At 33.5% G+C, this 52,778-nt stretch overlaps 5 protein-coding genes across 11 annotated transcripts; 3 read left to right on the top strand and 2 right to left on the bottom strand.

Moving 5' to 3' along the window:
• Window positions 1-4,561: 4,561 nt before the first annotated feature.
• On the bottom strand, window positions 4,562-8,173 carry LOC139785928 (uncharacterized). Of its 3 annotated transcripts, XM_071725094.1 has the most exons (3): window positions 4,900-8,173; window positions 4,749-4,828; window positions 4,562-4,661 (listed from the first exon to the last, which is right to left on the bottom strand). In XM_071725094.1, exon 1 carries the CDS (start codon window positions 6,055-6,057, stop codon window positions 5,026-5,028), a length of 1,032 nt encoding a protein of 343 aa, XP_071581195.1. In that variant the 5' UTR covers window positions 6,058-8,173; the 3' UTR covers window positions 4,562-4,661; window positions 4,749-4,828; window positions 4,900-5,025. The 3 variants fall into 3 exon arrangements, with proteins under 3 accessions (XP_071581195.1, XP_071581194.1, XP_071581193.1); XM_071725093.1 differs by having other exon boundaries at window positions 4,749-8,173; XM_071725092.1 differs by having other exon boundaries at window positions 4,562-4,828.
• A 2,851-nt stretch (window positions 8,174-11,024) lies between these two features.
• Window positions 11,025-16,465, top strand: LOC139785926 (uncharacterized). Its single transcript, XM_071725090.1, has 2 exons — window positions 11,025-12,515; window positions 12,608-16,465. The coding sequence occupies exon 2, from the start codon at window positions 13,452-13,454 to the stop codon at window positions 15,810-15,812; it is 2,361 nt and encodes a 786-aa protein (XP_071581191.1). The 5' UTR covers window positions 11,025-12,515; window positions 12,608-13,451; the 3' UTR covers window positions 15,813-16,465.
• Window positions 16,466-17,391: 926 nt separating this feature from the next.
• Las (lipoyl synthase, mitochondrial) lies at window positions 17,392-20,454 on the top strand. The gene is made up of 6 exons (XM_071725091.1): window positions 17,392-17,787; window positions 18,209-18,514; window positions 19,135-19,291; window positions 19,402-19,459; window positions 19,573-19,728; window positions 19,822-20,454. The coding sequence occupies exons 1-6, from the start codon at window positions 17,704-17,706 to the stop codon at window positions 20,189-20,191; spliced, it is 1,131 nt and encodes a 376-aa protein (XP_071581192.1). The 5' UTR covers window positions 17,392-17,703; the 3' UTR covers window positions 20,192-20,454.
• Prosalpha6 (Proteasome alpha6 subunit) lies at window positions 20,346-25,345 on the bottom strand. The gene is made up of 5 exons (XM_071725095.1): window positions 25,203-25,345; window positions 22,445-22,695; window positions 21,891-22,050; window positions 21,602-21,811; window positions 20,346-20,669 (listed from the first exon to the last, which is right to left on the bottom strand). Exons 1-5 carry the CDS (start codon window positions 25,203-25,205, stop codon window positions 20,457-20,459), a joined length of 837 nt encoding a protein of 278 aa, XP_071581196.1. The 5' UTR covers window positions 25,206-25,345; the 3' UTR covers window positions 20,346-20,456.
• A 1,832-nt stretch (window positions 25,346-27,177) lies between these two features.
• LOC139785931 (WD repeat-containing protein 26-like) lies at window positions 27,178-42,565 on the top strand. 5 transcript variants are annotated; one of them, XM_071725096.1, is made up of 12 exons: window positions 27,178-27,470; window positions 27,579-28,065; window positions 28,440-28,688; window positions 30,809-30,968; window positions 31,607-31,777; window positions 31,975-32,148; window positions 39,696-39,884; window positions 40,347-40,613; window positions 40,961-41,106; window positions 41,196-41,404; window positions 41,562-41,753; window positions 41,891-42,565. In XM_071725096.1, the coding sequence occupies exons 2-12, from the start codon at window positions 28,052-28,054 to the stop codon at window positions 41,944-41,946; spliced, it is 1,827 nt and encodes a 608-aa protein (XP_071581197.1). In that variant the 5' UTR covers window positions 27,178-27,470; window positions 27,579-28,051; the 3' UTR covers window positions 41,947-42,565. The 5 variants fall into 5 exon arrangements, with proteins under 5 accessions (XP_071581197.1, XP_071581200.1, XP_071581202.1 ...); XM_071725099.1 differs by lacking the exon at window positions 27,178-27,470 and having other exon boundaries at window positions 27,481-28,065; window positions 28,452-28,688; XM_071725101.1 differs by lacking the exon at window positions 27,178-27,470 and having other exon boundaries at window positions 27,481-28,065; window positions 28,414-28,688.
• Window positions 42,566-52,778: the final 10,213 nt, after the last annotated feature.

Genomic DNA, 52,778 nt, shown 5'->3' with positions numbered 1-52,778 from the left:
GTTTCGAACGCAGCCCTGATAAGTCGAAAGCGTTTGCTTTCATCATTGAAAATTGCGTGCAGCCTCTATTGAGCTTAACGGGCGTTTACTCTTGTCGTTAGAAGAAACGGCGTAAAGAGCGTTAAATGTTAAAATCTGCTTTTCGCCTCGCAGGGGGTCTGCTTATATACGCGGCTGGATGTATTTTAAATGCGAGAAAGATACGCCGCCTAGCGGCATTGTTAGAAGAACGTTTGCTGAACGGAGGGAAAACGCTTGTGTTACGGAGTCGGGAAAAGCATTTCTTGGGCGTCTCCAAGCCGTTTGCGTTAACGCCTTACAAATCGTTCACTGCGCCTCTACAATTCGCCATCGGAAGAGCGTTTGCTGAACGGATTGAAAACGCTTGTCTTACGGCGTTGGGAAAAGCGTTTGCTAAACGTTTGAAAAATCTGACAGCAAACTCTCTGCACGCAGCGTTTACTGAGCGTTCTCTGAAAAGCGTTGCCTCAGCATTTCAGAACTTTCATGAAACGTTATATACAGCGTTTTATAAGCGTTCTGAAAGCGTTCAAAATCAAACGGCGTTGTGTAAGCATTCTTATAAAGTTTGAAAGCGTATAAACTCTCAAAAAACCCTCATTGAACGGTTGTCAACGCTTTATAAAGCTTCTTAATTTTCGCCAGGGCATATAAAAGACATATCAATATAGTATTAAGAAAAACATACATTGTAATGAGACAACTTTATCCATTGTTAGTAAAAGGCTCTGCAGTTAACAAGCATAACAAGGCTTTAATATATAAGATGATATTAAGACCGATAGTCACATATGCGGCGGCAGCATGGTGCGGAACAGCTATAACGAATCTGTTACCTATACAAAGATTCCAAAATAAGTGCCTAAGATTGATTCTAAACAAAGGTATATAGATATTGTAAAATAGTAGATCTACATAAACAAGCGGAAATGCCATATATAAGAGATTTTATTTATAGTATTGCGGAAAGATTCTACAACACACAATTAGAACATAATTATCTAACAAAAGATATAACTCAGCTTAGAGCTGATAACATGCCAAAACACTTTAAGTATGAAGTGCCTTACCAAAAATTAGACATATATAAAAAAGCAATATAGATTTAAGTAAGTAACTTAAGTACTTGAATCAAAAGTGTTGCAAATTTTTATTGCACTTAATGTTCATCTGAAAACCTACTGACAAGTAGGTTTTTTCATGTTTTTCTTACAAAGTATATTCTAAAGGATAGGTATATAATGTAATGAAAATAAAGTAAAAAGTACCGGATATGGCCATAAGATAAACTTGTACTTAATTGACAAAGTACCCTAGTAAAAATTACCGTTAGAAACGGATAGAACGTGCATTCTATCCGTTTCTGACTGTTTTACTATGCGTTTCTTTCCCTGCAATTACGGATAGAAGCAGATGAAAAGTGTTGCAGATTCTATAAGACTGTGTACGCAAATACGGTGAGGAAGGCTAACTGCATCTAACTGATTCCTAACGGAACGGAACTTCTATCTGAACCTATGCGCAGACGAATTATGAATCCTATCCGTTTTTATACGTAGCCAATTTTGAATGTCTATCCGCATCTGATTGCAAAACCAGGCAGGATATCTATCTGCATTTGCATGCAATTATGATTTGCCCGCTCTATCCGTTTCTAACTGCAAATGCATTTTATTCATTTCTTATTACTGCAAATACATGTACATTGTGGGAGGTTTGTAGTTATCAGGTAGATTCTACCTTTAAACGCCAGGAGAAGGGATTCCTTTAGTTACGACACTGTAATTTTTCTGGTTGTCGCCTGACAGAACGCCTGCTTATATATTATGGCTGGTTGTATTTTAAATGTGAGAAACGCTTTCCATCATGCGCCGCCTAGCGGCGTCGTCGCGAAGATGCAGATGGATGCGGTATCCGCAATTACGGATAGATACCGTCAGCATTTGATGCGTACAGAATGCGGACAGAAACATACAGGATTCGTATCTGTAGTTGCAGACAAATTCCTATAGGTCGACATTGCGTACAGATGCAGATGGATGCGGTATCCGCAATTACGGATAGATACCGTCAGCATCTGATGCGTACAGAATGCGGACAGAAACAGACAGGATTCGTATTCGTAGCTGCAGACAAATTCTTGTAGGTCGACATTGCGTACAGATGCAGATGGATGCGGTATCCGCAATTACGGATAGATACCATCAGCATCTGATGCGTACAGAATGCGGACAGAAACAGACAGGATTCGTATTCGTAGCTGCAGACAAATTCTTGTAGGTCGACATTGCGTACAGATGCAGATGGATGCGGTATCCGCAATTACGGATAGATACCGTCAGCATCTGATGCGTACAGAATGCGGACAGAAACAGACAAGTTTTTTCTATTGCAAAAGCTTATAGATGCTGTATGCCGATAGATTTCCATTAGATACAGTTATACGTCGTTACATTTTCTGTCTGTATTTGCAGATACAATAGTGCTGCTTACAGAAACGGATAGAGCTAGACAAGCTTGCAGTTACAGCGGATAAAATTCCGTTACATACCATCAGAAATTCTATCTGTTTCTAACTGTTTCTAACGGTAATTTTTACCAGGGTAGGTTAAGCTAAAATAGGCAGGAACTACAATGTATATAGTAATATAATGTATTTATGAGTTAATAAATTATCCTCGTTAAAAAAAAAATTATTCTTTTTCATATAATTTGGGAATCATTTAGGGAAGTTTAGGAAAATTGTTTAAACATTTGGGTAATAATATTTTTCTGTTATTAACAAAATTTTATCGAGCGTCAAGTTAGCAGATAGCGATTATGTTTAATGTTTACTATGAATGGAATCGATTGGAAATCATTTGGGGATGACATCTTCATTGTAATTTTTATTTAGGGAAAGTCGCTTTTTTGTAATTTAAATAAATCTTTGTATTAAAAATAAAAATAAAAATAAATTTAGGTCTCCGTTCTTTTTCGCTGCACTTCTGCACTAGTGCAACAAGTTAACTTATTGCTGCGGCGAAAAAGAACAGACCAGTATCGGCAGTACGTAGTGTGAAAATTACATTTTTCGGATGAGCAGCGAGTAAAACTATGTTGATAAAAGGAACGCATTCGAATTAATTTATCCTTTATATAAGAATTAATTTTTATCTTTACTTCACTCAGTGTTTTCAAGTGATACAAGTTTGATCGCATTGAGAGCGCTTTATGGGAAACACATGTTCAACCAAAAATCGATTTTGAATGATATAAATATTATAAAATTTATCCTGTTCAACGTTATTTTAGCTTTAAAGCACAAGATTCGTTGCCCTAATTTAATCAATCAAGTGCTTAATTCATTTGAAGTCTATACCCACACAGCACAGGTAGATCCTGAGAATGTTCTCAGTATATCACAAACGTAGATTGTGTATATCCTGTTGATATTCGAAATATGTCTATGATATTTTGAGAACGTACTGAGGATGTTCTAATGTCTGCCCTAAAAGCTTACTCAGTATATACTGAGAATATTTCTTGGTATATTGTGAGTATATTAAAAAATATTTTGATCACATTACCAGTATCTACTAGAAAATATTTTTCTTGTTAACAAACCAAACAAATAATTTTGTTGCGTTAATCCAAACAAATTTTTGAATTTTGCTCTGTCGACTCTTACCGAAGAAAGTTTAAAGGTGCGATTTCACGATGACGCTCGACGCTGGATTCGAGCGTCAAATCTGGTCACGTGATAGATTCAGAGGGACGCGAAATATAAACCTAACCACTGGATTGGCTGAAATAAGCGTCGAGTGTCAAAGCTAAATACAGTTTAGCTTTTTGACGCTCGAATCCAGCGTCGAGCGTCATCGTGAAATCGCACCTTAATGCCCTGCAAAGCAGGTATAAACGAAGGCTCCGGATGAGGAGCACACTTCGTAAACAAAAAGGGTTATGTCAGAGGCCCTGCTGGTGAGCACGTCCTGACTGGCGAACTTGAGAACGCTGGAGAAACCCTGCCGAGCTGCCCTAGATATAGGAGTCGATGTTGAATCTTAATTACGCGAAAGAATACTGGCGATGCGCCGCGTAGCGGGCGCGAGCCGAACTCTCCTGCCGCGCGAGCTCGCGCTGCCGCCCGCATGATAAATTTCGAATATTGTTAAAATATTAGTAAAATAATATACTATTCTGATAAATTTAGCATATCCTGAAAATATTCGATAAATAGACCGAATATTACTGATAAAAATTTCGAATATTCTTAAAATATCAGTAAAATAATATACTGCAAAATATATTATAGAGATATTATCAGTATATCTTGTACATCTATAGTATATTGAGTATTAATTCAGTATATACGAATGATATCATGTGCTGTGTGGGTAGTAATCCAGCACAGAGTTTATGATGTCATTAATTGCTATTTAGTGCAATCAAATTTGTATCACTCGAGAAAAAGAAAACGCTATTGCAAATTTGTATGATCTTAAATAGAAAAAATAATAATTTAACTATAGAAGAGATAAATTATTACTTTATTAAATTAATATTAGCAATTCAATTTATTTCTCGATTAACTGGCGTGATATATACAAGAATGCACAACGTTTCGGCTCTATATTCGAGCCCTTTTCAAGTGCGAACTGAAACAGGAACAGCGAAAAAGAAAAACAATATAAATAAATCGAGACAATATTAAGTTAACGACGTTATTAAATATTGAGCAATACCTATCATCTATTGACTCGTCACATAATTAGTACAGATTCCTGAGTTCATGAGCATGTTCCCGCATGGCCCTAAAGGTCAGCTGTGGACCAATCTTAATTTGTAGCAACAATGATATATGAGGAGAGAAAGCGACGATCAAGAAAAACTTACGAATCTCATAATAGGATTTCGCGTATGACTAGTTCTTCGTTGCGACATGTTACATGTATGCGAGTACTTGGGAGACTGAGCGGACAACGAAAGAAACAAGGTGTCCCGAGGTAGAAATATAAACAGTTAAACTGACATGATGACACTGTCGTATATCGTATTTAAATTCTCGGTATCTTTTTTTAAATTGATCGTGTTCTTATTTTTCTTTATAAAGAACATTTCAGCGATCTCTCTCATTTTCAAGTGAGGTTCTTTGTGTAATATTTTCGGATCTGACCACTTAAAATTGTGGTCATTCTGTATCCGGTGCTTGCTTACGACAGAGAAATTGCTGTCATGTTTTTTAATATCGCTGAAATGTTCTTTCACTCTTGTCTCGAGATGTCTCTTCGTCTGCCCAATGTAAGACGCGTCGCAATTCTCACAATCAATTTTGTAAACCACATTAGTTTCCCTGTTAGTCGCTAATCTGTCCTTGCCCCTCCTGATGACAGCACTGAGTTTTTTCGGTATCTTATATACCACGTCACAGCGGACTCTCTCAAGAGTACCCCGTATGCCCGCGCTTAAGCCCTTCACATAAGGGATCACCACACATCTGCGTACATCAAACGTGCTGTCGCGTTCGGAATTGGTACTCAAGTCCCTTCTATTTTCTAATTGTCGCAATCTATTGTTAATATGCTTATTAACCAACTTAATCGGGAAGCTATTATCCACAAGGATATTTTTAATAATATTAATGTTGGCGTGATGGAAACGCTCGTCCGACAACAAGATAGCACGATCCACTAAGTTATTTATACTGTTGATTTTATATTTGAGTGGATGGTTAGAAAAGTAATTAATGTATCTCCCCGAAAAAGTTGGTTTCCTATACCAATTGGTGATTAACTCATCACCGTCCCTAATTACAATAGTATCCAGAAACGGCAACGAATCACCAGTTTCAATTTCATAGGTGAAACGCAACCGTGGGTGGTAACCGTTGAACGCTTCCAATAAAGCATTTATAGCTCGCTTCGGCACTATGGTAAAAACGTCATCTACATAGCGGAGGTAAACACGAACATCGAAGTCCAATAAACTTAAACAGTGAGTCTCAAGATCCTCCATGACCATATCAGCTAATATTGGAGAGAGGGGAGATCCCATGGGACTACCATGGGACGAAGCGAGCTATAAATGCTTTATTGGAAGCGTTCAACGGTTACCACCCACGGTTGCGTTTCACCTATGAAATTGAAACTGGTGATTCGTTGCCGTTTCTGGATACTATTGTAATTAGGGACGGTGATGAGTTAATCACCAATTGGTATAGGAAACCAACTTTTTCGGGGAGATACATTAATTACTTTTCTAACCATCCACTCAAATATAAAATCAACAGTATAAATAACTTAGTGGATCGTGCTATCTTGTTGTCGGACGAGCGTTTCCATCACGCCAACATTAATATTATTAAAAATATCCTTGTGGATAATAGCTTCCCGATTAAGTTGGTTAATAAGCATATTAACAATAGATTGCGACAATTAGAAAATAGAAGGGACTTGAGTACCAATACCGAACGCGACAGCACGTTTGATGTACGCAGATGTGTGGTGATCCCTTATGTGAAGGGCTTAAGCGCGGGCATACGGGGTACTCTTGAGAGAGTCCGCTGTGACGTGGTATATAAGATACCGAAAAAACTCAGTGCTGTCATCAGGAGGGGCAAGGACAGATTAGCGACTAACAGGGAAACTAATGTGGTTTACAAAATTGATTGTGAGAATTGCGACGCGTCTTACATTGGGCAGACGAAGAGACATCTCGAGACAAGAGTGAAAGAACATTTCAGCGATATTAAAAAACATGACAGCAATTTCTCTGTCGTAAGCAAGCACCGGATACAGAATGACCACAATTTTAAGTGGTCAGATCCGAAAATATTACACAAAGAACCTCACTTGAAAATGAGAGAGATCGCTGAAATGTTCTTTATAAAGAAAAATAAGAACACGATCAATTTAAAAAAAGATACCGAGAATTTAAATACGATATACGACAGTGTCATCATGTCAGTTTAACTGTTTATATTTCTACCTCGGGACACCTTGTTTCTTTCGTTGTCCGCTCAGTCTCCCAAGTACTCGCATACATGTAACATGTCGCAACGAAGAACTAGTCATACGCGAAATCCTATTATGAGATTCGTAAGTTTTTCTTGATCGTCGCTTTCTCTCCTCATATATCATTGTTGCTACAAATTAAGATTGGTCCACAGCTGACCTTTAGGGCCATGCGGGAACATGCTCATGAACTCAGGAATCTGTACTAATTATGTGACGAGTCAATAGATGATAGGTATTGCTCAATATTTAATAACGTCGTTAACTTAATATTGTCTCGATTTATTTATATTGTTTTTCTTTTTCGCTGTTCCTGTTTCAGTTCGCACTTGAAAAGGGCTCGAATATAGAGCCGAAACGTTGTGCATTCTTGTATATATCGCGCCAGTTAATCGAGAAATAAATTGAATTGCTGATTTTATTCACTGGCGGACGAAATTATTATTGATATTATTATTATTATCATTATCAGAATAATAAATATTTTTATTATTAAACACAATAATGATTTCCACACCTCCGTCTTTTAGTAAATATTTAAAACTATATTCTTTTATTGTAATAATAATAATTATTATTATTATTATTATCAGAATAATGAATTTTATTATATTTTTATGCAAAAAAAACTGTTTCATGTTTAATCTGTATACATAGATATACACACTGTTGATAATATAACCTAGGTAGCACATACACGTTTCAGAAATGTTTTATGAGCGTTTTTCCGAAACGTTTTATAACCGATTTCTAGAAACGTTTCTCATGAGTAAATATGTCCATTCGAAAAACGTTCGATGGAACGTTTCTTTTCCGATAAAATAACGTTTAAAAAACTATTATAGAAACGTTTTATTTTAATGATAAAGACATTTTAGATAAAGACATTTAAAATTCCTACTTTTCACGTCTTTTGAACGTGTTTATGACGTCTTTGAGATATGCGTGAGAATGTTCTAGAAGCTTTATGCATGATACCATCTATGACGTCTATTCTTTTTTGAAGAAATTCCTGAACAGCACTGGGATTCTCTAACTCCTTAAAGCCGTGATCAGACTACGGATTGGGATTGAGATTGGATTGAAATTTAATCAATCAGAATAAAGGAAACTAACTTCAAGTTTAGTGAACTTTGCTCTAATTGGTCAAATTTCAATCCAATCTCAATCTCAATCCGTAGTCTGATCACGGCTTTAAGGGTCGACAGGAGTCATTTATTACTAGAATCGTAAAATCCGTATTACGGCCAAAATAATGAGAAAATCGCACTTTAACTATGATATTCGTAATCAGCAGCATCGCCTTCAAGCTGCTACAGAACGATTTTTTGGAAAAATGGTCAAAATAAAATTTTTGATACCGAAATTGTCGTTAAGAAGTTAGAGAATCCCTGTGCTGGTGCACATTCGTGCAATAAGTTAAAGTGAAACAAAATATATTTGTCTCACTCTAACTTAATTGCATTACTGATGTGCACCAGTTCAGGAAGTTCTTCAAAACAGAACACACGTATAAATAATGTTCTTTCCAATTGCCACGTTCAGCAAAACGTTTATTTTGCAACTGTTGGAAGTTTTCTAAGCTCAGATTTGTCCGATGAGAAATAGATTAAGATCGCTAGGACAAAATTAATTTAAGTAAATAAGTGGATATATGTGCATAGATAATGATTTATTTTGTGCAATAAGTAGTGCAATATAAATTTAAATGTTTTAAAACAGGCTATTAAAGCTATTATGTATATAGATAAAGCAAATTATAATTTTAAAAGAAAAAATTAAACAAATATATAGGTATTTTTGTTAACTGTAGAAACGTAAAAAATGCGTTTCTTAAATCATGGTTTTAAAAACATTTTTGTTCAAACGTTTCTTAATGGTTCTTTACGGTTATGAAACTATGTATACGTTCAAAAAACGTATATGAAACTAATATGTGCTACCTGGGAAATAATATGAAGGTGCATGAGACCTAAGGCATTTTTTATTTTTGTTTTTAATACAAAGAATTATTTAAGGATGTTCTATAGGGACAGGTCCAGCGGGTCCAGCCAAAAGTCATGGAAATCTTAAAAACACCGATATTAATTCTCTAGAAATCCAAAGACAAAAAAATGTAGACAAATTACGACAAGTCTAATAGAATGTAAAAAACGTAGATTTAGTGACTGTAAATAACTGTTACTACTATTCTTTTTCTTAAACAAAATCTCGGCAAAATAATTTTTGACAGTGAATTTGCCCTGAATTCAACTTAAAAAAATTAAATCTGTGAAAAATTATAAAATAAAGTAATTGCTCTAAACTCGTAATTTCAGTCATATTCAATAATATAAATTAAGTATATTGTATAAACATGAAAATTATATTTTTATTATAATGATATTTGCTGTAAATATATTAATAAGTTACGCAGCTAAATGTGACAACACTGTACAATCCAAGAGGTTGGAAGGCCTGTTTTCACACACACGTACTTACACAAATCTAGTTAATGCTATATTGGAGGTTAGTGGAAAAGCTTGTCATTTTTCGAGTATACATACATATGCTTTACGGACGGAGCAGCTGATTGCGGTGTTGCCACACTTCCATACTGCGCGCGCCGATAGTCCGATCACGAGTCCGATCCGTCAATAATTTCATTAATCTTTTTGCAATTTCTTTAAAACTATGTTGTAAATCGTTTCAAATTTTGTTGCTATATTTTTGTTTGTTGATGATCTACTTGTGTGTAAAGTATCACTATATTCGTTACATTTTTTAATGTTTTTTTTAAACACTTTTCTCTGTAACGCCATAAGGTTACATGTTAAAACTCGAATATTAAAAAATTGATAACTTTTCATCTAAATTGTGAATTGATCTGAAATTTGGCCCCGAACTTTGAAAGAGTACACAGAATATGATATTAAATTTTCATCAACTTCGTTACATTTTGCCTAACTATATAAAACATCCTTAAATTACAAAAAAGCGACTTTTCCCAAATAAAAATTACAATAAAGATGTCATCCCCAAATGATTTCCAATCGATTCCATTCATAGTAAACATATAAAACATAGTCGCTGTCTGCTAACTTGACGCTCGATAAAATTTTGTTAATAACAGAAAAATATTATTACCAAAATGTTTAAATTCTGGCCATCTTTAGAGCTGTACAGCTCGAAGGCCATAACACAAGAAGAAGAAGAATCGAAGCATTGTGAGGATAGGTAACTGGCATGTCCATGGTTATATAGTCAAAGATTAGCCTAGTTTACACCAATCTTTTGATACGCGTATCAAATAGCATATTTGAGCTGATCAGCCAATAATCAACTAATTTACTAGTTATTTACTATTTAATACGCGTATCAAGTGATTGGTGTAAACTAGTAGCGTTTTTTCTTGGCTGCACTACCGCCCACTAGCGCAACACTAGTGCAACACTAGTGCAACAAACGCGATTTTATATCAAAAACCCCAAAAAATTAAAAATATTACTTATTTGGGCACATACAGCTGTCACCTGACGACAATATTTGCTTAAAACAAAAATTCTGCAGTTTATACATACATAATGGTCGCGTTCAGCAGATCAAGCCGCTCAGTAGCAGTCGAACGTGATTGGCTCTTACTTTTAGAACCAACCAATCAACGCAGATTGTTGATAAGAAGAGACTCAACAGTTGTGCTGCTGAACGCGCCCAATGTTTATCATCTGCCCTTGGGAAAACATGTAGGAATAATATCGTGCAAGTAGAAGTAAGATTCAATGCGTACAAAAAAAGATCCATCGAAAAATTATGATCCCCTTTTAAAATTAAGGTTAAAATTAAGGGGATCCCCTTAAAGCCCGTATCAGACTACGGATTGGGATTGAGATTGAATTGAAATTTAATCAATCAGAACAGAGAAAACTGATCTCAAGTTTAGTAAACTTTGCTCTGATTGGTCAAATTTCAATCCAATCTCAATCCCAATCCGTAGTCTGATACGGGCATAAGGGGATCCTGCAGTGACAGGCGAACTTCCTCGATCTCGATAATGTCAACCTTTCTAATTTTGTTTTCCCTATATCTGTCTTTGTCTAACGAAATGACATCTGTCCTTGTTTGATTGCTCGCCATCTCTTGCAAGATTCGGCAACTACTGTTGCTGCTCTTCTTGTCATTCTGCATCCGTATTTGCATTACTAAAATAATTTTTCGATGGATCTTTTTTTGTACGCATTGAATCTTACTTCTACTTGCACGATATTATTCCTACATGTTTTCCCAAGGGCAGATGATAAACATTATGTATGTATAAACTGCAGAATTTTTGTTTTAAACAAATATTGTCGTTAGGTGACAGCTGTATGTGCCCAAATAAGTAATATTTTTAATTTTTTGGTGTTTTTGATATAAAATCGCGTTTGTTACCCTAGATTTTTGTGCGGACTTTAATTCTGTAAAAGATTTTTGCAATTCTATAAAGCCAATTAAAAGATCCATCGAAAAACGATAATGTCGGTAAATCATACGGCTGCAGGATCCCCTTAAGGATGTATTACCTATACCTTCCCAGCCAAAAGTACAGTAATCTGAGAAATCCAATATATATCGGTTGTATGCATACTTTAACGGCTTACTACTATTTAATATCATAACAAGGACATTAATGTTACTGATTTAAGTGATTTTAACCAGTTTTTATGATTATTAACAGCGTATTTGTAAATATTCTTAATAGAGGCTCAAAACTTTTGGCTGGGAATCTTACCTGAATCTAACTGCTAGAAATAAAAATCATACATGTATAATGTGGATAAAGACAGAAAGTAACGGTTAAATATGATCAAAAATATCACGCAATAGTATAAAATATTATTATAAAATGAAAATAATACGCTAAATACGAGAATAAAAAATATAAATATCGAGCAAATAACACAAGAAGACGTGGCAACACCGCTCGATTTTAACTGTTGGCTGCACTGAACGCCCGACTGCTATCACATGAATGTTATAGTATCTGTTGTATATTGACAGCTGATTATTAGAAAAGTGAGGTTGAATAAAAAATGTTGAAGTGCAATAATATCCCGCTTTTAAGATATAAGGGCAAGTGGATTTCAGATGCTGTATATAAACATCGGCTGAAAATGTCAGAAACTGGCAAAAAAAGGCGAAAAATATCCATATTAGCTACCGATGAAACAATTACACGAGATACAGATGAAACGTTTACACGAGATACAGATAAAAACGTTGACAACAACCGAGAGCTCGATTATATGGAAGGACGTCGAATTGTCGAATTCTCTATTCTTGCCAAACAGATGTGGTGTGTTTGTTGTAAAGAAGTTTTATCTCTGGAAAACATAGAGCAGGAAACACGTCGAGGACTCGCTTCAATTTTAATAATACGCTGTCATAAGTGCCTGCTTTTAAATATCGTAAACACGGGTAAAAAGCATTCTTCGCTGGATGGTAGTATGAACCGATTTGATGTAAATTTTAAAATAGTGCTTGGTAAGTCATCATGACAGTTAATTGCAATATAATGTATAGAACTCAAATGATGCATAATAATTGATATTGTTCTGAATACTTGCTTGTCTTAGGTATCATGCACGCCGGAATAGGATGGACACATCTAAATAAAATACTTTCATGCCTCAATATACCAACAATCAGTTTCAATACGTTTAAAAGATACGAACAGGAAGTCGGACCACTAGTGGAAAAAGTCGCTAAAGAAAGTTGTGAAAAAGCTGCGACATTGGAACGAAAACTCACAATACAAGATTGTGCAGCAATTGAAAAACTTTTGTAAGAATTGGTTGATTAATTACCATTTTTCTACTACAATCAAGAAATGTAGCAGTTTTTTAATGCCAAATAATTAATTAACAATATTACAATGGGGAAATGGTTCAGATTGAACACTTGTTAATGAAATTTGGGCAACCGTATATCCAGTAGTAATTTATTGGCGTAAAGCAGACGATGTTAGAATTGTACAGTACGATGTAAGATAGTAGAGTGATTTAGCGTAATTCGATACACAGAGGTGTTGCTCCAAAAGGCAATTTCTCCATTTTACTATAGAATTTTGAAATATTTGTCTCAAAACGCTGCTGCAACTCTTGATTAAAAATTGAGGTACATCGAAAAAAGTAATAAACATAAAAGATGAAGGCTCGAATGTGGTCATCACCCGAACATATGGATAGAACTATAAGAAAAACTTATAAATCGTGTTATATGATCGTATAATAAGTATATAGATATGTATTATATATTCGAGAAAATAAAAAAATATATATGTATATAATAAAATAAAATAAAAACAAAAAGAATATATATAACCAAAAATATATATAGGTATACATGTGGGTGTGGGTGTGTGTGTAAAAAAATTATGCTATGTAAACAAAATTATAACCCAAACAATACAAATGATATATGTACATACATGCCTATATAGCTGAAAATAATATAAATAAATTCACAGAAGTCTGTTTTTTTTTATTGAATTACCGGATATTAATATTAATATTTTTTACTTTCAATGTTTGGTACAGGCCGAAGAATTTGCAGACAGGTTTTATTATCAATGGTAAATCGTCGGTAAACTTATCTGTAATCCAAGATTCATCGCAAGCCTCTCCCTCTCCCTCTCCTTCTTCGACTACAGCGACTTCTCAAATTTCGTCATACCAGACTGCTACTCCGACAAGATTTACAGATCATCAGGAAGAGCCTGCGCGAATACATGAGACTGATTGTGAGCTCGAGACCGAACTGAACAATATCGTAACATTCGATGACGTCGTTCGAATCATGGTATCCTACGATATGGGTTGGAGTAAAAGGGGTGCCGGCCGAAGCTATGACAGCTTAAATGGTTTCGGAGCAATTATCGGGGTCAAGACAGGTCTAGTACTTGACTATGCTAGCTGCAATCGGAAATGCAAACGATGTGACATGGGACACGATCCGAGAAACCATGATTGTCGGAAGAATTTTTGGGGTTCTGCAAAAGCCATGGAACCTCACGTTGCTCAAAATCTTGTGAACAACAGCACAATTCTGAAATCCCAGAATGTTGAGGTCGGTGTTCTGATCGGCGACGACGACAGCTCAACGATTGCAGCTTGCCGAGCTACGAGTTCCCATCCTATAGTGAAATTCTCGGATACAAATCACGCTGCGGGTGGAGTCACAAAAGAATTGTATAAAATAGCAAATAAACGTAAACACAAAGAACTTACAAAAGATGGAATCGTGTATTTGCATCGTTGCTTTACGTACGCCATGACGACCAATAAAGGGAACAATGCAGCTATGGCTCGGGATATTCAGTGTATACCGTATCACGCTTTTAACAATCATAGCAAATGCGGCATGTGGTGTGGATTTGTCAAAGATCCAGAGAACTATGACCATACGATTATTCCAGGAGGTTTTCACGATAAGGAATTATTCGAAGCTTTGAAAGATATTTTCGATCGTTTGGCGGCGAATGCTCATAAGTTTTCTGCCGGAGCTTCTAGCAACATGAATGAGAGCCTGAACGCAAGTATGGCTAGCAAAGCTCCGAAGTCAAGATGTTATAGCCTCACCGCTTCTTCAGACTATCGTTTTGCCAGCACGATTGCACAGAAAAACGAAGGCGAGCATTTCATTGAAAACGTTTATAAATCTGCGGCCATGTCACCCGGAAAACACCGTTACAGATATGCGCAAAGAGTTCAGAGGACTGTAATTGAAAGGCGACGTCGAATACTGAGTCCAGAGTACAAAAAGAAACGATTAGCTTTAAAGAAGGCCAGAACGGCTCTGCGCTGCAGAAGGGAAGATCGAGAGGGTGTAACTTACCAAACAAATTGTACTCTATTAGATGCACCTAATACGGAAATGAATAATAATGTCATAGATCATACGAATTTCGATCTAGAGTTTGACGACGAGCAATATCAATCTATAGTTTTCCTCGATCTGGAAACGTCAGGTCTCAGCAAAGACTGTAATATTCTGCAAATCGCAGCAAAATGTGGTAAATTTACATTTGCCACGTATATAAATCCAAAGAAGCCGATATCAGTAGCTGCCACCGAAGCAAATGGTCTCACTAATTGCCAAGAAGTTTTAATGTATTACGGATTAACCGTCGACTCAGTGCCTCTCAGGCTTGCGATAAGCAATTTGCAGCAATGGTTGGCATCGCTCGGCAAACCGTGTTATATCGCTACCCATAATCTCAGCTTCGATGGACCGAGACTTTTCAATGCCATCGTTACTTGTTCCTTGCACGATGAGTTTCGAGATGTTGTCTGTGGATTTATAGACACTCTTACCGTGATTAGAAGGCTCACTGATAGAAAACGCAAAGGCGAATGTACTATCGCTGGCTTAGCAGAATGGCAAAAAGTTTCGACCGCTGGTGCTCACAACGCAGAGAACGATGTAAATATACTTCTAAAAATTCTCCTATCAGCGAAAATAACTCGTGAAAATCTTGTCGAAAGTGCAAAGTCGTGGGAAGAACAAACAAACATATGGAGTAAGGGGGAATGCACCAGACGTTTTCTAAACGACTTGATCCCATTAAAAAATGTAGTTGGCGAAACTATCCGTAAAAAAATGGCCTGTGCCTCAATAAACGTTAACACTTTACAGAGTGTATTTCGCGAAACAGGGGCGGCTGGTATTATCCAGCTTCTTAGTCATAAGTTGAATGGAAAGCCAATAGTAACTAGTCATAAGTCCTCGCTCGAAAAAATTAACAAATGGATACAAGATAGTTTAATCGAAGAAAAGTAAACTAGTCAGCATCCTCTTCGTCAATACATATTTTTCACTATGTTTGCAAAAATGTGCAATTATTGATATTTAAAGAATAGATAGATATTTATTTCTAATAAACGTTGCGTTACTTGGTTTGTAAAAGTAGAATATTTATTGCAATTATTGATATTATTTCTACATGAACGTTACGTTACTTGGTTTGTAAAAATAAAATATTTGTGTTGCAATTATTGATATTATTTCTGCATGAACGTTACGTTACTTGGTTTGTAAAACTACTAAATATTTGTTGCAATTACAGATTTATGCATTTATCTTGTTTTTCTTTTCTCTTCACCTTGTTTCAAAAATACTGGGATGTTTTGATATTTCAAAAATCAAATCAGTACAGCTACTTATTCTAGAAGAATATATATCGTAGACATTTCTAGCCAAAAGTGAAATTAGGTGAGAATTTCGTGTATTTTTGCAATGGGATAAAAATCTGAATTTGTTTAATAAATTATCAGAAAACTGTTTTTTGTCAGATTTTTTCATATTAAGATGTATTCCAATTTATAAATTAAATTTAACTCTACTTTTGGTTGTAATCGTTTATAAGTAAAAATTTCTTAAAATATCTATTTTGGTATCAATATGTATTAATATATATAGAATATTCAATTATACATATATCATTTCTTTCTACAGTTTTGTCCCCCGTCCCCCACGCATTTTATAGCGTTTTTCACTGGCAGAGCTGGTGCGCATTCAGTGCACATTAAAGCCGTCGTACACAACCAACGTAAAGTGTATGTTTAATATAAACGGGTTAAATCATGAAATCGTCAATATTCTTTATTGCACTATTTGGCAAAATATGTACTGGGTATTTTATCAGTCGAAATATTTGCATTTTACTTTAAATATTAGAGATTAAATCAGTGTACAACGGCTTTAATGTGCACTGAGTGCGCACCAGTTCTGCCAGTGAAAAACGCTATTAGTACGATTGCTACGATTTTCAGCCCGCGGCAATCTTCAAGTTACGTCGCATATACTATAGCATAGAGCGCGCAGTGCGATGTTGCCACGTCTTTAGGCGTCTTCCGCGTCAAACGCCAAAATCTGCGAGAATGCTGCAGTTTTTACTTTTTTTCTCAGAAACTAGTCAGTGAATCATCGTGAAATTTATAGAGAACCTGTGCCAATGTATCCTCTATACACCGTAATTTTTCCGAGATTTGTTCTCTATTTTTTCTTTACATTCTGAATGCATATGTTTGATAAACTGTCAATCTCCATAAGAACGCATACAAAATTAAAAAATTAATATCTTTTAAAAGATTCAGAGAATCAATCTGAAATTTAACACAGGTTTTTAGGACATATAAGTGCACAATCTCTGTAAATTTCAGCTTGATCCCTTTATTTTGACTGAACGGACATACATCCTTAATTTGCTCTCGGAGCTCGGAGCGAGCAAACCTGGCCCAGTCGATTACGCTATTAAATGATTTTCGTACGTTTGAGGTGAAATATTGGAAAATTAGTGTGACGCGCAGAGACGCTTGTATATTGGGGAAAATTTTGGATAATTTTGATAAAATTTTCCAAGCTGAATAAAAGCAGAGGTTATAACCCTGAAAATCAGGGCCTGTTTAACCGTTGATACGGCGATGGTCCAACCAAAATAATGGCGGAAAATCAGAAACTAAAAGATCAAAGGTGCCGAGGGTGGCCGAGGGTGCCGAGTGCCGACAGAGAGTGAACATACTGGTTATACTGTGCTCATAACGACAGTTGCGCAGCTTTTTATCATATAATATACCTGCGTGTGCAATGCGGGTCTATCAAGATGAAAACATGAATCGCTTCTAATCATCTCCGCATATCTCTGCTCTCTTTACAACTGACTGATTGATATATGAATTTTCACCGCATAAACATGTTACGTATATTTAGCGCCACAAACCCTAAATGCGCCCTCAGCTGCCCCTTTCATCTGGCAGTAAGTTTCAACGATTTGCTTCAATTCCGAAAGATGTTTAACCCTTAAAGTGTATACGTTTTTTTGGTACCTTCTAAGTGTGTACATTGGTCTGTCACATTCAACGTTATTTTTCCCTACCTTGAAGTATTTTAAAAAATCTAAAAAAAAAATTCATAAAACATCTGTCTACATTGTAGTTGACGATTTTATAGTCATTTTGAGATAAACATCGTTTATTTAATATCTTCTAACAGGCTTGCAAGTTTTACAGTTACGAGCATATATCACTTTAGCTCAGATGTTGCAAACCCACGTATATATGTTAAGGGTTAAGCACAAACATTTCTATCTAGTACTCAAACCCTATTTATTCGTCTCAATATTGAATTGCGCAAATAATTGCGTCTGAAACAATTCTGACGAAAATATCATGTTACAGTGTGCGCGCACTGAGAGTAATAAGAGATTTTCTGAGAAGCTAGTAGATGGTCCGCAATTTGAAGACTTCCTCAAGAATGACGTTAAAGAGTACAATGGCAAATTAAAATTGGACATGGGTGAGTCAGGGCGGCTGAGATTGCCACCATGGCTAAAAACGGAGATACCTACGGGTAAGAGTTACAGTAGGATAAAGGCGCAACTGAGGCAATTACGACTAAGTACAGTCTGCGAGGAAGCCAGATGTCCTAATATTGGGGAGTGCTGGGGCGGAGGTAGTCACGGCACAGCAACAGCTACCATTATGGTTTGTATGATAAACCAAGAACTGAATACTAAAATAAGTTCGCTAGCAATCATATATTAATAATCATGCAAATATCTCTATTTTTGTAAAACCACGATGTTAATTAGTGTATTCATTATATTCATATCGATCTATCTAGAACCATGTAAAGTCAAAAAATCTTGGTATATACCTTAGACCATATACTACTGGACTGCGCGTTGCACTCTTGATAGAGTAGCGCCAAGTTACGGGAAAGAGACAAACAGTTTGACATGCATGTGACAAGGTTTGGTCCCATATGAGACCTTGTCACACGCATGTCAAACTATGCTGCCCTTGTCCCTCAACTCAGCGCCAGTCCCCACCACTAACGCGCAGTCCAGTAGTATATGGTCTAAGGTATATACCAATACCTTTCATATTATTTTTAATTCTAATAAACGTTTTATTTTTGCATCTGGCATTTTATGTGAAAATGTCTCACAAAAATCTAAAGTTACCATTTAGCTATACGAATGGTATGCAGATTCGCTTATCTATCCATTGTGGTGTCAAAATAGTCAAATAGAAAGTTAAAGTTGTAGGAAATAAATAAACCATTGAAGATGTGTCGAGATAACAATGAGTCGAATCTTCAGTTAATGGGAGATACGTGCACTCGCGGCTGTCGTTTCTGCTCTGTCAAAACTGCACGTAAACCACCGCCGTTAGATGCAGAGGAGCCAATCAATACCGCTAGCGCGATAGTGGACTGGGGTTTGGATTATGTCGTTCTAACATCCGTGGATCGTGACGGTTAGTCATATAAATCAATAACACACACACTCACACTCACATTATATATATATATATATTAAATTGCACTATTATAGATCCAAAATTCAACGCATTATTTATTATTTCAGATTTAAAGGATGGTGGAGCTAGCCATATCGCATCTACTGTCAAGGAAATAAAAAAGAGGTATCTTATCTGTGCAACTATTTTTTTTTACTCTTATTTAATAGAACAAATAAGAAATAAAGTAACTAGTGCTCAAATCATATCGCGTTAGAAATACTTATGTTTTATGATAGGAGCAGTATCCTAGTGGAATGTCTAGTGCCAGATTTCAGAGGCGATGAAGATTGTGTCGCTACGATTGTGAATTGTAATCTGGACGTGTTCGCGCATAACATCGAAACCGTAGAACGTTTAACCCCCTTTGTTCGCGATATGCGCGCTCGATATAGGTACGCTTAATGTATCTTTATAGTCCGATATATATTTATTAATAAATATTTACGATTGTTAATTCGAATTAATTAGTCATTTACTATATATAGGCAATCGCTGGCCGTATTGAAAGCAGCTAAGAAGTTCAATCCCAATTTAATCACGAAATCGTCGATAATGCTGGGACTGGGCGAAACCAACCAGGAAGTCGAACAGACTCTGCAGGATCTAAGAGACGCTGGTGTGGATGCTGTAACAATGGGGCAGTACATGCAACCTACCAAAAGACACTTAAAAGTCGTCGAATATGTAACACCCCAGAAATTTAAAGCATGGGAAAATTTGGGAAATCAACTAGGCTTCCTGTATACCGCCAGCGGTCCATTAGTCCGGTCATCATATAAGGCCGGGGAATATTTCTTGGCAAATATACTAAAACAACGGAAGAAACAACAGATTGATAGTCACACTACATCGTGAATGGAAGCAATGTAGATGAATGTTTAGCCAAGATATAATAGGAAATCAATATAAACAATAAATTTACAGACATTGCGAAAAGAAAATCATCGCAATTTAGTGATAGAATGATCTGAACAATAACATATTACTATTAATGGATTGATAATAAATATTTCGTCATCTATAGGTTTACTGTTGTTACAAAATTGAGATATTTAATCATAAAATGCAGCTTTACGTTATATATAAATTGAATGCAAATAAAATTTATATTACTACTATTTTAATCCGTGTCCATGGCAATAGCAACTTGAGGATCTTGAGGACCTTCGTCGGCTGGCGGATCTTGCGGAGGTCTGGCGTCGTCTTGCACAGCTGGCTCAGTAGGCCTTCCACGTTTATCGTCCCCTTCAATTTGGGACAAATAAGCAGCCGTCGTAGTTTCGTCGAGAATAGTGAAATCGTAACCCTTTCCTACTATCCCAATTGATACATTCTGAAATATATAAGCGAGATTTAGTACCTTTTTCAAATCAAGATTAATTCTTAAAATTATGTATCAAGATTCTTATTATAAGTATTGTATCATTTGCTGCACATTTAGTAACATCATAAAGATTATATATACATGTATGTACATACATATATATGTACATACATGTATATATGTATGTATACAGAGCGTGTGTCCTAGAAGGAAAAGTTAATATTTTGGAAGGTGATGATATCGGTCATTTTAAACAAAAATGTTCATATGAACAAGGTTCCTATTCCTATTCCGAACAGTTTCCGAGATAGAGCTATTTGAATATACAGTTGCAAAATTACTGATAAGAAAGAGATACTACGTACTGTTTCCAATTTATTGTTCAAGTGACACATTTTTACAGAAGAATGGATACACGAGACGAACTGGTTGGTCAAATAATGGATACTATTGCATAAAGGAACGTCACAATGCACTCAGACAAGCAACACGCCATGTTCTCACAAACGTTGATAAATGCATCGATGTTAACGATAGAATTTTAGAAAATTTATTGTAAGGTGTAAAAAAATGTGTCACTTGAATAATAAATTAGAAACAGTATATAGCATCTCTTATCAGTATTTTTACAACTATACATTCAAATAGCTCTATCTCGAAAGTTATTTAGAATAGGACATTCATTCTCATGATGGATCGATACCATCATCGAAATGATCGATACCATCACCTCTCAAAATATTAAACCTTTCCTCCTGGGACACCCCATATATGTGTATATGTATATTAGCTAGATTATATGAAATGATACGTGACTCCGTGTGATCACGATTGACTCGCAGTCGACGAATCCAGGATTTGATCCTGACTTTCATCCTATGCCTTCATTTTATAAGTGCAAGGAACACGAAATGAGAGTACAGCTGGTCAAATCTACTTACCTTCACTGATAAATCGACTTCATTAGGTAGAGTATCACGTAACGCTCTAAGGCCATGCTTGACTAACTCATCAAGATCGCATGATAAAAATTCACTTAAGTGTTTCTCTAAGTATGTCCTTGCGCTTTGGGAACGTGATCCTATGGCCATCGCTTTACAGTCGAAATAATTCGCTGACGGACAAGTCTGATATATATGGGGCCCTTGATCCTATCAGAGATGATCATTGTTAGAGAGACATATTTGACATATAATGAATTATACGCTGTGATCTTCAAAAAATTCTCACATCATATCCAGCCACGAGTAAGCCAACGCCATATGGACGTCGATCATATCTTTGTGTACACGTTTGCATCTTATTTCCCAGAGATGTAATTAAACGACCCACAGGTAATGTATCATCGTGAGCATACTTGTAATTCAGACATTCGGTCCGCATATAACGGCTGCAAATATAAACATAATAATTTGTTATTCTAAGTTAACCTTTTTGCTAGTAATTACTACAATATACAGCAGATAAATATAAATAAAATTTAAAACATAATTATAAATGTGTTTAAAAAAACTTGCACTTAAATATTTTTATGTTTTTATGTTTATTTCAATTTTTAATACCATCAATATTTCTTATCAGTTTCAAATAACTTGAATAGAAGAAATCAATAAATTGGGTAAAACGTAACAGACTTAAATTCCATCTACATCTAATATAATGACAATGTAGTGGTGGCCAAGTAAAAGAGGTAAGAGATAATCAAGAATAGATTTTCTGCTATATTCTTTTATAAATAATAGAAACAGAGATTATGGAATGATAAAAACGAACAAACAGTATACCTCAATATTCTTGCATCTGCTGTTAAACCTGAAATGCTAATTCCCATGTGTTTGTCTATCGGTATAATTTTCTTCTGATGAGCTGATAGCTCTGATGATGCTCTCTTCAGCGCAATGAGAATGGCGTATATTTGGCTCTTAAGACCTACGGTAGCTGATCCCAGTTTCACAGCTTCCATAGCATATTCCACTTGATGTAGTCGTCCTTGCGGACTCCATACTGTCACATCGCTATCATACTGATTGCGGAACTAAAAAATACATGCAATCGTCAAATGAATAGGAATCATATACATATTTCTATTCAATTAACATAAGTATTTGTAATCTTAAAAGGCTCTAATAATTAAAAATCAAACGTATGAAAAAGGGGTATAAAGCCGTAACAATGTGTTCGTGTCAGTTTCTGTATATATATATTTATACATATATTTTTCCAACTTTATTTAACTGCGCGCCGATTATTTGTCGGACTTGAAACACAGTTATTGTTGGAATTAAAACCCTTCCCTCCCCGGAATTAAATCGAGTCGATTTAATTATCTAAAAACTGTAAAGAATTTATTGCGAAAAATATTACCTCAGTTTTAATTCCAACAATAACTGTGTTTCAAGTCCGACAAATAATCGCGCGCAGTTAAATAAAGTTGGAAAAATATATGTGTATTATATATATATACACACACACACACACACACACACACACACACACAGAAACTGACGCACACGAACACCTTGTTACGGCTTTATGCCCCTTTTTCATACGTTTGATTTTTAATCATTAGAGTCTTTTAAGATTATTATTACGCGGGCGAAATAATGCGGTTTTTCAATCACGTCGTCTGAAGAAAGACGTTTCAAATTATTATTAACCGGTTATTGCGATAAATATTACCACATGCCTCGGTAGTCGAATTGGTACGACGCCCTTCACGGAATGAGGGAGTTTCCAGGTTCGAATTCTGGCTGAGGTAATATTTTTCGCAATAAATTCTTTACAGTTTTTAGATAATTAAATCGAGTCGATTTAATTCCGGGGAGGGAAGGATTTTAATTCCAACAATAACTGTGTTTCAAGTCCGACAAATAATCGGCGCGCAGTTAAATAAAGTTGGAAAGATATACCTATGTATATATATATATATATATATATATATATATATATATATATATACACAGAAACTGACACGAACACCTTGTTACAGCTTTATGCCCCTTTTTCATACGTTTGATAAGTATTTGTGTCCTGTCTTTAACCAAGAATATCTTATTTTCATTTTATTTATAATTATATAAGTCAGTGACCAGTAAGATGTAACTTCCGGTCTGATTTTTGTGTTAATGCCTATTACCCTCTCCTTGTTTGCATCTTGACTTAAGATACAATTTCATGGTACTGTCGTTCCCAAAACGGAGGCCAGTAGTCATGTGGTCTAATTTTATATTCAAGATCAACTTAAGTACAACCTCAAGACACAGTATAGCTATTTTATTGGCTGGATGGAATCTTAAGACTGTCAATAATCAGATTTAAAGCAATCTTAAGTACAAAATCCAACTATAAACATTGTACAAAGTGTCAAGTCTTACAAGTAACACTACCCAAGTGTCACACACCGATTTTTCTGAAACTGTACACACATGTAGAACTTTGCAAAATATTCATCATGTTTTATTGTCATTTTTTTATTTTTGATCATAAAGCATTTTAAGAGTAGAAACTATCCTTGAAATATTGACCTTCTCAACCCTATGTACGTTATCTCGAATAGTTTTTGCACCAGAATATTATCTCTAGGAGTTTTCAGGGTTTTCTGGACATTTTTTTCACAAAAAATCGACCAGCAACGTGCATGGCCTAAAAAGTTGTTATACATAGAATTGAGAAGGTCAATATTTCGAGGGCAGTTTCTACCTTAAAACTCGACTCTTAAAACGCTTTATGGGCAAAAATAAAAAAACACGACATAAATATTTTTCGAAGTTCTACAAGTGTGTACAGTTTCAAAAAAATCGGCGTGACACCTGGGTAGTGTTACTTGTTAGTTACATGCATCCAGTAATTCATTTTCAAGATATAAGTTGAGAAGAAATGGACATTGACATAAAAGTCAGGTCAAAAACGGTGTCTATGCCAATGATATAATAGTTGTATATTTAACACATTCCATGTAACTTCCCAGGTAGCAAGTTGAAGTTTGTCGTCATTTTAACGTTAAAATGTTAAAAACGTTATTTTAATGTCTAAATGATGGCAATGTCAGTTTGCTACCAATGTTGTACCATCAATTGTCCATGCTGAATTATTTCCATTCAGGCTATTTCGATATTTTGGGTATAAGCAGATATGTTATCATAAAATATTTCATATCATTGATTGATACATTATATATACAATTAACATGTACAAAATAGTTATCATACCATATAGCCGTATACTATCGGTAGTATCCTAAATGGGCACTTGCGCACAAACAGCGCGATACATGTTAATGTTTAATTATTCAATTTAAGCAATAAACTAAACACTTATACACAAATTTTTCATCTTTTAAGGCAATATATTTATTTTTTCTCATATACCTTTAATCATTACTATTTCGCCACGTAATTATGTATACTATCATATTGCTATATACAAATATACATAACCATAAAAATGGCGACTTTGACATGATTTATAAATTCTTTTTGTAATAATCATTAAATAAACAGAAAGCTCGAAGTATAATATATCAATAATTAATTAAATACTCACCATTTTTATTAGCAATTCTTTCAACTGGAAGAGTAAAGATAACAAACAATATTACTTGCAAAAACACGCGACTTTCGCCGACTAACCAAAATCACTTGTCATGCAGTGATCAGCAGTGATCTGCAGCGATCCAGTGATGTGCAATGTTACTAGTGTAGTGACGTCGCTTTCTTCGCGCATGCACGGCGTTTCGGTGGTGAGCTCTAGGGGTCTATGGGCGGTATTCATAGGCCTAACCGATCGCTTGATACGCGTATCAAATAGTATATTTGAACTAATCAGCCAATAATCAAACTAATTTACTAGTTATTTACTATTTAATACTCGTATCAAGTGATCGATGTAAACTAGGCCATAGTCAGATCTTCAGCCTTGTGTACACGATACTAGAAATCGGTCCGAGTTTCGGTTTAAAGCCTTGTGTACACGATACTAGAAATCGGTCCGAGTTTCGGTTTAAGCCAATCAACTTGCAGCTCTTACAGAAAAGCAGCAGTTTCATTGGCTTAAACCGAAACTCGGACCGATTTTTAGTATCGTGTACACAAGGCTTAAGCCAATGAAACTGCTGCTTTTCTGTAAAGCCTTGTGTACACGATACTAGAAATCGGTCCGAGTTTCGGTTTAAACCAATCAACTTGCAGCTCTTACAGAAAAGCAGCAGTTTCATTAACTTAAACCGAAACTCGGACCGATTTCTAGTATCGTGTACACAAGGCTTAAGAGCTGCAAGTTGATTGGCTTAAACCAAAACTCGGACGCAGTTCCCTTAAGCCTTGTGTACACGATACTAGAAATCGGTCCGAGTTTCGGTTTAAGCCAATGAAACTGCTGCTTTTCTGTAAGAGCTGCAAGTTGATTGGCTTAAACCGAAACTCGGACCGATTTCTAGTATCGTGTACACAAGGCTTTAAGCTCGGTGTCCACGATGCAAGAACTGTGTCCAAGTTTCGGTTTAAGCCAATGAAACTGCTACTTTTCTGTAAGAGCTGCAAGTTGATTGGCTTAAACCGAAACTTGGACACAGTTCTTGCATCGTGGACACCGGGCTTTAAACCGAAACTCGGACGCAGTTCTAGCATCGTGGACACAAGGCTGAAGATTATTAGGTGAAAATGCGAAAAGTGAGAGAATTTACTAGAGTATCTACGATTTCATTGGTCGAAATCTAGTAAATCTGTTCACTTTTCGCATTTTTACCTCGTGAAAAGATACGTAATAGGCCCCCTAGAGACCCTATAATCACAGTATAACCAGTAATAATAGGGCCTTGGCACATAGAAAAAATTAAGCAGTAAGAAATCAACGGTAAAGGCCTTCACACATAAAATCGCGTAAAGACGTAAAACGTAAGCGTAAGAAAATCGACCAATCCTAATCAAGTATTGTGCTGTCTGTAACCCATGGCACCCTTACGACTACGACTTACAACACTCATTGTAGACCGGCCCTTAACGACAGTGTCGGTATCGTTATGTTGTCGTTGCGCAGTAGTGCGATTCTGTAACTCGTTATGAGGTATCGACTATCGTTGCGTAGATATTTTATATGGTAAAAAAGCTGCGCAATTGTCGTTATAGCTCATAACGACGGCATAACGAGTTACAGAATTGCACTACAGGTATACTATATGGAAAAAAAGCTGCGCAACGACGATATAACGATATCGATACTGTCGTTAGAGTAAAGGCTGATTTATAGAGGCCGTAACCGTTAATTTAAGCCGTAATCTTTAAGAAATTGACCAATCACAGTCGATTGTTCTTCTCACATTCAACTGTGATTGGTCAATTTCTTAAAGATTACGGCTTAAATCAACGGTTACGGCCTCTATAAATCAGCCTTTACAGAATAGGGCTACTGTAGCGCGATTCTGTAACTCGTTATGAGGTATCGACTATCGTTGCGCAGATATTTTATATGGTAAAAAAGCTGCGCAATTGTCGTTATAGCTCATAACGGCTGCGGTCCACTTGACGGCTTGACGCTACAAATTCTTTGGAGCGTTCTTCTTCTCCTCGTTCTTCATTGAAAGAAAAGAGAAGAGGAATGCTTCGAAGCATTTGTAGCGTCAAGTGGACCGCAGCCAACGACGGCATAACGAGTTACAGAATTGCACTACTGGTGTGCACCCGAGTGAAGTTTTCGAACGCAGAGGGACTCTACTTTTTAGCTAAACGCGCAGTCTATTCTTGCTTATGTCTATGGGCTTTGCCGTGGACAAAGAAATCTGTAAAAGACGAAGTCAGTGGAACGACTGATAGCCAAGTACGTAACGAGCGGATGTAGTAGGCGCAACGATCGCTAATCTATCCGCAAAGAAGAGCACGACGTGACGTAAACGACGGATCCAAACAAGTATCAGCTGTGTTGCAGTCATTGTTCCCTGGATTCATATCGGTTTTGGCAGACAGATCCCAGTTTCCCTCAACATTACCATCGAGTCCTTCGGAGACTGGTAGAAACGGCGGAGATAGCGACGGTGGCTGGCCCGCGCCAAAGGACATAGCGAGGAAGCGCGAACGTTTTTAAGATCCGACGCGACAAGTGGTGAGAGGAGAGAAAAAAACGGAGGAAAGCTAGGCCAGGCTCTTTTTTTCGTTCCTAACAGCAATCGTGGCTGCGCGCGTGCTACCCCGGCCCCAGCCCCAGGTCCGTGCCACTATTCGCCAACGGTTATCCCCGGGGGACAATAATAGTGTGAAAAACGGGGCGGTACGCGCATAAGCCTGGCCTCGAGCAGCGAGTCGGACGACGGTGGACTCGCTCCGCCACCGCGCAAACGGTCCCGTAGTTCTGTACCGGCTACCCTACGACCAGCGGACGAGCACCACTCCTCCAGTCCGGACATGGATAATTATCGGTAATGTACAATATTTTCGAACACTTTTCAACGTGAGCGCGTCGGCGGAGTTCTATCCCATATATGTTCGTGATTTCAGAATCTCGAGACATTTTCACACGTTCGTCTTTCTTTTCTCATATGTCTCTCTCTGTGTCCATTTTTTTATGTGCTCATATTCTTTACAGGGATTCAGTCTCTTTATACAAATTATTACAAGTTATTATTAATAAGTTATATTATCTCTTTTATTTTAAACTGACGTGAAATTTACGATGGATTTCAAACTCTTCAAGATTATTAGAATATAGTTTCTATTGAAATAGTACCAGTTAGTATGTCCTTGAGTTAATGTGGCGATATCATTAGTATTGCCATTATGGATAACATTCCAGTATGCACGACAGCATAATGCAGCAGCAGGCCTCAAACGGTGGTGTATCTTCTGGACTACAGCAGAATGGAGCTAAGGCAGATTCTGGTGGGCCTCATGCCAATGGCAATCTGTTACCAGAATCAGATAGTGACATTAATGGTGTGAATGGAGATATGAATCAGAGTTTGGGACCACCAAAAATAATGGACAAAACTAATCAAGACATTGTGAGACTTATCGGGCAACATTTAAAGACAGTTGGATTAGAGTATGTAACATTGGTGGTTTAATTAATTCTTAGTATGTTAATTCGTTAGTTGAAAGATTTTAGTTTAGAAAAGTAAGAAAGTAGTTGGATGTCATATTTAATACAAATATATTTACCTTTTTATGATATATCAAGATTAGAATGTATGTACATGTATATACATATATAAATATATATACAGAATATCTCACGTTTTTCCTTACAAACTTTAGTGTGTTCTATGAGCAGAGATAAGAAAAAAAGTTATATAAACATAGGTCATCAAAATACTTTATTAGAAAGTTGTCGTAAAAGTTAGAATTTTGTATTGAAGAAATAATGATGATCTTATCCACTTCTTTTAGTTGTGCTTACTGTTTGAAATGATTGAAGGCGATTATAAAAACTTGTATGAATACTAGTAATGAGCAGTACTTTGTAGAACATTAGAGCCCCTCTAATCAGAGTCTGGCCATATAGCAGCAACTTTTGATTGGTTTGCCATTTCTTGATAAAAGCAAGAGAACAGTAAGAGAAATCGATATAAGAGAGAAAGAGAAAGGGATATGAATGTATATTCTCTGGTATATCGCTTTCTCTTTCTCTCTTATATCCTTCTCTCTCGCAGAATTTGCAAGTTGGCCAGATTTTGATTAGAGGGACTATAGTAGAACATTATCTCAAAATGCCGTGAAAATGTCGTTTTCACAAACGAAAAATACATGGATAATCATTTTGTATACGGTTTATGTGCAAGGAATATAAGGACTTCTGTTAGAGAATATTAACGAAGATTCTCTAACAGAAGAGTGCCGTATCACACAGTCTTAACCAATATTTATTTGCAATTACGCTTGGGTTTAAATTCCTAGGGTAATACATTTTTAGTATTATATTGATGTATAGGTTGTATGACATTGGCAAACTTTGAAGTGCAAACTTAAGTGAAATTGTTTCTTACACATTTATATCGTACTTTTGCTATAACTTTCTAATAAAGCATTTTGGGACTTATGCTTATATAACATTATTTCTTATTTCTGCTCATAGAACATATAACTAACAATAAAGTTTGTACGGAAAAACTTGGGACACCTTATATGTATATGTATACGCACACACTTAAGGCCCCCGCACAATGAAAAATATAAGGAATAAGGAACAGATATTAGCGATTAGAAATAAGAAATCAGAGGAATAAAGCTGGTGTAGCATTAATATACGGCTTCCGATAAAATCTATTGTCTGTGTTATTCCCTGTTTCCGTTGCCTGTTTCATCGTGCATCCAACTTTATTCTTGATTCTTTAATCCTAATCGCTAATATCTGTTCCTTGTTCCTTATATTTTTTATTGTGCGGAGGCCTTTAATTATACAATAGTAATTTTGTTATTGCCAGAACAAGATATCAAACAATTAATTTTTTTATTTTTATTAATTTATTGTCAAGAGAATTACATTAGCCTTACACAAACTGTATTCGTATAGTAGGAAAGAGCTGATTATAGAATTTTGAAATACAGGAAATATATACTATGATATCTATCAATTACATTTAATTTATAATGACAGGTACTTTGAAAAAGTATTGAAATATTTTAACCATTAATAAATAAATAATTTAAGTTTAAATAAAACTATAATTATATTTCAAAATTATTTTAACCTTCTGGTGGACGCGTCCTTTTCCATAACGGGAGGAGGCGTGCAGTATACAAAGTACTGCGTGGAGTAAGATTGGAAAGAAAGGATAAGGGATATTATCGTAAAATAAATATTATGCGGTGAAAGTTTACGATATTTTAAAGCTTATTAGACACTGAAGGAATAACTCGGGGAGCCGAGACTCAAATTGAAAGTTTTCACGAATTTCGTCCAAAATCGCAAAATCGCCGCGTACAAAGTACACACACGCGCCCGCCAGAAGGTTAATGATATGAAATAATAAACATTAATATATTGTATATCATTATTTAGTAACTTTAACGCAGATAAAATATTTTATACTCTTGCCTATACATTTGTTAATATAAAATCTTAAAAGATCTTCTTAAATTCTTACAATTAGTAAGATTAAATATTAAGATTAGATATTATAATTTATAATTAACAACAAGTAACAAAGGAAATATTATTTTTAGTCGGACAGCAGATTTGCTTATGCAAGAATCAGGCTGTCGTCTAGATCATCCTGCTGCGGCGAAATTTAGGCAACATGTTATGGATGGTGATTGGAATAAAGCAGACCATGACCTCAATGAACTTAAGTCTTTTTTAAATAGTGCAAACCAGAGTTTAGTGGTAAATTTTTTTTCATATAATTGATGGTCGTACTAATAGAATGTTTTTAAAATGTTTGGTCAAATTGATATATTCTACTAATTATACTAATGACAGAAAAAATATGTAAATATTTTTTATGTAAATGCGTTTTATTGTTTTTATTATATATGATACAAATTTAAATTAACAGTTAAATTTGTAAACATTATTTAACATTGCTTCAATATGATAGCAAAATGTAAACAATTTGACACTAATGAAAAGTATTGTAACTATAATATCTCAGAAGATTTAATTGTATAATGTTCTTTCCAAAAATATTTTAAATCATGAAAATAAAAAAAATTTTACAATCAATACATAAATATAAAACTTTTCATTCTTTTTAAATAATAACTTTTTAATACAATTTGGTCAACTTTGTACAATATATTGTTGTAGAATATTCTTGTTCCAAAGTTACAATATTTTTTACACGTATACACGTATACAAATGATGTTGAATTATATTTAAATACAAAATAATGACAAGAAGAAAGACAATAAAAGACAATTTTAATGAGTTAGAAAGGTATAGGGATAAACTTTTATTAATAAATTAATAAAAGTAAAATACTTAATTGACAATTCAATCAATTTCCTGTTTTTATCCGTAGGAGATGAAGTTCTTATTGCTAGAACAAAAATATTTAGAATATTTAGAAGAAGGCATGGTGTTTGATGCGTTACATGTACTGCGCAACGAACTTACACCCTTGGGCCATAATACCGGTCGTGTTCATCAGTTATCTTTATTCATGATGTGCAGTGGACGTGATGAATTACAGGTATTCCATATATTTGCTTCAAATAACGAACAAAAGTTACAAAGGAGTTACAAAAAAATTATGGTATTTTATTGAGCTATAGGTATCTTGTACTAATGAGTTCCTACAAAAACTGAAGCTTTCTCATTCTTAAGACATAGTTGAAACTAACTTACAACTGAAAATTTGATCACTAGCAAATGGACACTTGTTGACAGACACGTGCAGGCTGGGATGGCAAAGGGCCAGCCTCCAGGGCTGCGCTTATGGACAGACTGCAAAGATTCCTGCCACCCTCCATTATGTTACCGCCACGCAGACTTCATTCTTTACTTTGTCAAGCTGTGGAAATGCAAAATCAACTGTGCACGTATCACATAACACATTCGCAGGTACATTGTTGAATCACATTACAATTTGAACTAAGCTATCTCTTATAGTATTACTTCCAAAATCTTTTTCCTATTTTTTTAACAGTGTTATAATGTTATTTTAATACTAAATACCTTTAATAAGTTTACTACAATATTACAACACATATATTTATTAAAGAATTTAATGTTATTTATAATACCATAAATAATTGATAATAATAAGATTGATACTAATCCTAAATAAGATGAAACTAATGAATTAGTCGTTTTTAAAATCATATTTTTGCTAAAAGAATAGTATTTATATTTGCTATATTTCTAAATCTCATTATTTTATTTTAGAATGATAACGTGTTTCACACTACTTTCATTGATAACAATGAACAAATTTTTCGTATACTTGAAATATAATAATATCTTAAGAACTTCTTAAGTTTAAAAACTTAAGTTTAATTACATTCTTATGTTAAAATGCTATAGCATCTTGATACTAACAATAAGTACACAAAGATAAGATAATGATGACTGTTTATATTTTTGTCTATTGGGTACCCGTTTTTTTTCTTCGAAATTCTTACGTAAATTATATTTTTGATTAAAATATTTCAGGACTAATGTAATAAAAAATATAATCATACTTTTGGCATATACCATTACAAATATTTAATTGCAATTAATTCGAATATATTTAACTTCAAAGTTAAATATATTAATTTCATTCTGAATATACGTACATCCACATGCACATACGTGCATATACGCACGCACGCATGCGTACCTACATTTGCATCTGCATTGATATTCGCACTTGTATCCACACCCCTATATGTATAAAAGAATTTTAGATATGAAGCAAGGTGCGCTCATGGTTACACTATTGTTTTTTACATTTCTTGACAAATAATGATTACAGTCATTATTATTATATTAAGCAATATTTTTAAAATATAATTAATATAAAATAGATAACATAGCAATTAATATAATCATTAACCGTTATTATCATTATTTATTTTGTTGAATTATGAGAAATCTTATATATTTATTTTTTTCCTTTAATTGTTTACTTAATACGTAAGCAGTTATATATTAAAAACATAATTAAACATAATTGATCGTATCTCTGTTAAAACTGTCACCAGAGTGGACCTATTCTGTAACTCTTAACGACAGTTCCGTTATCGTTATATTGGCGTTGCGCAGCTTTTTTACCATATATAATATCTGCGCAACGCAAATATAACGATAACGAAACTGTCGTTAAGGCTCCTGGGTACTCGTCGCGGCCATGTTGGAATGTGAAAAAGAAGCGAGAAATGACACGTTGAAAATTCTTGCGTCGTATTTCCAAATAAAAAGATATTTGCTTAAAATAACACTACAGATCACTTCAGCACACTTCGAAAATACTTCGAGTTGAAGTTAAATCTACCCCTTTCCCTTGACAGTTAATAAACAGCCGTAAAACGAATGTGATACGATGCAGGCTTGTGCGCAGGCGCATGACTAGATTTCGTATCACATTCATTTTACGGCTGTTTATTAACTGTCAAGGGAAAGGGGTAGATTTAACTTCAACTCGAAGTATTTTCGAAGTGTGCTGAAGTGATCTGTAGTGTTATTTTAAGCAAATATCTTTTTATTTGGAAATACTATGCAAGAATTCTCAACATGTTAATTCTCAACATTTCTCGCTTATTCTCCATTGGAGAGAGTTCTCATTTCTACCGCGACGTTACGTCGCCACCGAGAACGCGGAGTTCTCGGCTCAGGGACCAGGAGCCTTAAGGGCCGATATCACAGTCTCCGATTAACGTGATCCTCCGATTAAACTCACTCTGCATCTCTTTCTAACTGTCCCCCTAGAAAGAGACGAAAAGACAGTTAGAAAGAGATGCAGAGTGAGTTTAATCGGAGGATCACGTTAATCGGAGACTGTGATATCGGCCCTTAGAGTTACAGAATAGACCCACAGAGATATTTATTTGTGAAAGAAAAGCTCAAAGTATTCTAATAAAACGAATAACTTAAACGATTTAAAAATAAAGCGCACATTAAAATAATAAATTCATAAAATAAAAAAATACAGTGCTTTTAAATAGTAATTTCAAATAATTGGATTATTATGACTTAACGTAAGCAATTAAAAAATTATTATTTATTAATTACTTATATTATACTTATATTATACGAAATATTGATCAAGAAAATCATTAATTTTGTGTAAGTTTTTAAAAATTACAAATATTAAATAAGAATAAAATCAAATATTTATTTTTGAAAGTTACAAAAATACTGAAATTTCTTGAGGTTTTTATTAACCTTTAGAGGCCGGGGGTGGTCGAAATATCGACCACCCAAAAAACACAAGCTATTTGATGTTTTCAGGCAAAATTTGTGTGTTGAATAAGGGAAAAATAGTAAAAAAAAAGAAAACTCTTCAAGTCCTTTTCCCGGCCTCTAAAGGTTAAAGAAGATAAACAAAATGTCATATACGTAAAAAAGTATTTGCAATAAAAGTAAAAACTAAAAATATAAAGGATTATTAAAACATTTTAAATATGGATATGAAATGAATTAGCTAGTTACTTAGATTAGATACCAGTAATTTATAAGCTAAGCAATTTAAGATTTTTTTTATTTCCAAAGTACATTTTATACAATATTTATAGTTAAATGAAATTTTTTATTATTTTACACAGTTTAGAAGATTAAGACTAAATAAAGTATAAAAATTTGGCTTTCTTGCTTAGATCACAGACTCAAATACCTATGTTGTGTTGTAGTTGTAGATTTTCTATTTCATATGTAAATTATTTGAATCAAATAAATAGAGTAAAAATATTATTGTATATAATATTTACACGTTTAATGAGATCTATATCAAAAAGAAATATCTCAAGAAAGACAGCTTATTTATCTATTAAAACGGTAATTTATAATGCTTATTTTTATATTGTTTAATCATTTATATTATTTATATTATTTGAAATATTTTGATATAAAATATTTAAACTGAAAATTTGCGAACTATTACAAGAAAAAAATCGAAATAACCTACAAATTCGCAAATATACGTATAGCTTGAGTACATTAATTAGCGTTAGTTAAACATTACTTATTAAACGCTTTGAGATAAATTACCTTAGGTAAAATTTTACATGACTTAAAGTTTACACAATATTGTCAAACAGTAAGGGCTCATGCACAATGAGAGAAATAAGGAACAAGGAATTAAACATAAAGAGAATTCATAGTCGCATCTTTTTTTAAGACACAGTCTTCTCTCTTTTTTCAAGACACAGAATTTTCTCTATGTTTAATTCCTTGTTCCTTATTTCTTTCATTGTGCATGAACCCTAAGTTTGCTTTCAAATTTTAGATATTGTATGAGAATGATATTTTATGTACTGTATAAGTTTTCAGATATATTGATTGACTATTGAATAAAAAAATTTTGTAATACTGAAAACTTTTCTAAAAAATATCGTTTAGAGTTGGTAACAAATTATATGGCTAGTTATGATATTATATCTATTTTTGAACAATTAGTATTTTAAAAACGTTTTTTAAAGGCCGGTTGTTCCAATCTGTTGGTAAGCTAACTAATAGTTAAATCATATGTCTATCTTTATCTAATGTAAAGGATAAATAAAAGGTAAATGTCAAGATTAAGGGACGACCTCACCGATTTCAATGACCTTGATATATGTTGTCAAGGTCATGACCCCGAGTGACCTTCAGAAGGTTTTAGCCGTCGCTCGTTATTCGTTAAAAAGTTATTAACAAAAAAAGTTTGGAAAATATAGCAGCTATTTTGAGTATTTGGAAGGCATAAATAACTAATATATATGTCGAAATAGTTTACGCATACACTTTCCACGCTAAACGAGATGCGAAACGAAATTGAAGTCTTTTTGTTAAAGCAGAGAATACTTTATTTCGCGAGAAAGTCGCTGCTTTACCAAAACACAACATTTAAAGCAGTAAATTGTTGATAAATTGTAATCTTTTTGTTAAAGCAGAGAATACTTTATTTTGCGAAAAAGTCGCTGTTTTACCAAAACACAACATTTAAAGCAGTAAATTGTTGATAAATTGTATATTGAATATATGTGAGTATTGGAAGGCATAAATGACTAATATATATGTCGAAATAGTTCACGCATATACTTTCTACGCGAGACGAGTTGTCACATGGGTTCGTGGCGCGCTTTATAAGCTCGTTTATTGTATATCGCCACAAATATTCACACAGATGATCGACTAACTTTAACTTCTTTAATACCACCTCTACTTAAACGAGCTTGTAAAGCGCGTCACGAACTCATGTGGCACCTCGTTTCACGTGGAAAGTGTATGCGTGAACTATAACGACATATATATTAGTCATTTATGCCTTCCAATACTCAAAATAGCTGCTATATTTTCCAAACTTTTTTTTGTTAATAACTTTTTAACGAATAATGAGCGACGGCTAAAACCTTCTGAAGGTCACTCGGGTTCATGACCTTGACAACATATATCAAGGTCATTGAAATCGGTGAGGTCGCCCTTAATCTTGACATTTACCAAATAAAGTTAAAAAAAAAACATATATATGATTTAACTATCAGTTAGTTTACCAACCAGGTTGGAACAACTGGCCCTAATTTTTTTAAACTTACTCGTTGCCCGCATGTAAGCATATACTTTCTAATGTACATAATGTATAATTTATATTTTTTTACGAAATGTCTTTTTAGATGTGTTATGAACATCTTATTTTATCTAAATTTCTGAAACATAGACAGAAGACAAAAAATAAAATTGGATAAGAAAAACATCCAATTTTATTTATAATCAAAATGTGCAATTATTTATATTTAAGTACATTATCAATTTGGGATTTAAGATATTTTAAATAGTTTTTAATCACAGCAGCATAATTCTCAGTTTAAGAAAATTGAGAATGTAAAAAATGCCTCTCTTAAAGATAAATCAGTTAACATCGTATAACAAACATCGTACGAATTGATATGCAAGATATATGTATAGTTATTTTGTAAGATAGAAATATAATGAACATATAACTCACAAAGAAAACACATTCACGCTCACAAAATATGTTCCTGTGTTATTTATTATTGACTGCTTTTCTTGTAACAAGTGAAAAGACATGAAGAAAATCGAAAAAGAAAATTTTATTATTTTGTTATAAGAAACGTGTAATGATTTATATCAATTATCAAAGAATTCATAATATTTTAACAAAATCTAAAGATTTTCTTTATTTTTTTCTCTGACTACTCATATATCTCAAAAACGTGTTACTCTTATCGTGTGTTATCTTATTATATTGTGTTACTTTTATCGAAATAATGCCTCGAAATGATCTTTCATATGTTTCTATTTTTTGTATTTGTTCATTATAAGCATGAAATTGCAATATTTCCTTGGAAATGCTTAAATTGAGGATTTATCAACGAAATATTAAACAAAAAGATATATTTATGTGCTCGTTTCAAGATTAAATAAAAAATTATGAAAAATATATAGGGGAGACCGGGGCTCTATTTGTCTACGGGGGCTATGTGTCCACAGTACTGCTATCTCAAGTTTTAAGAGACAGATGTCTTTACCATTGTAACAAGTAGTTGTAACAACATGAAAAATGCCCTATGTAAGATATTTAAATGTTGTTTGTTTTTTTGCGATGCCTCTCGCAGACGCTATATACGTTAAAAGAAAAGCGAAAACAATTATTCACATTTTTTGACGGTCGAAAAATTTGCTGTGCGACAGTAGTTTAACTTAAATTAAAGTAAGCAATTCATAATATTATCAATTAATATATAGTTATCAGGTGTGAGAAGCGTCAAATCTTAATTCCGCATTATCTAAAATTGGCAACATGTTAAAGACTGAAAAACGTGGTCAGGGCTATCTGTCTTATTTTTGAAGGGGCAATGTGTCCACACTTCAATGACGAATTGTTCTTTTATAAATAGATAATGGTGCGTAACTACAAAAGAAAGACTTTCCTTAAGACAAGGTAGACATATCCAATAAAATTATATTTAGAGCGATTAAAAGAATAAAAATTGAGCGAAAATTTTTTCGTAAAAACAGCGTTAGACTTTGAAATAAATGTTTGGGCTCTCACTTGCTACTGTAAAAAAGTGACCTACGAGCAACTACTTGATCCTGCGATTCAAGAATCGTCACCAAATTTTTATTTTAAAAATACACGTCAAGTTAAATATACGAGTTTGTCTTAAATTATTGAATATTTTCTATTTCAAACGCTGCCGAGGATAAAGTAAAGGCCCCAAATAAAAAAAAAGATTAAAGAATTGAGGGGACAAAAGAAACTCATCACATTGATTTTGCAACGGACTCAAAATCAGTTTGATGCCACCGTATATAAAGAAAAGTTACCTCTATGTAGGAAACTTGTCAAAAAATCTATACAAAGTGCCTACTACTTCTCTGACTCCAACAACTAGGCAGTTTTTTCAATATTATATATTAATAATAAATAATATAAATAAGTATAGAAATTAATATAAATAATGTGTTTTTTATTATGTGGACAGATAGCCCCTCGAATGTGAACAGATAGCCCCGCATATGGGGCTATCTGTCTACACTTGACTTGTCCACTTAAAAAAATCGCCTCTTTAAAATGTTAAAAGATCAACGATTCTAATTATGTTTTTTTTTTATAGAAAGGTTGAAAGGTTATACCATTAAAATTTTAGCCAAATATCTTTATTAGTTTTTTAGTAAACTTGAAAAAAGCGTAAAGTGTGGACACATAGCCCCGGTCTTCCCTAGTCTTATTCTATGTTATGAAGGCAATTGTCAAGATAAGTTCAATGCGATATTAAAATGAAGTTAAAGAAAATCAGAAATATGAGACGATTAATTTAGATATTTTACATTTTTACGATACTATATTTATTATTATTTATAATAAATTACGTTTTTAAAAGAAAGTATGCAATGTGCAATATGCAATTACATACTTTTTTTAAAAAGCAATTATATATTTTCTTTACACCAATTGATTTATTTTATTATTTTGTGTGTAAATGTATTAAAATAATGTCATCAAAAAGTCAATATTTTTTAAAGTATTTCAGATTTTATGTCAAGATTGTAAAATATTCTGTCTTACTTGTAAACTATTGATTTATTGATAATTAATCTTAATATTTTTATATGCAGAATGGCTAGAGGAATGACATTATATTAAAAAATTATACATGTCTATAAAAAAAAATTATATATATATTGATGACATTGATATTTTAAAAATTAATGCATATTTTCCTTCTAAAACCGTAAAATTTTTGCCATGTGACATTATGTACCTATAATCTTTTTATAAAATCCACTTTTTCGAAATTAGATGTTTAGATTTTTAAAATAGGATACCCTACATATCTCGAAATTTCTATAAAAATAGATTTATATTATTACATATATATTGAATATAAATCTGTGTGCTTGAGATTATCCTTCTATATAATATCTTATTGTGTACGATGGCTGATAACGAAATAATTTTTCTTCTAAAGCAGACAAGCTTAGAGAATGTTTCTCTGCTTGTGGATCATAACTGTGGCAAGGAACAGTTCCCGTGCCATACCATACAGGTACTCAACGATCATTGCGACGAAGTTTGGTATTGCAAATTCTCACCCGATGGTCTCAAGCTCGCCACAGGTTCTAAAGATATGACTGTAATTATATGGGATGTTGACCCAGTGAGTATACATACGTAATACTATAGTGTAGTGATATAATGTTAACAATGTGTATCATATCCTTCACTAAAGCCATTTTTTTTTATTGTAAATTCTTTGATCAACCTTGACACGATTTTTTTTGCAAAAATGTTAAAATATAGCTCTCAAATAAATAAAGGATGAAAATAAAAGGTTTTTCTCAGAGTAAGTTTTTAGAAAAATAGATAATAAAGTTATGTTTTTCAAATAATTTTGAAACTTTGCTTTGATAAAAATTTGAGATTTAATTGATATTGAAAGATATATGTAATATTGAAAATTGGAAAATCGTAATAAATTATGACCCTTTTCGAAATTTTTACTTAAAGAAATTACAGATTAATTTGAAAATAGTTCAGAAAGAGTGCGTTCAGTGGTAGATACCTCGTATAGTTTCGTTTTCGAGATATATAATTAATAAACGCTTTAAATTTAATGCAGGAAACGCTAAAAGTGACGCATAGGAAAACGCTCGAAGGGCATACGTATGGCGTAGCGCTAATTACTTGGAGTCCCGACAGCAGCCATCTAATCGCTTGTGGTCCTGAAGATTGCCCAGAATTGTGGCTTTGGAGCGTTGATACACCTGATTGTGAATTACGCGTAAAGTTGACACAAAACACGGACGACTCGCTGACGGCTTGCGCCTGGCATCGCGATTCAAATAAATTTGTAGCCGGAGGTCTCCGTGGTCAATTTTATCAATGCGTATGTTAATCTTAAGAAACAAATAATAAATAACAATTTATAATGTTAACTTTTTTAGTACATAAAACTACTTTTTGAAAATTCTCAATAAGTAAAATAGGGATTTTTTACAATTATATAAAATATTGTCCAAAATTTTCAATCAATACAAAAGATTCGATAACGAGATGTGCTTCAATTAATTAAAATTTGAACCTTTTAAGTCTTGCATAGATATGTACGGCATTCACAGCCAAATAGTTAACAGGGGAGGTTTATCTTTTTATTAGATAAGATTCATTGAACATCTTAAACACATATATTAAATGTTCTTTCTCAATGTATTAAATTCTGATAAAAATATTTAGGATATGGACGGCAATGTTTCTGATTCATGGGAAGGAGTAAGAGTAAAATGTCTGTGGTGTCGCAGCGATGGAAGAACTGTTCTAGCAGCTGATACACACCATAGAATTCGCAGCTATACTTTCGACGATTTGGGCGATACTACTATGTACGATTTAAAATAACCAATTTAACGTATACTATCTCGATTGTCTTATTAAACAAAACTTTTGATGGAATATTTCCACACTGTTACAGATTACAAGAGGATCATCCTGTTATGTCATTTAGCGTAAACAAAGCAGATCGACTCGCATTACTTAATGTGGCAAATCAAGGTGTGCATCTTTGGGATTTAGAAGACAAATGCCTTGTAAGACGTTTTCAAGGTGTTACTCAAGGACATTTTACTATCCATAGCTGTTTTGGAGGAGTTAATCAAGATTTTATTGCCTCTGGCAGTGAAGGTTTGTCATACATAAAAATAAAATGTATCTTTATACATTGCATCACTGTATTTCACTAGTTTCATTTAAAAAAGCAATATGATTTTATGATGCGCATAGATTAATACGCATATGATTAATAATGACTAATAATTGTTTTCTTCCTATTTCATTACAGACAATAAAGTGTATGTATGGCATATCAAAAGAGAACTGCCTATAGCGACTCTTACAGGACATAGTAGAACAGTCAATTGTGTTTCGTGGAATCCTGTTTACCATCAAATGATGGCTTCTGTGTCGGATGATTTTACAGTGAGGATATGGGGCCCAAGATCATTTTCTTCAGATGGAGAAAATGATAAGACAGGTAAGTTTTTGCACAGCAAAATCTTCCAGGGTGTATTTTTTTCTGTAGTTTTAAAGAATTGCTTTAATTTATCGTGTTAATGTCACAATCTCTCGCATTCCTTTCTTCTCTTTTCATGTATTTCTTACTTCTTTCAGTTTCGCTCGAGACCAACTCTTCAAATAGCAGCGGCTGGCACGAGATGGTATCGTAGCGAACTACAGCGCACTCAGTTCACACTGTTCCCATGACCTCATGGTGTTCAAAAGACTGTCATACTGACATTTGACTGTCGTACTGTCCTGTTGATTGTCGTACTGACATTTTACTGCCTTCTGTAGCAGTTGCTCCTCTATACCTCTTGTCGATCTTGATTACTATCTACTGTGTACAGAGGTAACGGGAGGGATGTATATGTTTAGCAACAACTGCTAAATTGCCTGCAATTATTAAAACCGAAAATCAACCATCGAGCGTAATTATCACATTTGTGTATACTTTTTTTTCATAGTACCTTTAAGTATTTTATATGCATCCATATATAATATCCGTTGTGTTGGTATCTAAATTAAAACTTCGAATGCTTTAATGTCGGAGCTAATAATCGAAAATAATGTGACGCAGCATAATACGATATAAAGTAGGTCATATGGCAGAGTAGAAAATAAAGAAAATTCCGTCTTAGGATTGGTGTGTAAAGGTAAAATTATGTAAACAAGAATATGGAATGCATCCACGTATTGGGACAGTATCGTAGAAACACTATGTTTTGACATAAATTTTGTCAAATTTGACTATAATTGTATCAATAAATATTGTACATAACAGTTTCAGATGTAGAGTTTTATTCTAAGTCGTTTATCGATTAATTACTCAAACATTTATCTTTGCTATGTTATGTCGCAATTTTTGTCTTTCATTGAAAGACTAAAAATTTTCAAATACTGTGATCTCGTAATGGGATTAACGGACTTTGCGGATTGGACAGGAATTCAAGAACATTCGATGGAGAAGCAATCTTGTTGCGTTCACAGCAGCACACCAAACTATAGAATTTAGAAAGCGCTATCTGTAAGTGACTGAAATGGCTTTATTATTTAGGCATTTATAAAGGAATAATTATATATCAATTTTTAGTTATTATTGTAATGATTTGTGCAAGAAAAGTTATCCAGTCCATGTATATCATTAGACTGTAACTTTATAGTGAAGAGTATATCTAACATGAATTATAAAAATGTTTTTTCAGTGAAGACTAATTTATTTATGTGTAATTAAACAATCTGAAATGACGAATATACATAGATAATATTGGAAAATTATAATATTGAACTCGTCTTATTAACTGCCATGTGTATCGAAAGATGCTATCTTTTTCATTACTTATTATATTCAATAATTATATAATACAGAAACATAATATATATATATATATATATATATATATATATATATATTATATATATAATTATAACGTGCATAACGTAATAATGTCTTGATAATGTGATGTTATAATATTTAATAAAGTTAATATATTTGTTTTTTTATTATCGTCTATTTGTTTACATAAATAATTTATAAAAATTATATGGTATAAGAAGAAATTGCAAAAAGTATATTAATAAAACAATCCATTTTTTTTTAATCCGATGATTGGTTGACTTTTCTTAAGTTGTAATGAGCTCAAAATGTAATGGCAATTAACGGGATGAGTACATTTGAAAAAAATTTAATTTATTTTACTCTCTGAAATAAACACGAGAACGAGAAGTCTGAGACTATCAAGAGATGTAGGGTATACCTATATATGTAAACATGTATAAATATCTTTGCAACATATGTATTACTATTAAACATATTTACACACAAAAGAAACTCTGTAGTTAATGATCTTAATGTTAATAGGAAGTAACATAGTGTTAATCACTATTATTATTTGCATTTACCTATGGTGCCTTAGCACTTTATAATCTAATCGAAAATCTACAATTTCTTGCGCAATTCGAAACTCTATATTTAATTCTCAACTCAATAGATTCTGTAGACTTGTATACGATGATATGGTAACAAGCTATATAATTCCAAACAATCCACAAAAATACCCTGCAAATCTCATTCGCGTGTATACATATCTATCTAAATTTTAATTTATTTTATTCATTCTCTTATATTAGCCTAATGTATAATTTTAGGTATGTGAGCTACTAATGTGTAATATTGAATTGCCGTTTGTCATGAGTTTTTGTATTTATTATTGTAATATTATGAAAAGGAGCAATAATAATAATAACTTCCAAAATTTTTAATTTTTACAGATTAATATACGTATAAATTGTATAAATAAGGATGAAAAATAAGGATGTGCATTATGATCAAATAATGATTTATTCCTTTTCACTGGACAAATGATAATATAAAAACGTTAAATTTTGTTTTTAATTGTGTAATAAGAAATATACATTTTTATATCAAATTATAATTATACAACGTACATTACACAGATTATTTAAAAATAACCACAATTTCTTTCAGTTACAGATTCTTTGAAGAATATAAATTTTCTATTTGTAGAAATTTAATAAAACTTATCTTTTTGCATCTTTTAATTTTTAATATTTCACATCAAGCTTATTTTATATAATCTATAATTTTTTGGGGGACAGAATTTATTTATAATTTTATGCCATATAATATAGAAAATAATTAAAGAATTAGAAAATGATTATATATTCATTTATGTACATGTATATATCAGAATGTAAATGTACATAAAATTATAAACAGAATTCTACTTCAAGTTTTGTTACAAATTATTGATTGTTTAAAATGAGTTCTAAGTATATATATTTTACTAACATATATATAATATTATATAATTTAAGTTACTTTAAATTAATCGAGAAATAAAGTTTTGTGATTAGTAACTATGTAATATTTGAAAAATTCTATATTTTCAGTGACTTGTTATATAAAGTCTATTAGTATATTAGTATCATTTTTGTTAAATCTTATATTACGACATTTAAAAATTAGGCTGGAAAGAATCCAATTCGCATTTAAAAGTAGGACAGTTAGCATGTATCGAATGTTCTGTATAAATAACATTCAATAAAATGGATGTAATTTTATTAACAATATCCTATTTGTTAAGTATATATTATGTTTCGACTAAATAAAATAAATCTTTAAATTATTCTTCAGATAAAAATTCTAATAATATATGCGTGTGTGTGTGTGTGTGTACGTCTGCGTGTATGTCACACCCATCTTCTTAATTACGCAAAAATAATATATTTTAAAGTAACTAAAATGATTACAATATAGTTCATGCAATAAATTCATTACAAAATTTTATAAAACCATAAAACAGTTATAAAAGGTGAATAATATAAAATATGTTGAACGAATTTCATCAAAGATATTTCATGCGTGAATCTCATTTTATGTACTTTTTTTATATATTTATATAATTTTTATATTTATTATATATATATAGATTAGGATGGTCCTTATTTTTCGACTTTTAAATTTATTATGCGGCACCTCCCAGAATGTTTCCAATTCGCAAAAAAATAATCCCTGCCAAAGCTCAGCTCGATCGGATAACGGAAACCCGTGCCCCCGGATTTTTAAACATTTGAGTTCTCTTGTATTAAACTGTTTATTCCATCAACATTGGTTTTTAAAGCGTATTTTCCACAAAAATCGGTCTATAGCACTTTTCTTTTTTTAACATGTGTGTCTTGCTTTTCTGCATCGTTTGAGATCTTATACGTGTCTCATTTAAACAATTAGGTAAATTGTTAATAACTAAAAAATAAAAATAAATAGTTATTGTATTTATTGCTTGATCAGCTGGAAAAAATTATGTATGGGCTACAAAAGTTATAGTAGTATGTTTAGAGTCAAAAGAAGAACAAAAATTAAAAGATTACTCTATTACTCTATATAAAATAACACAGGCACACAAAAAAAAAAAGTGGTCTGTACCAAAGACTAGACCCATCATTTCTTATGTATTTTGACGTGCTGAATCCAAATCCGGGGTCAAAATTGACCCCCACCACACCAATTTTTTTTAAATCGCGAAAAACCATTGAAAACGGAAAATCCCAATGGGTCAGCGTTAGGTATAAATGTGGCAACCAACTGTAAGACCCAATCTATATGTATCAAAAGGAACCAAAGCTTGCGTTTATCGAAATCGAGAAAAAGAATTTCGAAAATTCTACGCTAATGATACGGAACTTTCACTGACATACTGTACAGACGTGAAAGGATTAATACATGAACTGAAACCTAACTGCTATAAAGATGAAGATTGGAGACTATTTATTGACTCTTCAAAGCGAAGCCTTAAAGGTGTTCTTCTCCACAATGGAAACACTTTTGCATCTATTCCAATAGCCCACTCAACGAAGCTGAAAGAAACATACGCGAATTTACGAATAGTATTGGAGAAAATAAAGTACTCAGAACATCAATGGAAAGTTTGCGGTGATCTTAAGATTTCATCCATGAATTCTTGGACAGCAGTCAGGATTTACAAAATTTCCATGTTTCTTATGTTTATGGGATAGCAGAGCTAGAGAGAGGCATTATACACAGAAAGAATGGCCAGAGAGAACAGATTTCTATCCAGGGGAGAAGAACATCCTACGCGAACCTTTAGTTGATCCATCAAATATTCTGCTTCCACCTCTCCACATAAAACTTGGTCTCATGAAACAGTTCGTCAAAGCTTTGGACAAAGAAAGCGCCTGTTTTGAATATTTACAAGAGAAGTTTCCTCAAATAAGCGATGCTAAACTAAAAGAAGGTATTTTTGATGGACCTCAAATTCGTACCTTGTTTAACGATGAAAAATTTATCACAAAAATGACTGAGCATCAAAAAGCAGCATGGCTCAGTTTCAAGAAAGTAGCTCAGAATTTCTTAGGGAATCAGAAAAGTGAGGATTACCAGAATATAGTTGAGGAAATGTTAGAAAATTACAACCGTTTGGGCTGCTTGATGAACTTAAAATTGCATTTTCTACACTCTCATCTTGATTACTTTCCCGAAAACCTGGGAGATTTCAGCGAAGAACAAGGTGAAAGGTTTCATCAAGATATGAAAGAAATGGAGCGTCGCTATCAAGGAAGGTGGGATGTTAATATGATGGCAGATTTTTGTTGGATGCTTAAAAGAGAAACCCAGCTTAAAAGTCGAAAGAGACAAAGAAATCCTCTACATAGATCGTTCGAAGAAAAAGAGTTTGTTATAAAAGGAGAAAGGAGTAAAAGAAACTGTTTCCTCTTCAAAACTAAAACTAAGTGATCTTTCGGTAGAAATCAAATAACGGTAGGTATATATATTTAAAATCGGTCGGGATAGGATGCGAAGGCAGGCGTCCAACTCGGCCCCCAGGGGGCAGAGCTGCGGTCCTCCACAAAACCAGGTCTCGGTACGTCCAACTCGGCCGTAACGTCGGTTGTTACATTTGTACCTGACGCTGATCCACCTTACAGCGGGATTTTCCGTTTTAAAGGGTGGTTTTTCATGATTAAAAAGAAAGTGGGGGGGGGTGGTACAGTAATGCTGGCCCGAGAATCGGATTCAGGACATCAAAGTACATATAGATTGGGTCTTACAGTTGGTTGCCACATTTATACCTAACGCTGACCCACCTTATATTGGGATTTTCCGTTTTCAATGGTGGTTTTTCGCGATTTAAAAAAAATTGGTGTGGTGGGGGTCAATTTTGACCCCGGATTTGGATTCAGCACGTCAAAATACATAAGAAATGATGGGTCTAGTCTTTGGTACAGACCACTTTTTTTTGTGTGCCTGTGTAATCAGTTAATTGTAAAACTTTAAACGCGTTTTTCTCGAAACTACATTATTATAAATTGGGGAACTTAACGGATAAAATAAATCAAAAATATATATTTTAATAATCAAAAATATATATTTTGATTTATTTTATGTTTATTTTTAATTTTAATTTTTTTTATTTATTTTATTTTCAAATAAATCTGATTGCTATTTTCACAGATAATGTACGTGTTTTTTTTTTCATTAACTATATGATTTAATTGTTACATGTTATCCGTTAAAGTTCCCCAATTTATAATATTCCATTTAAAAAAAAGTAATTCAATAATAAAAATAAGTAAAAATCCAATTAAAAAATAGAAAATATTCGAATTTCCTCTTTATCTATAGATCGAAATTTCAGGATTGCTGTCTATAAATTTATCAAATTTTTTGATAGCTATCGGTAGAGTCTATCTTATTTAAAAAAAATTATTTTCGAAAAAATGAAGAAAAAGTCCCTTAAAAAATCGAAATTATTGAAATCCCATCTTCATCAAAGATATAATATTTATATCGATCGTTACGCGAGCAAAACATATTGATGTAATAAAATTAGCTTTTAAATGGAAAATTTTACCATATTAATCTTTGATGAAGAATAAAAAAAGGATCAATTAGAGAGAATACCATTTGCGATCCAGTCTGAATCTTAAGTAGTCCAATAATAATATTTCTTTGTTAATTTTGTATACTTTTTTCCAAACTCAGTAAACTGCGCGCCGATATTTTATCGGTTGTTAAACACAGCTCTTTGTTAGAATAGTAAATCCACATATACTTAAGAGTTAAGTCGATAAATCGATTTAACTTTTTGATGCTAATAATAAGTATCCTTATTAAATCACTATGAAAAAATAAAAAAAGAGATAGCTTCTTTAGAGCTAGATGAGAACTAGATGTGAAAAAATATAGCAAAACTAAAAATTTTCAACAGGATATAAATATGTTTCTAAATTTAGAATTTTTTTAGTTGAAATAATCTTCTCTTTACCTTGCTCAAATGCCGAAACCAAAAGATTTTTCTATTGTATCTATAAATCTTGAAATTGATCCGAGACATTTAGAACCGCGCATAATGCGCAATAAATAAGAATAGAACAAATCTGATAGTGCTTAATTTTTGTAGATTCACACATCTAGTCAATATATCTTCTTTATGTACACATATTATTTATTATTATTAACTATTGGTCTGTTTTCCAAAATTTATTTTTCATATATTATATAGTTTAACTAGCTTTTTCACCCGCGCTTCGCGCGGGCTCAAGAGCTCTTCCTTCTCTTTTCCTCGAATAGTAATATTTACCCAAAAAAAAAATTTTTTTTGAAGAAAGGGAGCTTTTTTAAACAATTTTGTATGGGGGCTCCTTGTCCCCGGGCTCAGACCCCTTCGCAAAACCCTCTACGGTTTAAGTTAGAGTATCATGAGATAGTATACCAAATATAGTTGTTCTAATGTGAAAACTAAAACTGTGATCGATAGAATAATAATATCACAAATTAAATTGATCATCAAATTCTAAACGCAACTGATGCTAATAAATAACATTCTTTCCCAGCAGACCTTTTCCCCTCCCTTTGACCCCTTACCAAAACTCTCTACGGGCTAATTATTAGACAGTAGACGATGTTTTTTCCCCGAATAGTAATATTTACCTCCGAAAAAATTTTTTTTGAAAAAAGGGACCTTTTTTTAGACAATTTTGTATGAGGGCTCCCTTTTTTATTTTTTTTATTTTTATTTTATTTTCTCATATTAATTTATCCTTCATCGACACCATCGACAAATTTTGGAACCAGTTTCCCAAAAAATCGGTAATGATGCGGTTTTTAAAATACGTCTACGGTCTAAGTTAGAGTATCATGAGATAGTATACCAAATTTAGTTATTCTAATTTGAAAACTGTAGATTTGCATAGCGGACAAACATACATACATTCATTTATATATATATACTAGCTGGTTACCCGAGGCTTCGCCCGGGCGTCTTTTTTTTAAACGACTTTATTGTGTTATTACATTTGTGTTCTAGCTAGTCTTATATCCACCAATATACCTATGATTCATAAACACATATTTTCAATAATTTTCCACATCACGCATGATCCTCGCCAAATTCAATAACAACCTTCTTTAAATGATAGATACTCTATCCATCAAATAACTTATACATTTTTTTTAGCATAAATCGGTATTCCCTTCAACGATCCTCGCCAAATTCAAAACAACCTTCCTTTAATGATACTCTATATAAGATATGACATGTATATTAATTGTATAACTTATACACTTTTTAGGCAAAAATCGGCAACCCTTTCACCGATTCTCGCCAAATTCAAAACATTCCTTATATAAGATATGACATGTATAACTTATACACTTTTTAGGCAAAAATCAGCAACCCTTTCACCGATTCTCGCCAAATTCAATATCAAATCGGCAGCCTACCTTTAATAATACTCCATCCATAAAAAAAATTAGCTTACTATCTCAAAATTTACGGAAATTAGAGCAATCATGTAGATTTTTTTAGACAGAAATCGGTAACTCCTTTATCATTAGCAATTTTTGAATTCTATTATATTCCTCAGTTTTTTCTACCTCTATTTCATATATAGAGGAAAGTCCCCTATTATGAGACAGGATCCTAATATGAGATATGTTAAGCTAAAAGGCCCTATATAGGCCCCATCTGTTGATCCCACCATGAAAAAACACCCGCCATCTCATATTAGGATTCCTATCTCATAATAGGGGACTTTCCTCTAATACTTTAAGATTTGGTTGATTAGTTTTTAAGTTAATAACGTTCAAACATACACCACCCGTAAGAATTTTACATATTAGTACGACACCATCCCCGAAAAATTATAAATTTTGGCACCGGTTTCCAGAAAATCGGTCCATTAATGAATGAGTAGTTTGCAGTCAGACAGACAGACAGATAGACATTAGGAAAATTTTGGAACCGGTTTCCCAAAAAATCAGTAATGATGCGGTTCTCAAAATACGTCTACGGTCTAAGTTAGAGTATCATGAGATAGTATACCCAATTTAGTTGTTCTAATTCGAAACTGTAGATTTGCATAGTGGACAAACATACATAACATACATTCATTTATATATATATATATATATATATATATATAATATATATATATTATATATATATATCTTAGTTTATATAAAAGTACAAAAAAGTCTTAACGTTCATTTTATATTAAAACTCTTATTAATATACTAAATGATGAAAAAACTATTATACATAATAAAATAAAAGTAAAAAAAATATATATGGGGCATTCTCCGTGAAATCGACCCCCCCCTGTCCAAAAATTAGGGTCACCTAAAAAATTCATTCGGGGCTCATTTTATAGCTACACATATGTAGTTTTATTTGAGCTGTGGCCTTTTGAAAAAATCAACATGGCGGACCCCAATATGGTGGCCGAAGTCTGCGGGTAACGAGGTACGACTGATGAAATCGTTACTTGGAAGTTATAAAACAGTGTGTTAATGGGTTTATTTAGTAGTTAGCATTGAATCCATGAAAAAATGAATTTTTAGTTTGTCCAAAACCAATATGGGCGGCCAATTATCCGTGAAATGGCTAAAAAATAACTATTTCGTTCTTTAAAAAATTACAAACTGCGTTCAATTTCCATGAATAATTTATATCATGATACATTTTGAGATGTTGATCATAAATTAACAATTGGGACGTCGTATTTGAATATGACAAAACCCAATATGACGGCTGTATATTCGAAAAATGCTAAAAAATAATGACGTCGATATTCAAATCATACAGACTCGTTCTAATTATTATTAATTTGAGTGTTACGGTATTTTTTAATTGCTGCTCATCAACAAGAATGTTTAATTTCAATATGTCGAAACCAACATAGCGGCCAGTTATAAGTAAAATGCTGAAAATGATTATCTTGTGAAATAAAACTCACAAACTTTGTTAAATTTTGTGGACAATCTGTCTCTCCTGCCTTCACTGGCTGGACAGTCTGCCTCTCTTGCTTTCACTGCCGGACAATCTGTCTCTCCTGCCTTCACTGGCTGGACAATCTGTCTCTCCTGCCTTCACTGGCTGGACAGTCTGCCTCTCTTGCCTTCACTGGCCGGACAATCTGTCTCTCCTGCCTTCACTGGCTGGACAGTCTGTCTCTCTTGCCTCACTGGCAGGACAATCTGTCTCTCCTGCCTTCAATGGCTGGACAGTCTGCCTCTCTTGCCTTCACTGGCCGGGCAATCTGTCTCTCCTGCCTTCACTGGCTGGACAGTCTGCCTCTCTTGCCTTCACTGGCCGGACAATCTGTCTCTCCTGCCTTCACTGCCTGGACAGTCTGTCTCTCTTGACTTCACTGGCTCGAAAGACTACCTGTCTTGCCTTCACTTACTTATTCAATGTCAAAATGAAGAAAAAGTTCATATTTTGTCGACCAGTGTAACCAGAAATGTACTTAAGTTAACCAAATGAGATGATTTTTTATCGGTTTATGGACTTATTCAGATACTAAGGCATATATGCCGTATCTCGTAAACTAGATCTGATAGACCACAAATCTGACAGTATACTTGGATTCTGCACCTCAACAAACCTAGGAACACTTAAGAAATCGCAAGCAACAAAATGTGTAATTGGAAAGAGTTTGTATGATTTGAATATCGACGTCATTATTTTTTAGCATTTTTCGAATATACAGCCGCCATATTGGGTTTTGTCATATTCAAATACGACGTCCCAATTGTTAATTTACGATTAACATCTCAAAATGTATCATGATATAAATTTTCATGGAAATTGAACGCAAGTTTAAAATTTTTAAAGAACGAAATAGTATTTTTAGCATTTCCACGATAATTTGGCCGCCATATTGGTTTTGGAAAAACTAAAAATTCATTTTTTTCATGGATTCAATGCTAAACTACTAAATAAACCCATTAACACACTGTTTTATAACTTCCAAGTAACGATTTATCAGTCGTACCTCGTTACCCGCAGACTTCGGCCACCATATTGGGGTCCGCCATGTTGATTTTTTAAAAGGCCACAGCTCAAATAAAAACTACATATGTGTAGCTATAAAAATGAGCCCCGAATGAATTTTTTAGGTGACCCCAATTTTGGGGACAGGGGGGGTGTCTGATTCACGGAGAATGCCCCATATATAT

Source organism: Temnothorax nylanderi, unplaced genomic scaffold (genome assembly GCF_030848795.1).
Source record: "Temnothorax nylanderi isolate EJ_2023f unplaced genomic scaffold, tnyl_v1.0 TNYL_tig0921_pilon, whole genome shotgun sequence".
Taxonomy (NCBI): Eukaryota; Metazoa; Arthropoda; class Insecta; order Hymenoptera; family Formicidae; genus Temnothorax; species Temnothorax nylanderi.
Note: the sequence above shows the minus strand (reverse complement) of the source record. Positions and strands in the feature narration are given on the sequence as shown.

Excerpts from the sequence above, each read along its gene's own strand:
- LOC139785928 (XM_071725093.1), bottom strand. The coding sequence starts at position 6,057 with ATGGGATCTCCCCTCTCTCCAATATTAGCTGATATGGTCATGGAGGAT.
- LOC139785926 (XM_071725090.1), top strand. The coding sequence starts at position 13,452 with ATGTACATACATGCCTATATAGCTGAAAATAATATAAATAAATTCACA.
- Las (XM_071725091.1), top strand. The coding sequence starts at position 17,704 with ATGAATTTTCACCGCATAAACATGTTACGTATATTTAGCGCCACAAAC. Across the intron at positions 19,292-19,401 it reads AACATCCGTGGATCGTGACG|ATTTAAAGGATGGTGGAGCT; the intron begins GTTAGTCATATA and ends TTATTATTTCAG. Across the intron at positions 19,460-19,572 it reads GTCAAGGAAATAAAAAAGAG|GAGCAGTATCCTAGTGGAAT; the intron begins GTATCTTATCTG and ends GTTTTATGATAG.
- Prosalpha6 (XM_071725095.1), bottom strand. Across the intron at positions 22,051-22,444 it reads GCAGATGCAAGAATATTGAG|CCGTTATATGCGGACCGAAT; the intron begins GTATACTGTTTG and ends TTATATTTGCAG. Across the intron at positions 20,670-21,601 it reads AAGTCGATTTATCAGTGAAG|AATGTATCAATTGGGATAGT; the intron begins GTAAGTAGATTT and ends TATATATTTCAG.
- LOC139785931 (XM_071725096.1), top strand. Across the intron at positions 28,689-30,808 it reads TTAAAGACAGTTGGATTAGA|TCGGACAGCAGATTTGCTTA; the intron begins GTATGTAACATT and ends TATTATTTTTAG. Across the intron at positions 40,614-40,960 it reads GTGGTCAATTTTATCAATGC|GATATGGACGGCAATGTTTC; the intron begins GTATGTTAATCT and ends AAAAATATTTAG.